Source organism: Medicago sativa, chromosome 4 (assembly GCF_051527215.1).
Source record: "Medicago sativa cultivar Bolivia chromosome 4, Bolivia_mono, whole genome shotgun sequence".
In the NCBI taxonomy this organism is placed as follows: Eukaryota; Viridiplantae; Streptophyta; class Magnoliopsida; order Fabales; family Fabaceae; genus Medicago; species Medicago sativa.
The window spans coordinates 17,027,503-17,099,591 of record NC_140752.1 but is presented as its reverse complement, the minus strand read 5'-3'; the positions used below and the strand labels follow the sequence as shown (position 1 = coordinate 17,099,591).

The following is a 72,089-nucleotide window of genomic DNA, read 5'->3' as shown; positions in this document are numbered from 1 at the left end:
TCTTCATCATCTTCCTCATCTTCAGCTTCATATACAGGGAATTCAAAATTTGGAGGAACCGTAGGGTCACTGTGTTCAACGGGTTTATTATGGTTCAATCTGCACAACATGATTGGGATGATTTTAGAAATAGTGTTTTTTCATGCAGATTTTTGAAATTAATAAGAAAATAAAGATGTTTTGGTTTTTTCTGGCATTACCATTATTTCCAAGGAAAAAGGTACTAAAAGTATAAAAACAAAGAGTTGCGGAAAAGACGACAATTTTTATTAATAACGGCAATACCGAGACAAACACGCCCTTACAAAGACATCACTTTCGCCTTGGGCAGAGCGAAAGGATTGTTATTTTGAAAACAACGAAAACATGAGCAACAAGACACATTACATGGAAGTATGCATGACTACAGGAATATCAATGGCTTCCCAATTCCTCACAGTGCCTCCTGGTACAACAAATGTAGGCACATGACTACTTCCAGCAGCATCCTTAGTAATAGCATTGATAAACCCAGCACTATAGAAAGTTCCTGTCGACACGCCTGAGGTCGGGGAGAACCCAATGCCCTCTTTGCGCTTGTTCTCCAAAATTTGTATCACCTTGCCCCAGCCAGCAGCCTGTCTCTCCAAAATCCGTCGAAAGCCTTAACCAAATAGCTGCTTCCCCTCAGGGAGATTCCATGATGGCTCAATTGTCTCAATGTAGACTCAGGCATTACATTTAAGGATGATCCAGTGTCCATCAGCACATTGGATATCATATCAGACTTGCAGTGTACTGAGATATGCAAAGCCAAGTTGTGGTGTTTTCCTGCCTCGGGGATTTCATCATCACCAAACCACAACTTATTACAAGCAGTAATGTTACCCACTATTCCATCGAACTGATCCACGGAGACTGCATGGTCAACATAGGCTTGTTCTAGCACCTTCATCAACACTTTCCTGTGGGCCTCTGAGCTCACGAGTAGAGACAAGATGGATATCATCTTGCACCACACAACAGCCCATGGGATTCTGAAGACATTCTGAACAGGAAGCATGATCATGGCTGAACAAGGAAGCTTGGCAGAGCTTGACATGTAATGGTACCAAAGGAGTAACAACATTTCGGACGTCTAAAATGGGGACTTCTTGGGGAAACTGAGCTTCCTCGAAAACCTCAATCATATTAACGGCACCATGATCTGGAAGTGGATTATCGAGCACATGCCGAACACTATTTTCAAAAGGCAACCGTCCTCTGTCTATCAGGTCCTTCACAACATACTTCAGAGCATAGCAACCTTCCACATCATGGCCTTGAGCGCCTTGATGGAATTCACATGTGAGATCCTGTCTGAACCTGGGAGGCAATGGCGTAGGCGGAGGCTTGCCTGGTCTGGTGACACAATGTCCCTTAGCAAGTAGGGTTGGGAGCAGATCAGCATACCGCATTGGTATTGGTGGAAAATGAGTCCTGGGCCGAGGGCCCTACTGTTGCGGAGGTTGCTGTGGAGCAGGAGGTTGTTGTTGTACCTGTTGAGCAACAGCATTAACGGGTGCTGGTGGTTGACCTGGTGGCAGAGGATACTGCTGGTAGAATGGTGCGAAGAAAGGATGTTGAGAGTACTGCATGTAGTGATAAGGTAAAGGTAACTGAGCAGCATTGGGAGCAACAACAGCTGTAGGCTGATTACCGGATACCATCCCTAATTCGGATTCTCTCTTCTTGTGGTGGCCATTACCATATTTCTTTGGTGCGTTAGCTGAGGACTCACCTTTTTCAAGAACAATAATGCCTTCTCTGACAGCCTCCTCTAGACGAGTTCCCATAGTGACCATGTCGGAAAAGTTATTCGGTGCAAAGACTATCATCTTTTCAATATATTCCTTCTTCAAAGTCTTCAGGAATGTCTGTGTTAGTTCTTCCTCATCTAGTCGAGGAGAAACACGGGCAGCTGCCCCTCTCCATCTCTGAGCATATTCACGAAAGGTTTCATCTGATTTCTGTGACAAAGACTTAAGAGAATCCCTGTTCGGCTTCAAACGGGTGTTAAACTCGTAATGACTTTCAAAAGCAGCAGCGAGTAACTCGAAGGTATGGATATTGTCTTTGTTCAAACTAGTGTACCAGTCTGCCGCATCTTCTGCCAAGCTATCCTGGAAGCAGTGAATCATCAATGCATCATTATCTGCGTAGTTGGCCATCTTTCGGACGTACCGGATGACATGACTATGTGGACAAGAGGACTCATTGTATTTGTCAAAATCTGGCATTTTTAACTTCTTAGGAATCTCAAGTCGGGATACCAGGCATAGATCACGAGCCTTAGCAGAAACAACATTTCCACGGTTAGCTTTGACCTCACAGAGCTCTCCAGCTAGCTCTCTCAACTGTTCTCTCATGGCCTCCACTATGGGGTATTGTCCACGTGGAGTGTCAACATCGATTACCTGTTGCACAGTGTGTACGATAGGCTCGGTAACAATGGGAGTTACTTGAGGCATAGAAATGTTTGCAGAAGTAAAGTTTGTTGCATGAATCTGTCCTTGATTGGCAACACCAGAGATACCGGCTGCAGTATCAAGAGCATAGAAAGCTGAGAGTCCATAAGGATGGCCATTGGGCATAACAAATCGAGCATCAGAAGCCACAGTAGATAGTGGGATAGAGGGAATCCCTTCAGTAGAAGCTGGGACAGATGTGGCTGGTTATTCTTGCGCAGCCATCAGAGCGGACATAGTGTCATGAGCCTTAGCCAAGTCTTCTTTCATAGCAGCCAATTCGGTGCGGAGCTGAGCATTTTCTTCTTCAATGTTAGCCATGTTTCTTCTTTTATACAATCTTGTATGATGAACTCTATCTGGTTGGTAAACTTTGCGAGCACGAGCCACCTTTCAGACTGCGGCAGGAGAACCAGGAGGTAATGAGCACAAGAGGAGTTTTTTTTTTGTGACCAATGAATGCATATGATGCATGAGATGTGTTAATGTATATGCAAAAGGACTCTTTTTATGTTATCGAAGGGTTTTAGACAAATTAGAAATTTGTAAACATTACTAAACAAACTGAAACATTCGAATATCACAAGGTTTTACAAGATAACTCCCTTTGAAATACTAAGCCAAGGGATAGACTTTGAAAATGTAAAACAATAATAACAACTGGAAACAACAACAGGGAACAGTAATCCTCAAGCATAGGAAGTGGAAGTATCATCCTCAGACTCAGACTCGAACTCATAACTGCAGTATCGGGCATAGAAGTTACGGGCACCCCTAGCCCTCTTGGAATCTCTCATAAGAAACTTATCCTTTTCTTCGATTTCTTCCCTAGCCTTGGCTAGCTCCCTCTTCAATGTCAAAACCTCATGAGTTTTTTGCTCATCCTTTCCATCCAAAGTCATAATCAAGTTCTCAGCTTCATAGTATCTAGCCCTCCACTGATGTTTCTCTCGGCTCTCCATGGCTAGATGCTCCTGATACATCTCCTGAGTAGGTGGTAGTAGAGGTAAAGGCATGGTGGGAATAGATGCAGACACATATCTCATAGAGGGGTAAGGCATGCCAATCTCCTCAACTTGGTTTATTACCCATTGAGTGTAAGCCTCATGGGCAATACCAGATCTCACACCTATATGCTTCACCTCTTTATTCCGAAGTTTGGACCAAGCCTCTATGAAATCTTCTCTTATCCCAGTAGGAGCATTGGAGTAATGGAAGAAATAAGGAGATGTAGCAAGATTGATGGGCTTTTCTTTCATCGGGAAACCAAATTGTCGCAAGGCGAGCTCCGGGTTATAGTTGATTCCACCCCGGGTACCAAGAAGAGGTACATTAACAAACTTTCCACCACCGAAGATAATCTCTTTGACTCTAGAAGCGGGAGTGAGCCAAACCACTTCATTAGGAGTGAGAGCCATAATTCGTTGTGAAATAGTCCAGTTCTCCGAATTGGCATGGAAAGACTTCGCAAGGTGCGAAATAAACCACCTGTATAGGAGAGGCACACAATAGTAAATGTATCCACGACCCTTGCCGGAGCGATCGTGAATAGCATGGTATGTGTCAGCCAGCAAAGTAGGAACTGGATTCTTGGAGCAGAAGACCATGATAGCGTTCATATCCACGAAGTTGTCAAGATTCAGAAAGAGAATAAGCCCATAGATGAGTAATGCAAGAATAGCCTCAAGAGTGTCCTGACAAGTGGTTTTGAGATTGGCTTTTTCAAGTAGATACTTTGAAGTGAACCCTCGGATGTGAGCCTTGGTGACAAGATTCTTGGAGACATCGGTGGTCTTGAGATAGAGATCTTTAGCAATAACCAAAGGCATAGGAGGATGCTCAAGACCCGTGAAAGGTGCTCCCTTGGCTATAGGTAAACCCGTCAAAGAAGAGTAAGCCTCTAAAGTAGGTACCAACTGAAAATCAGGGAAAGTGAAGCACCGATACTCCCGATCATAGAATTGCACTAGAGTGTGCACCAGCTTCTCATCCACATTAGTCCGGAGAATAGTAAGTAAGTCCCCATAACGGTGTCGGAAACCAGTCGGATCCTCGATCTTGAGTGCCAAATCTCTCAAACTAGCCAAATCAACCTCCATGAACTTGTAGGAGTTAGACTTCCCCATTCCTGTAATGTTTACAAATTCAATTTGTCTAAGCCCTTAGATAAATGCATGGAAAAAGTTTATGCATGTATGCATGTATGCATGATCATATTCAAGTACGGGGAAAACATGGAGGGTTGAGATTCAAAGTCAAGGAGTCAAGGGTGGACACGGTGTCCGGTGAAACTAGGGCTTTAGGTACTAGTAACCGGGTTCTAAAAGGTTCCCAAGTCACAACCTCTCCGACGTATATCATGGTACCACGAGACAAACACTCGCTCCATGATTATCCGTAAGAAGGTCTAACTTGAGTGTAGTATCGCGTGACGACTAAAACTCGAGACAACACTCGGTTTAGCCTCCGCACTACATCCTAGAAAATGGCCATGGATGGGTTCGGTTATGTACGGTCCATAGCGTCATAGAACAATTAGAAGTAAAGTGCCTAAACGCGACAACACGCGCCGACAACATCACCCCCAAAATGCCTCAGCTATGTGGGATTGATCGCATAATCCAAAACACGAGGCAACCCCGGAATGAATTGTCGATTATATCCCCCCTAAATCCTAAGTTCACTCAGTCCGGGTGTAGGACTTTTGATATTCTCACCCCACACGTTAGCAAGGATTTAAACATTTATTCACATAGGAAGCAAGTAAAAGGAGCAAGTAAAAACAAAAGCGCAAGCGTGAAAATAAAGACTAGGCGTAACTCTCGAATGTCCCCAGTGAAGTCGCCAGCTGTTTTATCTTGGTTTTTCGGGTGTCAAACATTGATCACGTTTGAACCTTTTTAATCTTTGATATCTTATTTTTTCTTGGGAAGGGAAAAATAAGAAAAACCCTTGAGAATCGAGGTCCTGGAGTTGTTTTCGTTACGGGAAGGTGTTAGGCACCCATAACGACTATAGTATCCTATAGGAACCGTCTTTACTTTCTACGCGCGCGCTTTATTTTTAAATGCTATTTGAAAGTGTTTATTTATGCCTAAAGGTTTACTAAGTGAAGAATTGGAGGGAGAAGAATGTGTTTGAGTTTTGTTTTATTTGAATTGAAGGAATATTGGTTCCTTGCCTACGTACCCTTTTGAGGGATCAAATCCATCGTAGTTCTCTTCCAAAAATGTTTTTGATTTTTGTTGGCTGATTTTAAGTTTGAAAATTGGAATTTTGAAGAATGAGAGAGAGGCCTCAAGGGCATAAGATTGTGAAATTGTGAGGTTGGATTAGTTATTTTGCAAAAGAAAGTCAAAGTATGATTAAAATTCATTAAGATTTTATTTAAGAAAAGAAAGGGCAAATCAATGGGATTTTGATCCCAAAGTTTATTTAGAAAATTATTTGAGTGATGTTGTTCATAATTTTTTGGAAAAAAGGATTTTTTGTCTAAGTTTCAAAGTTCCTAATCATACATCTAAACATACATTCCCTAAACATACATCTAAGGCATGCATACCCTAAACATTCATCTAAAGTATCTATGTGATGTGTGCATGTGTCGGTGCTTGTGTCAGTGTACATCATTAGAGTCCATTGTCCTTTACATCATTGACCTAGATACATGCTATGGTCTTGCAAGAATTTAAAAGCATTAGGAAAATTACAAAATACCTAAATTTTTACATACTAAGTATTGCATGAATTTAAATGGCAAGAAGTGGGATAGAGATGGGATGCTTATGTATGAAACCAATAGATGAAATTGTTAGTAATATGAGGCATAAAAGAATAGAGATATAGGCAAGTAAAGCTATCATAACAAAAGGTAAGAAAATTGATATAAAACAAGAAAGAACAATATGTAATAGACCTAAACTTCATCACCAAGGCAAGGCTTACCCATGACTTATAACTCTCATGATTCAACATATTTTCAAGACATGAAATCTAGGGTTTAAAATGAGAATCTAAGAGTTGTTGCAAGCCTTACATTTTAATGTGAATTTATACCTATTTGCACTATTTATTCACAAACATAGCTTGCAAAACAAGCAACTAACCAACACATGCACATATTCAATACAAACACACATTCAAACAGTAACAAAATTCCACAAGATTATATACCACGAATCACAAACATCCATCAAGAAAAGGAATCAAATCATGCAATTTTCATAGACTTTTTAATATGAAATTCAAGTAATAAAGCAAGAAAATGTCACAATATCTTCCATCAAGTTTTTTTGGTAAACAAGTAACACAAAAACATCACAAAATTATCAAGAAAATATATGTACATTTCATGGAATTTTCTAAAACAAATTAGTCATGACAGGGGTGCAATTATCAAAAGAAAATGTGGAAATAGCAAAAACAAGTAAAAAACGAAAGTCTGCAAAGGAACAGGTCCAGGCCCAAAGGAAAGTGGATCCTGGATCATCCAAACGCACCAGGGACGTTGGATTGATCCAGTTCCTGAAACCCTAGATCAGACGGTGCAAACACATGGACCAGGAGTGAACCAGACTGGTTCAGGTGAACCGGTCTGGTTCACGCTCCTTTAAATACTCAAGAGGCCGGTCCAAGGCCATTTCTCACTTCTCTTTCTCTCTCTTCTCTCAACCCTAGTGAGAGAAGCTCTCACTTCTCTCTAAGATTTCGTCGTCTTCTCCGACGGGTTTCACCGCCGCCGGTGAAGATTCCGGTGACGGAAACCTAACCGTCACTCAAACTCACCAAAACTCTGGGATCTAAAGCTTTTCATCGTTTATTTTTCATTCTAAGCATGAATCCATTCTCTGATCATCTTGTGAGTGTTTCTTTGTCGCTTCGAAATAAGAACGAATGGATGAACACGTTCCTCTTCTTCTCTGGTTCAACTTCGAATTCAATCTTCCTTCTTCTCTTCTCACCAAATCCTTCGTGATCACGTTGGATTCGTCATCGTTGGTGATGAATCTTCGTTTGAATTGCGAAGGTGAGAACTCAATGATGATGATTCTTCTGAGAATCTCCGAGAGTTCTTTGTAAATTCGAACTGATTTGGTGCAATAATTGTTGAATTGAGTTTTCTTGCGATGAAATTGGTGTGGATTTGTGGTGAATTGACGTGGATTTTGATTCTGGATAATTAGGGTTTCGGTTTGGGGATGAAGTTCTTCATGAGCTTCATCGTGTTCTTGCAATTTTCTGTGATTGATTCTGTTTTCTGGAGAGAGAATTGGAATTGGTGTTTGTGATGATTTGGCACTGATTTTGCTGAGTTGTTGCGTTGTGAATGGGACTCCCTGACTTGTACAGTGAGGTGGCCTTTTATAGGCTGACACATGGCCTTCTGGACCAATAGTGAGCTGGCACGTGTTCCTGGACTTTGAACTTGACTTTGGACCAATCTGCAAATTGTAAAAACTAAAAGGACTAATCTGCAAATAACAAAATTAAAAGGACTAATATGCTAATAACAAAAAAGGACTAAAAAAAAGCAAAAACTTGAGACTTTAAAGGACTAGAGTGCAATTATTAGAAATTTTAGGACTAAAATGAAAATTAAAATAAAATTGAGTTAAAATTGGTAAATGGAAAATAACGTAAAGTGAAACGATTAAAAATAACAAAACGGACTAAAATGAACCAACTACTAAATGAGGTACTTTAAAGTAACCTCTCTCTGCCAAAATTTTGTGTGAAATGACCAAAATGCCCCTAGGGACTAAAATGACTCAAAATGTCTCAGATGCAATTTTAAAATGGTTTTTTAACAGGGAATTAAGGCAAGAGTTTATACAAGCAAATTAAAAGACTCAGAGACAATTTTTAGAGATTAAACAGAATTTTAACACAGGAAATGACTAAAATGCCCCTAGGGGCTAAACTGACTCAAAATGACTTCAACGGTGATCTTTTGAAATGGATTTTAACATGGAATTGAAGCAAGGGCTTATACAAAACAATTGAAAAGACTCAAACAATTTTCAAAGACTAAAGTGGATTTGAATGCAGGAAATGACTAAAATACCCTTTTTCGTAAACTTTGTAAGTAATATTGAAATAAGATGCAGAAAAAAATGCAATTGATCAGAGACGAATTCAAATGACTTGAAATGCAAGAAAAACTATTTTTGTTTGACTTGAAATGCAAGAAAACATAGACAAATACACAGTTGAAAAGATTTTTAGAGCTAAATTGAGAGATAAAGCAGAGTAAAATGTCAGTGTAAACAATAGTAAATTGGCAATTCTTCAAGAGTAATGGACATACTCCCTCCGGTCACTATTATAAGCAAAAATCAACTTTTTAGGTTCACTCATTAAATGATGTATTTGGTCAATAATATAGACTAGATACATCATTTAAGGAATGAACCTAGAAAGTTGATTTTTGCTTATAATAGTGACCGGAGGGAGTATATCAAAGATGAAAGAAAATTTTGAACAAGTATTTTTAGGTCCAAAATTAGGGTATAACAGCTGCCCCTATTTAAGTTTCTTTGTCCGGAGAGTTAAGAGACGAAGTCTTTGATTTGACGGGACGAAGATACTTAAATATTAACATTTGCACTGTTTTTGGACATAAAAATACGCTTCTCACATTTTCAAAAACATGAATGCCATGCAACATTTCGATTATGAATGCAAGACCAACAACTGGAGTCTACAAAGCATGTCATATCACTGGGGATTTAGGTAGATATTGACAGGGTAGACAAACCAGGGGATAAAAGATAGGTACAAGTTGTTCTTTGGATCGAACTTGCCACTTGACCATGAAATACAAACAAGAGATGGGTACAAGTTGTTCTTTGGATCGAACTTGCCGCTTGACTGGGAATAGAAATACAAGACAGGTACAAGCTGTTCTTTGGCTCGAACTTGGTACTTGACCGAAAACATAGACATATAGAAAGATACAAGCTGTTCTTTGGATCGAACTTGCTGTTTGACCTGGAGACATAGACAAAAGGTAGGTACAAGCTGTCCTTTGGATCGAACTTGCTGCTTGATCACTATCACAACATATAGGTAGGTGCAAACTGTTCTTTGGATCGAACTTGACGTTTGACTGATAACAAAATTTAAGCCGGGTACAAACTGTTCTTTGGATCGAACTTGTCGTTTGACCGGGAACATAGGCATGTAAACAGGTACATGCTGTTCTTTGGATCGAACTAGCCACTTGACCAATAACAAGACACATAGCAAGGTACCAATTGGAAGTTTTGATTTAACAAGATACAAATTGAAAGTAAATTGACATTGACTTGATTTGAAGATGGACATGACCATTATTGTTGGCCCAAGAGCAAATTGAGAGTGAATTAACATTGATTTGAATTGAATTGAGATTTGACATTGAAATAGACATTGAGGGTTGAATATGAGCAGAGACACAAAAATAGTCATAGACAGGGAATTGAATTGAGAGTTTAACAGAGACATAGCCATTGGCATAGATATAGACATTGAATTGAGAGTTGGAATTGAGTTGAATTGGAAACTGAAATTGAGTTGAATTAAAAATTGAGATTGAACTGAATCGAAAGGGGGGATTGGAGATGCAACATGTATGTATGGTTTAACAAGATCATTAAATGTATGAGCACATAAAATGCATGATTATGCATGTATGAATGCTTGAAATGCATGATTGGTTTGTAGTTTGACAGAGAAATTTCACAAATGCAGACAAAACATTGGAAGATTGGGCACGTAGTGGCTCGTACTATATCACACACATAGGAATCCTCTCTGGAGAAATCGTCGTTGAAAAGACGTATCAAAACCATGGCTGAGGGCAATAAAGCTTGTAGAGGGGGGACCTCGGAAGATTTCTTTGATACAGGTCACCATTGTTAGGCGTGTCAGTGATGGGTAAGCATTGGATGTTCGCATCTATGGTCAATGCTTTTCATATCATTTTTCATTCTTTCATTTTTCAATCCCATTTTTGCCTGAACCGCCCTTTCGGGTTTTCGATTCATCGGGAATAAATTCTTTTTATTGCCCCATTTTTGCCTGAATTGCCTTCATAGGTTGCCAATCAGCGGGGTGCTCATTTTTGCCTCAGCCGCCCTTTCGGGTTTTCAACTTAGCGAGCTTTTCTTTTGCATTTTTCACTTTCATTCTGTTTTTCATTCTTGCCATTGACCACAGATCATCCTGGGGAACACCTGCTTGTAACATGTACTGAAATAAGCATTGATATACATTTATTCATGGATGATTCACTTGAATGTACCTTATTGCTCAGGTTTGCTGCCAAAATGGACAGAAAAAGATTTTTGATTTTCAAAGATGTTTGTTTCAGACATTGATGTTATCAAATGGAAAGAAAATATTTTGTATATAGCATTGAAAGTAGAAAGAAAGTAGAATTTCAAACAAAAGCACAGGCTCAAATTACTGTAGAAGAGTGAGAGTCAGCCAAAGGCATGACTCCATGGATTTACAAAGCTTGGAAAATGGTAATTTTATTGGTTGGCGGTACATTGAACACGATGACCGCTACATTTCATAGAAATCTTGAATTCACAAGTACAGAAGCTTCTGATGAAGAAAATCATTGACAATTGCAAATGCCCCAAGGGGTGATGATGGTTTGCCAGATATAGCTGCTTGTCTTTTATTGTCAATCTCATTTTTGCATGAACCGCCCTTCCGGGTTTTCGGCTCATAGAGACGCTCATTCTTGCCTGAGTTGCGTACAATCTCAGCGAGCTTTTTCATATTCATTTTTTTTTGTCCCTAACTTTTGCCTGAATCGCCCTTTCGGGTTTTTGATCCACCGGGAAGCGCATTTTTGCCTGGGCCGCCCTTTCGGGTTTTCGACCTACCACGCTGTTCTTTTCATTTTTAGAAAAAGTATTTCTTGACTATATCGGCATTAACGGGATTTGGGAGTTCAACACCATCCATGTGTGTAAGAATCAAAGCACCACCAGAGAAGGCCTTCTTGACAACATAAGGACCTTCGTAGTTGGGTGTCCACTTGCCCCTTGGGTCGGGTTGCTGGCTTATCCTTCTTTTCAACACAAGTTCGCCTTCCTTGAATTCTCGATGTCGGACTTTCTTGTCGAAAGCATTCTTCATTCGCACTTGGTACAACTGTCCATGTGCCATAGCATCCATACGTTTCTCTTTAATCAAATTCAACTGATCATACCGACTTTGACACCATTCAGCCTCAGTTAACTTTGCTTCCATGATCACTCGGAGAGATGGAATCTCCACTTCCAGAGGGAGAACTGCTTCCATACCATATACCAGAGAAAAAGGAGTTGCCCCAGTTGAACTGCGCACCGTAGTACGGTAACCATGCAAGGCAAAAGGTAGCATCTCGTGCCAGTCTTTGTAAGTAGTGACCATTTTCTGAACGATCTTCTTGATATTCATGTTAGCGGTCTCAACTGCACCATTCATCTGAGGTCTATAAGGAGAAGAGTTGTGATGTTCAATTTTGAATTCTTCACATAAAGCTTGCATCATGCTATTGTTCAGATTGGAACCATTGTTAGTGATGATCTTGTTGGGAACACCATATCGGCAGATGATATTATTCTTGATAAACTTCACTACCACTTGCTTAGTCACATTTGCATCGGAAGCAGCTTCAACCCATTTGGTGAAGTAATCAATTGCCACTAGAATGAAACGATGTCCATTAGAAGCCTTTGGTTCAATTCTTCTGATCATGTCAATGCCCCACATAGAGAAAGGCCATGGGGAAGAGATAACATTGAGAGCATGTGGAGGCACGTGAATCTTATCAGCATAAATTTGACATTTGTGGCATCTCTTAGCATGTTTGTGCCAGTCACGCTCCATGGTTATCCAGTAGTAGCCGGCTCTTAATAGTTTCCTCGACATAGTGTGACATGTAGCATGGGTCCCGAAGGTACCGTCATGTACATCATGCATCAATTTCTCAGTTTCTTGCTCATCAACACATCTCAACAGGACCATGTCGTAATTCCTCTTGTATAGGATTTCTCCGTCCAGAAGGAATCTACTAGCCCATCTTCTCAAGGTCTTTTTATCACTGTTGGAAGCACCAAGTGGATATTCGTGATTCTGCAAGAACCGTTTAATGTTGTAATACCAAGGTTTTCTGCCATTCACATCTTCATCAGCCTGATCTGGGATATTTTCAATAGCAAACACGTGAGCGGGTCTATCAAGACGCTGCACCTTGATTACGGGCACGTCATTCCAGTGGTTCACACGAAACATGGAAGACAAAGTAGCAAGAGCGTCAGCCATCTGGTTTTCATCCCGAGGGATATGGTGCAACTCAACCTTCGTAAAGTATGTCAACAGACGTCTTGCATAGTCACGGTAAGGGATCAGCTTCTCATGATGAGTCTCTCATTCACCCTTTATCTGATTAATAACAAGTGCGAAGTCTTCATAGATGTCAAGATGCTTGATTCTCAGGTCAATTGCTTCTTCAATGCCCAAGATGCATGCCTCATATTCAGCCACGTTGTTTGTGCATTCAAAAGTTATTCGTGCAGTGAAAGGAATATGGTGCCCCTGCGGAGTTACAACAATGGCCCCGATCCCTTTACCATAAGCATTGACAGCACCATCAAATACCAGCCCCCACTTGCTATTGGGATCCGGCCCTTCATTGATCAGTGGTTCCTCACAGTCTTTTGCTTTCAGATACATAATCTCTTCATCTGGGAAGTCAAACTTAATTGGCTGGTGATCATCAAGAGGTTGGCAAGCAAGATGCTCGGCAAGGATACTTCCTTTGATTGCTTTCTGAGCCTTGTACATAATATCATATTCAGACAACAACATTTGCCAACGCGCAATCTTTTCAGTAACAGCAGGCTTCTCAAAGATGTACTTGATTGGATCCATTCGGGATATCAACCAAGTTGTTTGATTCACCATATAATGACGCAGGCGTTTGGCAGCCCAAGCTAAGGCACAACAAGTCTTTTCAAGCATTGTATACAGAGTCTCATAGTTGGTGAACTTCTTGCTCAGATAGTAGATGGCATGTTCTTTCTTTCCAGTCTCGTCTTGTTGTCCGAGAACACAACCCACTGAATCATCTAACACTGACAGATACATAATCAGAGGCCTTCCTTCCACTGGCGGGACAAGGATAGGTGGTTCCAACAAGTATTCTTCAATGCTATCAAAAGCTTCCTGGCATTCATCATTCCACACAACAGGCTGACTCTTTCTGAGCAATTTGAAAATTGGTCCGCAGGTAGTAGTCATGTGAGATATGAATCTTGAAATATAATTCAGGCGTCCGAGGAAACCTCTGACTTGCTTTTCAGTTTGAGGGGCCGGTATCTCTCTGATGGCTCGGACTTTGTCAGGATCAACTTCAATGCCTCTTTGGCTGACAATGAAGCCTAGCAACTTTCCATACCTTACACCGAATGTACATTTGTTAGGATTCAACCGCAGCTTGTACTTTCTCAATCTTTCAAACATCTTTTTCAAATACACGACATGTTGCTCTTCATCACTTGATTTCACAATCATATCATCAACATATACCTCAATCTCTTTGTGAATCATATCATGAAACAGAGTAGTCATGCCTCTTTGATAGGTAGCACCAGCATTTATCAAGCCGAATGGCATCACTTTATAACAGAATGTTCCCCACGGAGTAATGAAGGATGTCTTTTCTCTATCTTCAGGTGACATCCGTATCTGATTATAGCCAGAGAAACCATCCATAAAAGAGAACACTTTGGATTGAGCAGTACTGTCAACAAGCACATCAATATGAGGCAATGGGAAGTTATCTGTCAGACTGGCTTTATTCAGATCTCTGTAATCAACACACATTCGGACTTTCCCATCTTTCTTTGGTACTGGTACAATGTTGGCAATCCACTCAGGATATTCAGCTGTCATGAGGAAACCTGCATCAATTTGTTTCTGCACCTCAGCCTTGATCTTAAGAGCCATGTCTGGACGAGACCTTCTCAACTTCTGTTTGACAGGAGGGCATTCGGGCCTTGTCGGTATCCGATGCTCCACAATCTTGGGATCTAGACCCGGCATATCTTCATAGGACCATGCAAAAACATCTGGATAATCATGGAGAAGCTGAGTGATCTTCTTTTTCACTTCTGGCTCAAGTGCAGCACCAATCTTGATCTCTCGTTTGTTCTCTTCAGTGCCCAGGTTGATAAGCTCAATCTCTTCCTGATGAGGCTGAACGGCTTTTCTTTCTTGCTCAAGCAATCGAGTGATCTCATATGGTATCTCTTCATCATCTTCCTCATCTTCATCTTCATATACAGGGAATTCAAAATTTGGAGGAACCGTGGGGTCAATGTGTTCAACGGGTTTATTATGGTTCAATCTGCACAACATGATTGGGATGATTTTAGAAATAGTGTTTTTTCATGCAGATTTTTGAAATTAATAAGAAAATAAAGATGTTTTGGTTTTTTCTGGCATTACCATTATTTCCAAGGAAAAAGGTACTAAAAGTATAAAAACAAAGAGTCGCGGAAAAGACGACAATTTTTATTAATAACGGCAATACCGAAACAAACACGCCCTTACAAAGACATCACTTTCGCCTTGGGCAGAGTGAAAGGATTGTTATTTTGAAAACAACGAAAACATGAGCAACAAGACACATTACATGGAAGCATGCATGACTATAGGAATATCAATGGCTTCCCAATTCCTCACAGTGCCTCCTGGTACAACAAATGTAGGCACATGACTACTTCCAGCAGCATCCTTAGTAATAGCATCGCTAAACCCAGCACTATAGAAAGTTCATGTCGACACGCCTGAGGTCGGGGAGAACCCAATGCCCTCTTTGCGCTTGTTCTCCAAAATCTGTATCACCTTGCCCTAGCCAGCAGCCTGTCCCTCTTGAACAGCCTTTTGGGCGTCTTTCAATGAAGCCATAGCAGCACCAGCTCTCCGAGGCTCTGTATCTTCAACAGTCAAGCCTTGGAACGACGTCCCTTCAACGGACCCTTCTTCAACACAAGAAAAAGATGACACTTGGCTAACCAGATACACTTATTCACCATGTATAGTGACAAGCTTACCCTTCTTTACAAACTTGAGCTTCTGGTGCAGGGTAGAAGTTACTGCCCCAGCATCGTGAATCCACGGCCTTCCCAGGAGGCAGCTATAAGAAGCATTGATGTCCATGACCTTGAAAGTGATCTGGAATGTCTCAGGACCAATGGTAATCGGTAGATCTACCTCCCCAAGAACATCCTTGCGAGTTCCGTCGAAAGCCTTAACCAAATAGCTGCTTCCCCTCAGGGAGATTCCATGATGGCTCAATTGTCTCAATGTAGACTCGGGCATTACATTTAAGGATGATCCAGTGTCCACCATCACATTGGATATCAAATCAGACTTGCAGTGTACTGAGATATGCAAAGCCAAGTTGTGGTGTTTTCCTGCCTCGGGGATTTCATCATCACCAAACCACAACTTATTACAAGCAGTAATGTTACCCACTATTCCATCGAACTGATCCACGGAGACTGCATGGTCAACATAGGCTTGTTCTATCACCTTCATCAACACTTTCTTGTGGGCCTCTGAGCTCAGGAGTAGAGACAAGATGGATATTTTTGATGGAGTTTGCAGTAGCTGGTCTACAATCTTATAATCGCTCTTTTTGATGAGCCTCAAAATTTCGTCCAAATTAGACTCTTCAATAGACTGGCCGGATGGGCTAGCGTTCTTGTCAATAGGAGGGGCAACTGGTGGGGTTACCGTGGCAGCAGGTGTAACAATCCTCTTTTGGAACAAGGGTGGACGGACCTTTCCACTTCTTAGAGTTGTAGTTCCTTCAGCAATATTACCAACTGTAGCTGGGGATACTAGAGGCATTTCCACCCCATTCTCAATCATAGTTGTATCATACTTGTAAGGGATTGCTTGAGTATAGGCATAAGATACCGGGCCAGGTAACCTGATCACTAAGGGTTCAACATCCATTGTCTGAGATATCCTTCCAGCATGGGAATCATGAAATACTGGCACAATCACACAAACATCACTGGCAATCAAGTGTTTATCATCCATTAGGCTCTGTATATCATCTTGCACCACACAACAGCCCATGGGATTCTGAAGACATTCTGAACAGGAAGCATGATCATGGCTGAATAAGGAAGCTTGGCAGAGCTTGACATGTAATGGTACCAAAGGAGTAACAACATTTCGGACGTCTAAAATGGGGCCTTCTTGGGGAAACTGAGCTTCCTCGAAAACCTCAATCATATTAACGGCACCATGATTTGGAAGTGGATTATCGAGCACATGCGGAACACTGTTTTCAAAAGTTAACCGTCCTCTGTCTATCAGGTCCTTCACAACATACTTCAGAGCATAGCAACCTTCCACGTCATGGCCTTGAGCGCCTTGATGGAATTCACATGTGAGATCCTGTCTGAACCTGGGAGGGAACTGCGTAGGTGGAGGCTTGACTGGTCTGGTGACACAATGTCCCTTAGCAAGTAGGGTTGGGAGCAGATCAGCATACCGCATTGGTATTGGTGGAAAATGAGTCCTGGGCCGAGAGCCCTGCTGTTGCGGAGGTTGCTGTGGAGCAAGAGGCTGTTGTTGTACCTGTTGAGCAACGGCATTAACGGGTGCTGGTGGTTGACCTGGTGGCAAAGGATACTGCTGGTAGAATGGTGCGAAGAAAGGATGTTGAGAGTACTGCATGTAGTGATAAGGTAAAGGTAATTGAGCAGCATTAGGAGCAACAGCAGTTGTAGGCTGATTACCGGATACCATCCCTACTTCGGATTCTCTTTCTTGTGGTGGCCATTACCATATTTCTTTGGCGCGTTAGCTGAGGACTCACCTTTTTCAAGAACAGTAATGCCTTCTCTGACAGCCTCCTCTAGACGAGTTCCCATAGTGACCATGTCGGAAAAGTTATTGGGTGCAGAGACTATCATCTTTTCAATATATTCCTTCTTTAAAGTCTTCAGGAATGTCTGTGTTAGTTCTTCCTCATCTAGTCGAGGAGAAACACGGGCAGCTGCCCCTCTCCATCTCTGAGCATATTCACGAAAGGTTTCATCTGATTTCTGTGACAAAGACTTAAGAGAATCCCTATTCGGCTTCAAACGGATGTTAAACTCGTAATGACTTTCAAAAGCAGCAGCGAGTTCCTCGAAGGTATGGATATTGTCTTTGCTCAAACTAGTGTACCAGTCTGCCGCATCTTCTACCAAGCTATCCTGGAAGCAGTGAATCATCAATGCATCATTATCTGCGTAGTTGGCCATCTTTCGGACGTACCGGATGACATGACTATGTGGACAAGATGACCCATTGTATTTGTCAAAATCTGGCATTTTGAACTTCTTAGGAATCTCAAGTCGGGATACCAGGCATAGATCACGAGCCTTAGCAGAAACAACATTTCCACGGTTAGCCTTGACCTCACGGAGCTCTCCAGCTAGCTCTCTCAACTGTTCTCTCATGGCCTCCACTATGGGGTCTTGTCCACGTGAAGTGTCAACATCGATTACCTGTTGCACAGTATGTACGATAGGCTCGGTAACAATGGGAGTTACTTGAGGCATAGAAGTGTTTGCAGAAGTAAAGTTTGTTGCATGAATCTGTCCTTGATTGGCAACACCAGAGATACCGGCTGCAGTATCAGGAGCATAGAAAGCTGAGAGTCCATAAGGACGGCCATTGGGCATAACAAATCGAGCTTCAGAAGCCACAGTAGATAGTGGGATAGAGGGAATCCCTTCAGTAGAAGCTGGGACAGATGTGGCTGGTTGTTCTTGCGCAGCCATCAGAGCGGACATAGTGTCATGAGCCTTAGCCAAGTCTTCTTTCATAGCAGCCAATTCGGCGCGGAGCTGAGCATTTTCTCCTTCAATGTTAGCCATGTTTCTTCTTTTATACAATCTTGTGTGATGAACTCTATCTGGTTGGTAAACTTTGCGAGCACGAGCCACCTTTCAGACTGCGGCAGGAGAACTAGGAGGTAATGAGCACAAGAGGAGTTTTTTTTTGTGACCAATGAATGCATATGATGCATGAGATGTGTTAATGTATATGCAAAAGGACTCTTTTTATGTTATCGAAGGGTTTTAGACAAATTAGAAATTTGTAAACATTACTAAACAAACTGAAACATTCGAATATCACAAGGTTTTACAAGATAACTCCCTTTGAAATACTAAGCCAATGGATAGACTTTGAAAATGTAAAACAATAATAACAACTGGAAACAACAACAGGGAACAGTAATCCTCAAGCATAGGAAGTGGAAGTATCATCCTCAGACTCAGACTCAGACTCATAACTGCAGTATCGGACATAGAAGTTACGGGCACCCCTAGCCCTCTTGGAATCTCTCATAAGCAACTTATCCTTTTCTTCGATTTCTTCCTTAGCCTTGGCTAGCTCCCTCTTCAATGTCAAAACCTCATGAGTTTTTTGCTCATCCTTTCCATCCAAAGTCATAGGAGAGGCACACAACAGTAAATGTATCCACGACCCTTGCCGGAGCGATCGTGAATAGCATGGTATGTGTCAGCCAGCAAAGTAGGAACCGGATTCTTGGAGCAGAAGACCATGATAGCGTTCATATCCACGAAGTTGTCAAGATTCAGAAAGAGAATAAGCCCATAGATGAGTAATGCAAGAATAGCCTCAAGAGTGTCCTGACAAGTGGTTTTGAGATTGGCTTTTTCAAGTAGATACTTTGAAGTGAACCCTCGGATGTGAGCCTTGGTGACAAGATTCTTGGAGACATCGGTGGTCTTGAGATATAGATCGTTAGCAATAACCAAAGGCATAGGAGGATGCTCAAGACCCGTGAAAGGTGCTCCCTTGGCTATAGGTAAACCCGTCAAAGAAGAGTAAGCCTCTAAAGTAGGTACCAACTGAAAATCAGGGAAAGTGAAGCACTGATACTCCCGATCATAGAATTGCACTAGAGTGTGCACCAGCTTCTCATCCATATTAGTCCGGAGAATAGTAAGTAAGTCCCCATAACGGTGTCGGAAACCAATCGGATCCTCGATCTTGAGTGCCAAATCTCTCAAACTAGCCAAATCAACCTCCATAAACTTGTAGGACTTAGTCTTCCCCATTCCTGTAATGTTTACAAATTCAATTTGTCTAAGCCCTTAGATAAATGCATGGAAAAAGTTTATGCATGTATGCATGTATGCATGATCATATTCAAGTACGGGGAAAACATGGAGGGTTGAGATTCAAAGTCAAGGAGTCAAGGGTGGACACGGTGTTCGGTGAAACTAGGGCTTTAGGTAATAGTAACCGGGTTCTAAAAGGTTCCCAAGTCACAACCTCTCCAACGTATATCATGGTACCACGAGACAAACACTCGCTCCATGATTATCCGTAAGAAGGTCTAACTTGAGTGTAGTATCGCGTGACGACTAAAACTCGAGACAACACTCGGTTTAGCCTCCGCACTACATCCTAGAAAATGGCCATGGATGGGTTCGGTTATCTACGGTCCATAGCGTCATAGAACAATTAGAAGTAAAGTGCCTAAACGCGACAACACGCGCCGACAACATCACCCCCAAAATGCCTCAGCTATGTGGGATTGATCGCATAATCCAAAACACGAGGCAACCCCCGGAATGAATTGTCGATTATATCCCCCCTAAATCCTAAGTTCACTCAGTCCGGGTGTAGGACTTTTGATATTCTCACCCCACACGTTAGCAAGGATTTAAACATTTATTCACATAGGAAGCAAGTAAAAGGAGCAAGTAAAAACAAAAGCGCAAGCGTGAAAATAAAGACTAGGCGTAACTCTCGAATGTCCCCAGTGAAGTCGCCAGCTGTTTTATCTTGGTTTTTCGGGTGTCAAACATTGATTACGTTTGAACCTTTTTAACCTTTGATATCTTATTTTTTCTTGGGAAGGGAAAAATAAGAAAAACCCTTGAGAATCGAGGTCCTGGAGTTGTTTTCGTTACGGGAAGGTGTTAGGCACCCATAACGACTATAGTATCCTATAGGAACCGTCTTTACTTTCTACGCGCGCGCTTTATTTTTAAATGCTATTTGAAAGTGTTTATTTATGCCTAAAGGTTTACTAAGTGAAGAATTGGAGGGAGAAGAATGTGTTTGAGTTTTGTCTTATTTGAATTGAAGGAATATTGGTTCCTTGCCTACGTACCCTTTTGAGGGATCAAATCCATCGTAGTTCTCTTCCAAAAATGTTTTTGTTTTTTGTTGGCTGATTTTAAGTTTGAAAATTGGAATTTTGAAGAATGAGTGAGAGGCCTCAAGGGCATAAGATTGTGAAATTGTGAGGTTGGATTAGTTATTTTGCAAAAGAAAGTCAAAGTATGATTAAAATTCATTACGATTTTATTTAAGAAAAGAAAGGGCAAATCAATGGGATTTTGATCCCAAAGTTTATTTAGAAAATTATTTGAGTGATGTTGTTCATATTTTTTTGGAAAAAAGGATTTTTTTTGTCTAAGTTTCAAAGTTCCTAATCATACATCTAAACATACATTCCCTAAACATACATCTAAGGCATGCATACCCTAAACATTCATCTAAAGTATCTATGTGATGTGTGCATGTGTCGGTGTACATCATTAGAGTCCATTGTCCTTTACATCATTGGCCTAGATACATGCTATGGTCTTGCAAGAATTTAAAAGCATTAGGAAAATTACAAAATACCTAAATTTTTACATACTAAGTATTGCATGAATTTAAATGGCAAGAAGTGGGATAGAGATGGGATGCTTATGTATGAAACCAATAGATGAAATTGTTAGTAATATGAGGCATAAAAGAATAGAGATATAGGCAAGTAAAGCTATCATAACAAAAGGTAAGAAAATTGATATAAAACAAGAAAGAACAATATGTAATAGACCTAAACTTCATCACCAAGGCAAGGCTTACCCATGACTTATAACTCTCATGATTCAACATATTTTCAAGACATGAAATCTAGGGTTTAAAATGAGAATCTAAGAGTTGTTGGAAGCCTTACATTTTAATGTGAATTTAGACCTATTTGCACTATTTATTCACAAACATAGCTTGCAAAACAAGCAACTAACCAACACATGCACATATTCAATACAAACACACATTCAAACAGTAACAAAATTCCACAAGATTATATACCACGAATCACAAACATCCATCAAGAAAAGGAATCAAATCATGCAATTTTCATAGACTTTTTAATATGAAATTCAAGTAATAAAGCAAGAAAATGTCACAATATCTTCCATCAAGTTTTTTTGGTAAACAAGTAACACAAAAACATCACAAAATTATCAAGAAAATATATGTACATTTCATGGAATTTTCTAAAACAAATTAGTCATGACAGGGGTGCAATTATCAAAAGAAAATGTGGAAATAGCAAAAACAAGTAAAAAACAAAAGTCTGCAAAGGAACAGGTCCAGTCCCAAAGGAAAGTGGATCCTGGATCATCCAAACGCACCAGGGACGTTGGATTGATCCAGTTCCTGAAACCCTAGATCAGACGGTGCAAACACATGGACCAGGAGTGAACCAGACTGGTTCAGGTGAACCGGTCTGGTTCACGCTCCTTTAAATACTCAAGAGGCCGGTCCAAGGCCATTTCTCACTTCTCTTTCTCTCTCTTCTCTCAACCCTAGTGAGAGAAGCTCTCACTTCTCTCTAAGATTCCGTCGTCTTCTCCGACGGGTTTAACCGCCGCCGGTGAAGATTCCGGTGACGGAAACCTAACCGTCACTCAAACTCACCAAAACTCTGCGATCTAAAGCTTTTCATCGTTTATTTTTCATTCTAAGCATGAATCCAATAACAGAAATCACAAAAGAAGCCTAGATCTATGTAGATCGGAACTTAATCTTTACGGTTTTGAAAATTTTTATGTTCTCTGAAACTTTTTGAAAAAAGCTTCATGAAAGCTTCTGATCTACATCGATCTGTGGATTTATAACACACCTACACGTTCGTTGAGGTTTTTGAAAGAAAGACGAGAAGGTTCATGTGTTCACCTGTTGCTCAATTCGGAGATTCGAAGGAGAAGATGCAGGAAACTTCTTGAATATTTTCTCTGATCTTCTTGTGAGTGTTTCTTTGTCGCTTCGAACTAAGAATGAATGGATGAACACGTTCCTCTTCTTCTCTGGTTCAACTTCGAATTCAATCTTCCTTCTTCTCTTCTCACCAAATCCTTGGTGATCACGTTGGATTCGTCATCGTTGGTGATGAATCTTCGTTTGAATTGCGAAGGTGAGAACTCAATGATGATGATTCTTCTGAGAATCTCTGAGAGTTCTTTGTAAATTCGAACTGATTTGGTGCAATAATTGTTGAATTGAGTTTTCTTGCGATGAAATTGGTGTGGATTTGTGGTGAATTGACGTGGATTTTGATTCTGGACAATTAGGGTTTCGGTTTGGGGATGAAGTTCTTCATGAGCTTCATCGTGTTCTTGCAATTTTCTGTGATTGATTCTGTTTTCTGGAGAGAGAATTGGAATTGGTGTTTGTGATGATTTGGCACTGATTTTGCTGAGTTGTTGCGTTGTGAATGGGACTCCCTGACTTGTACAGTGAGGTGGCCTTTTATAGGCTGACACATGGCCTTCTGGACCAATAGTGAGCTGGCACGTGTTCCTGGACTTTGGACTTGACTTTGGACCAATCTGCAAATTGTAAAAACTAAAAGGACTAATCTGCAAATAACAAAATTAAAAGGACTAATATGCAAATAACAAAAAAGGACTAAAAAAAAGCAAAAACTTGAGACTTTAAAGGACTAGAATGCAATTATTAGAAATTTTAGGACTAAAATGAAAATTAAAATAAAATTGAGTTAAAATTGGTAAATGGAAGATAACGTAAAGTGAAACGATTAAAAATAACAAAACGGATTAAAATGAACCAACTAATAAATGAGGTACTTTAAAGTAACCTCTCTCTGCCAAAATTTTGTGTGAAATGACCAAAATGCCCCTAGGGACTAAAATGTCTCAGATGCAATTTTAAAATGGTTTTTTAACAGGGAATTAAGGCAAGAGTTTATACAAGCAAATTAAAAGACTTGGAGACAATTTTTAGAGATTAAACAGAGTTTTAACACAGGAAATGACTAAAATGCCCTTGGGGGCTAAACTGACTCAAAATGACTTCAACTGTGATCTTTTGAAATGGATTTTAACATGGAATTGAAGCAAGGGCTTATACAAAACAATTGAAAAGACTCAAACAATTTTCAAAGACTAAAGTAGATTTGAATGCAGGAAATGACTAAAATACCCTTTTTCGTAAACTTTGTAAGTAATATTGAAATAAGATGCAGAAAAAAATGCAATTGATCAGAGACGAATTCAAATGACTTGAAATGCAAGAAAAAATATTTTTGTTTGACTTGAAATGCAAGAAAACATAGACAAATACACAGTTGAAAAGATTTTTAGAGCTAAATTCAGAGATAAAACAGAGTAAAATGTCAGTGTAAACAATAGTAAATTGGCAATTCTTCACGAGTAATGGACATAATTAGGGTATAACATTTCTTACAGGTCTAAATGACCAATTCTCCATAGTACAAACCCATATTCTCCTTATGGAGCCTCTTCCTACCCTGAACCGTGTATATTCTCTAGTTTTGCAAGAAGAGAGCAAGACTAATCTTGAGGTTTTAGATGAATCCAAGGCTCTTATTCATGCAGTTGTATCTAAGAAACCTTTTGGTAGAGGAAAGGGAGGTTTTTCAGGAAAAAGGCAGTGTACTTTTTGTGGAAAAGAGAACCATACAATTGATATGTGCTACAAAAAGCATGGTTTTCCTCCATATTTTGGGAAAAGATCCAATGCTTCTGTTAACAATGTTACTACAGAAGAAAATGAAGACAATGTGACTGCTAACAATATGACATCTTTGTGTCTTTGGTTCAGCAATTGATGCTAACAACAATCAGCATAAGGGTAAGCAAGTTGTCACAAATCAGGTCAAAACTCTAGCTCATAATGGCCATATGCCTAATGAAGCTTCCAATACAGGTATGGTTTTATGAAATTCCACCAAACAATTTTCACCTCATTCATATTGCTTAACCTCTTACACTTTATCTTGTACATCAAGTAAAAATTCAAACTTCTGGATATTAGATTCAGGAGCTAATGACCACATTTGTTCTTCTCTCACGTGGTTTACTACATATTACAAGATAAAGCCTATAGGAGTTGAATTACCAAATGGAAATTTAATCACTGCAAAATATGCAGGGAATGTTCATTTTTCTTCCTCTCTTGTTTTAGTTAATATTCTTTATTTACCATAATTTTCATTCAATTTAGTGTCAGTTTCCAAATTATGTCAAACTTCTAACTGTGAAGTTCATTTCTCTGATTCATCTTGTTCTATACAAGATTTGCATTCCAAGAGGATGATTGGTTTGGCTGATCAGGTTGAAGGATTGTACTTGCTTAAAGTGGATGCTGCTCATAGGAAGGCTCTCACCGTGTATACTGATTGTAATTTCTCTGTTCCTTCTAGCGCCCTATGGCACTTTAGATTAGGTCACCTATCACATAGTAGAATGTCCTTAATGCATAGTAAATTTCCCTTTCTTCCTGATCAAGAAAACAATTTAGTCTGTGATTTTTGTCACTATGCCAAACATAGGAAATTACCCTTTTCAGTTAGTAATAGTAGTGTAACGCCCGTCGTAAATTATTTAATTATTTAGAAATATATTTATATATATTTATATGATTTATGAATTTAAGTGATTTATGAGGTTTACGTGATTTTAGGAGAGATATGTGATTTATCTGGAAATTATGTGATATATGCGATGTTATGATTTTTAGAGATGTTATGAGGTGTTGAGACTTATTTTATTATTTAATAAAATAAGATATGAAAGTAAAATAAAAATATTAGAATTTGGGCTGTGATGTGAAAAGAGCATTTTTAGAGGTGTAAAGAGAAATTAGAAGTGAGGTTATAAATAGAAGGAGTTAGGTTGAGAAAAGTTGCTAGACAAAACGTACGTTTCCGGAAAAAAAAAAAAAAAAAAAGGGGAGAAAAGTCAGAAAGAGAGAAGAACAAGAGGAGGCTGTCGATTTTCTGCAATAACCAGGTAAGGGTGAGACTAGCTTTCAATATAATTAAGGGTATGGTTCTGAGAATTGAATTTAACATGATTAGGTTGAGTGTTGGTGAGAATTGGGATTAGGGTTAAATGACCGATTTGATGATTAAACCATGAAAAGATGTTAGATTGATGCAAAATTAGTGTACAGACCTTAGATATTGCCTAAGATGATAATTAGATGCTATTTGGATGAAAGAATCATGAAGATAGGTGAAAAGTTGTAAATTTTAGGTTTCTGGCCGTACTTACATTCATCGCTCGCAACTGCGAGCAAGAACACTCGCATCTGCGAGCCAGGACCCAGAGCTCGCCACTGCGAGCAATGCAACTCGCAACTGCGAGTGACCTGTAAGCTCGCCATTGCGAGCAGAATAGCTCGCCATTGCGAGCAAGGACTTAGGGACCCCAGAAATGCACGCTTTGCTCGCCACTGCGAGCAAAGTTACTCGCCACTGCGAGTTAGACTGTTAGTTGCCCAAAATTGTTCCGATGCGATCCTTTCGCACGTGTAGACATGAGATGGCCTTTGAAGTAAGAAAGATAGTTGTTTAGGATACTTCATAAGCTCCAGAAGTCTGTTCAGGTGACTGAGATTAGTAGTGATGTTGCATGAGTGATATTATGATGCTTTATGATAATTATGTTGATGTAATTCATTCCTTAGATGATGTTAATGCATTCAAGTGTTATTATATGTTGTATCTTGCTGCTGTTTTCTACTGTTGACTGTTAATGTCTTGAAGTTGCATGAGTCGGTCTATGTTGTCAGAATTTAAGAAGTTGTCCATGATTATGAGTTGTATAAGTTGTTCACGATGTTGTCTAAGTTGTTGGAAGGTTGAGTCTATTGCATACTCATTAAAGTTGGGGGCTTTAGGCCCAGCAGCCTTTGTGCTCATTAAAGTTGGGGGTTTTAGGCCCGGCAGCCTTTGTGCTCACACGTTGCAGAGCCTAATTACGCTCATTTATGTTGTTGGCTGGTACCACATGCATATGTACGATGTTAAGTTGAAGTTGTTGTCGTTGCATTTGTCGTTGATGATGAAGTTGTTGTCGTTGCATTTGTCGTTGATGTTAAGTTGTTAAGTTGATAAGAGTTCTATTGTCAAGTTGGGTCGTGTTGTTGAGTCAAGTGTTAAGTTGAATATGATGTCTTATGATGATTATTAGGTGATAAATGATAATTGTTGTTGATGTTTATGATTTGATGATGATGATTTGATGATGATGTTTTGATGACGATGTTTGATTATGACTTGATGATGATATTTTGATGATGATGTCTGTTTATGATTGATGATGATAATATTATGATACTAAATGATTATTAATGCTGATGTTTATGATGTCTTAAGTTGTAAAATATATGATGATACTTGATTATGATTTAATGATGATTTTTGCTTATGAATTAGAGATGATAATTGTTTACGAACTAATGATGATATTTGATAATGATAATTGAATATGATTTGATATAATGCTAAATGATAAATGTTTTATATGTAAATGATGATTTATGTTGTTAAATGCACTTTGATGAATTATATGTTTAATTTATTGACTGTGAAATCTCACCCCTTCTGCGTATATGTTGCCTCGACCGTGGGTAATGTGCAGGTAATAAAGATTAGAGGCGTTCGTGAGTGGACTCCTCACTTGGTGTCTAGGTGCTCTGATACGTAACGGGATGGGGGCTTGCTTTTACTTCTATTCCTTACGTGTCTCTTTTATGAACCAATTTATGAGAATTTCCAATAAGGCCTGCGTGCAAAGACTTTAAAATGTTGAACTATTTTCCGCTGCAACAGTTTAAGATTTTCACGATGTTGAATTTAAAGGATAATCATTATTATCTGTCTTTAAGATTTTTAAGTAGTGTGTGACATTCCGTTATGAATTAAATACTCTGATTTAAATGAAATTTTCAAGTTGGGAAAACGGGGTGTTACAAGTAGAGTGATGACATGCTGTCATTACGTAATTTTTAGGACTTATTGTGACATTTTGATAGAGTTCTCATGCAATTTATACTATTCTGGAGTGCAAAAAAAGCTTAAATATTGAAGTCTGTTCAAAGGAAATCGCGCCACGCCAATTTCAAGCCGTGCTGCGATTTTTGAAGCAAAATTACATCCTCCTTGTTTGAGGGAAATCGCGGCACGCCTATATGTAACGCCCCATTTTTATTCTATTACTTTTAATAGATGTGTGAATATTTTTATATGACTTTATCTGTTAAATATATGATTTTATGTGAAATATGTGTTTTTGGTGATTTTATGTGATATATGGTGTGATGCTATTTTATTATATGATTTAGGGAGTTGTATATTATTTAAATGAGTATGGCGTTATTATTTGTGGAAACATTAGGAGAAATAAAAATAGGAGTAAAATATTAATATTTTGGTTAATGGGAGTTAATTAGTAATTATGTGAGTTTAAGGGAGTTAAGAAAAATAAAGGAGAGGTTATGTTTATTGGGAAATAGAATAGAGAGGAGTCAGAAACATTTTTCACGTACAAAAGAAAAACATAAGTTTTGGGAGAAGAAGAGAAAACCTAGAAGAGGCAAAGAGAAGAGGAGGAACAATTCTGTAAGCTTTTGATTCATCTAAACTAAGGTAAGGGTGGGATTCCTTTCAATAATCATAATATATAATTTGAAAATTGATGAATTTGTTGTTCTTGGTTTTTAGGGTTTGAGAAGTTATGTTAGATGATGAATTATGATGAAACTTGTTGTTGAATTGCATGATTATATGTTGTTTTATCCCCTATGTTGTCTAATAAACCTGTAAACATGTTTCTAATTCATTTTGGGTGATTAGGGGATCAAAAATTGGGTTTTTGGGTGAAAAATGGTGCAAAAATCGTAACAGCCTGTGCCAAATCGTGCTCCGATTTTGCCAAATCGTGCTCCGATTATTTACGAATGAAAATGCAAATTTTGACCCAGAAAATCGTACTCCGATTTTCCAAATCGTACTCCGATTTGACAGCTTTCCCTGTTTCGCGTTCTTGCGTCTTTTTCACCCGTTTCTGTTTTGAATTAGCTTTCGGTGTAAACATAAAAATTGTAGATAATTGAGTTAGATTTCTAATGGCTTTGGAGTGACTAGAAAATTATTTCTAGATTTTGAGTTATGATGAAAATAGTCCAAGTGGGCCTTCAGAAAATTTTAAGAAAACTTAGAATAACTAATCCCAAGTTAGTCCAAAAACTTATGGTTGATTTCCCAACTTCAAACTTAAGTGTTAGGGATTTAGTTGAGGTACTTTATGGATATTTGACTTATGTTCTATTGATCAAAACTTAATTGCTTCTGGGGGATGTTTTAGACTTTGAGATGAATGTAGTTGATTTATATATATGTTATGTTGTTGATTTCCGTTGATGACGTCGTTGTATCATCTAATGTCAAAGTTGGGGAGTGTGTCATAATCGTTTTAGGCACATATGTTGTTGTTGTAGTCGCTGTTGAAGTTGTATGTTGATATACACAAGTTGAGTCCATTTGCATACTCACATCTGTTGGGGGCTTATGCCCTGGAATGTTCATCATTCAACCCGTTGGGGGCTTATGCCCTGGAATGTTTATCATTCATCTGTTGGGGGCTTATGCCCTGGGATGCTTTAACCATCCAATTTGTTGGGGGCTTATGCCCTGGAATGCTTAGCATTCAACGCGCGTAGATTGGTACCACCTGCATGATGCATTAGTTGTTGTTGTCGTAGCATTGTTGGGTTGTTGTTGTCGTTGTAGCATTGTCGAGTTGTTGTCATTGTAGCATTGTCGAGTTGTTGTCGTTGTCGCATTGTCGAGTTGTCGGTGTCGTCGTGGATAACGTTGTTGTTGTTGTTGTTGCTGTACCTTGTTGCTGAAAATAATTATGTCGTTGTTTATGTGTTTATTTAAATACATTATTAATGATGCCTGTTGTGATATGCTTTGTTGTTTTCATTAATTTGATGAATTATATATTATTATTATTGGATAAGTTTCTCACCCCTTCTGCGTATATGTTGCCTCGACCGTGGGTAATGTGCAGGTACTGATGACTTGTAGGTTTGGTCGGCTCAAGTGTCTAGGGCTCTGATACATACTAGGATGGGGAAATCGTTGCGAATGTCTTCTCATTTCTTTTATGTATCACATATTTTGGAAAAGACTTGCTATTAGAGTTTATCGTTGTTGAAAATAAAGTTGAATTATGTTGGGGCCTTTGTGCCAAGATTTTCATTGATGTTGAATTTTGGTTGAAATTATATTTTTAAAGAATTATTCCGCTGCAGTTTATTAAGATATTCTAAATGTTGGATTTAAATAAATAGATATTTTCTATTTATGAAATTTTGAAAAGTAGTGTGACACTCCGTTGTGTGATTACTCTGATTTAATAATTAATATTACGTTGTTGGGAGAACAGGGTGTTACACTTGGTATCAGAGCAGGTCGGTCCGTCCGGCCAATTAGTAGAGTCGTGTCGAGCCATGTAGAGTTGTTTGACAATTTATATTGTCTTAGTTGTGCTGATTTTTGTTGTTATGTAGAGTAGAGACCTGGAGGCTGCGAATATTATCTGTTACAAGAGAAATAGAATGGCTGGAAGAAACGATGTTGCGGTGGCTGCTGCGTTGGAAGCTGTAGCCCAAGCTATAGGACAACAACAAAATGTTGGTGCTGGTGTTAATGCTGACGTAAGAATGTTGGAGGCCTTTCTGAGGAATCATCCTCCTACCTTCAAAGGAAGGTACGACCCTGATGGAGCACAGACATGGCTCAAAGAAGTTGAAAGAGTTTTCAGGGTTATGCAATGTACTGATGACCAGAAGGTACGTTTTGGTACGCACATGCTAGCTGAGGAAGCTGATGACTGGTGGGTGAGTCTCTTACCTGAATTAGAGCAAGGTGATGCAGTTGTGACTTGGGCTGTGTTTAGGAGGGAGTTCCTGAACAGATATTTCCTTGAGGATGTTCGCGGAAGGAAAGAGATTGAGTTCCTTGAGCTGAAGCAAGGAAACATGTCGGTGACAGAGTATGCAGCCAAGTTTGTGGAGTTGGCTCAGTTCTATCCACACTACACTAGAGACAATGCTGAATTTTCTAAGTGCATAAAGTTTGAGAATGGTTTGCGTGCTGATATTAAGCGAGCCATTGGTTACCAGCAGATCCGTGACTTTTCTGCTTTGGTGAGCAGATACAGAATCTATGAAGATGATACCAAAGCTCACTACAAGGTGATGAGTGACCGTAGGGGTAAGGGACAACAGAGTCGTCTGAAGCCTTACAGTGCCCCTGCTGACAAGGGCAAACAGAGGATGCCTGAGGAAAGAAGACCCAAGGGAAGAGATGTTCAAGCTGAGATAGTTTGCTACAAGTGTGGTGAAAAAGGCCACAAGAGTAATGCATGTACTCAACGGGATGAGAAGAAGTGTCATCGTTGTGGCAAGAAAGGGCATATCATGGCTGAGTGCAAGCGTGGTGACATGGTTTGTTTCAATTGTGATGAAGAGGGTCATCTTAGTTCTCAGTGCAAGAAGCCTAAGAAGACTCAGACTAGTGGGAAGGTGTTTGCATTGGCCGGTACACAAACGGCTAATGAAGATCGACTTATCAGAGGTACTTGTTTCTTTAATGGTACTCCTTTAATTGCTATTATTGATACTGGTGCTACACATTGTTTCATTGCTGTTGATTGTGCAAATAAGTTGGGTTTAGTTATGTCAAGTATGCCTGTGGAAATGGTTGTTGAAACTCCAGCTAAGGGTTCAGTAACCACATCGTTTGTTTGTCAGAGTTGCCCTATATCTATGTATGGTAGAGATTTTGAAGTTGATCTTGTATGTTTGCCATTGACGGGTATGGATGTGATCCTTGGTATGAACTGGTTGGAATACAACCATGTGCATATTAATTGTTTTAGAAAGACGGTATACTTTTCTTCTGCTGAAGAAGATAGTGGAGCAGAATTTTTATCTACCAAGCAGCTGAAGCGGTTAGAGCATGATGGAAACTTAATGTTTTCCTTGATGGCGTATTTGTCTGTAGAGAGTCAGTCGATAATTGATAGATTGCCCGTGGTGAATGAATTTCCTGAAGTTTTTCCTGATGAGATTCCAGATGTGCCACCAGAGAGGGAGGTTGAATTTTCGATTGATCTTGTACCGGGTACGAAGCCTGTGTCGATGGCTCCTTACCGTATGTCAGCCTCCGAGTTGGCAGAATTGAAGAAGCAGTTGGAAGAATTGCTTGATAAGAAGTTTGTAAGACCGAGTGTCTCACCTTGGGGAGCGCCGGTATTGTTGGTGAAGAAGAAGGATGGTAGCATGAGATTGTGCATAGATTACCGTCAGCTTAATAAAGTGACGATAAAGAACAGGTATCCACTTCCGAGAATTGACGACTTGATGGATTAAATAGTGGGTGCTCGCGTGTTTAGTAAAATTGATTTGAGGTCAGGTTACCATCAGATTAAGGTGAAGGATGAAGATATGCAGAAGACGGCCTTTAGGACACGGTATGGCCATTATGAGTATAAAGTGATGCCCTTCGGTGTCACTAATGCGCCAGGTGTGTTCATGGAGTATATGAACAGAATTTTTCATGCTTTTCTGGATAAGTTTATTGTTGTATTTATTGATGATATCTTGATTTATTCTAAGACTGAAGAAGAGCATGCAGAACATCTGAAGATTGTGTTGCAGGTGCTGAAAGAAAAGAAGTTGTATGCAAAGTTGTCAAAGTGCGAGTTCTGGTTAAGTGAAGTAAGTTTCCTTGGCCATATTATTTCTGGTAGTGGTATTGCAGTTGACCCGTCGAAGGTTGAAGCGGTATCACAATGGGAGACTCCTAAGTCAGTTACAGAGATTAGAAGTTTTCTTGGTTTGGCTGGTTATTAGAGAAGATTTATCGAAGGATTTTCGAAGTTGGCACTTCCATTGACTCAGTTGACCTGTAAAGGTAAAGCTTTTGTGTGGGATGCTCAGTGTGAGAATAATTTCAATGAGTTGAAGCGAAGATTGACAACGGCTCCAATTTTAATTTTACCAGAGCTGGATAAACCTTTTGTGGTATATTGTGATGCGTCCAAGTTGGGCTTAGGTGGTGTGCTTATGCAAGATGGCAAGGTAGTAGCTTATGCTTCGAGACAATTGAGAATACATGAGAAGAATTATCCTACACATGATTTAGAGTTGGCTGCTGTGGTTTTTGTGTTGAAAATTTGGAGGCATTATTTGTACGGTTCCAGATTTGAAGTGTTTAGTGATTATAAGAGTCTCAAATATTTATTTAATCAAAAAGAGTTGAACATGAGGCAGAGAAGGTGGCTAGAGTTGTTGAAAGATTATGATTTTGGCTTAAATTACCATCCAGGTAAAGCTAATGTGGTTGCAGATGCCTTGAGTAGGAAAACGTTGCACATGTCGGCTATGATGGTGAAAGAATTTGAATTGCTGGAACAGTTTAGAGACTTAAGTCTTGTTTGTGAATTGGCACCTCAGAGTGTGCAGTTGGGTATGTTGAAAATTAATAATGATTTCTTGAAGAGTATCAAAGAAGCCCAGGAGGTTGACTTGAAATTTATAGACTTGATGGGTGCTAGTAATCAGAATGCAGATGGTGATTTTCAGGTTGATGATCAAGGAGTGTTGAGATTCCGAGGTAGGATTTGTATTCCTGATAATAATGAATTGAAAAAGTTGATTTTAGAAGAAAGTCACAGAAGCAACTTGAGTATCCATCCGGGAGCTGCAAAGATGTACCACGACTTGAAGAAACTGTTTTGGTGGTCTGGGTTGAAGCGAGATGTCGCACAATTTGTATATGCTTGTTTGACTTCTCAGAAATCGAAAGTTGAACATCAGAAGCCTGCTGGTTTGTTGACGCCTTTAGATGTGCCGGAATGGAAATGGGATAGCATCTCCATGGACTTTGTGACGAGTTTACCAAACACTCAAAGAGGGCATGATGCCATTTGGGTTGTTGTCGATAAATTGACGAAGTCGGCACACTTTATTCCAATTAATATCACTTATTCGGTAGCTCAGTTGGCGGAGATTTATATTCATAATATTTTGAAGTTGCATGGTGTCCCGTCGAGTATTGTGTCGGATAGAGATCCGAGGTTCGCTTCGAGATTTTGGAAGAGCTTGCAAGAAGCTTTAGGCTCTCAGCTGAAGTTGAGTTCAGCTTATCATCCGCAAACAGATGGTCAGTCGGAAAGGAGGATTCAATCATTAGAAGATTTGTTGAGGGTGTGTGTACTTGAGCAAGGTGGAGCTTGGGACAGTCACCTACCATTGATAGAGTTCACGTACAACAATAGTTACCATTCGAGTATTGGTATGGCACCTTTCGAAGCTTTATATGGTCGAAGGTGTAGCACTCTTTTATGTTGGTTTGAGTCGGGTGAAAGTATTGTGTTGGGACCTGAAATAGTTCAGCAGAATACGGAGAAGGTCAAGATGATAAGAGAGCATATGAAAGCGTCGCAAAGTCGACAAAAAAGTTATTATGACAAGCGTAGGAAGGACCTTGAGTTTCAAGAGGGTGACCATGTGTTCTTGAGAGTCACTCCTATGACCGGTGTGGGTCGTGCATTGAAGTCCAAGAAGTTGACTCCAAAGTTTATTGGTCCTTATCAAATATCTGAGAGAATTGGCACGGTGGCTTATAGAGTTGGTTTGCCACCACATCTTTCGAACTTGCATGATGTGTTTCATGTGTCGCTACTTCGGAAGTATGTAGCGGACCCTTCACATGTTATTCCTAGAGATGATGTGCAAGTTAGGGACAATCTCACGGTGGAAACTTTACCTTTGAGGATTGATGATCGTAAGGTGAAGACGTTGAGAGGCAAAGATATACCTCTAGTGAGGGTTGTTTGGGGAGGAGCAACTGGTGAAAGTCTTACTTGGGAGTTGGAGAGTAAGATGCAGGAGTCATATCCTGAGTTGTTTGCTTGAGGTAATATTTCGAGGACGAAATTCTATAAGTTAGGGAGAGTTGTAACGCCCCATTTTTATTCTATTACTTTTAATAGATGTGTGAATATTTTTATATGACTTTATCTGTTAAATATATGATTTTATGTGAAATATGTGTTTTTGGTGATTTTATGTGATATATGGTGTGATGCTATTTTATTATATGATTTAGGGAGTTGTATATTATTTAAATGAGTATGGCGTTATTATTTGTGGAAACATTAGGAGAAATAAAAATAGGAGTAAAATATTAATATTTTGGTTAATGGGAGTTAATTAGTAATTATGTGAGTTTAAGGGAGTTAAGAAAAATAAAGGAGAGGTTATGTTTATTGGGAAATAGAATAGAGAGGAGTCAGAAACATTTTTCACGTACAAAAGAAAAACATAAGTTTTGGGAGAAGAAGAGAAAACCTAGAAGAGGCAAAGAGAAGAGGAGGAACAATTCTGTAAGCTTTTGATTCATCTAAACTAAGGTAAGGGTGGGATTCCTTTCAATAATCATAATATATAATTTGAAAATTGATGAATTTGTTGTTCTTGGTTTTTAGGGTTTGAGAAGTTATGTTAGATGATGAATTATGATGAAACTTGTTGTTGAATTGCATGATTATATGTTGTTTTATCCCCTATGTTGTCTAATAAACCTGTAAACATGTTTCTAATTCATTTTGGGTGATTAGGGGATCAAAAATTGGGTTTTTGGGTGAAAAATGGTGCAAAAATCGTAACAGCCTGTGCCAAATCGTGCTCCGATTTTGCCAAATCGTGCTCCGATTATTTACGAATGAAAATGCAAATTTTGACCCAGAAAATCGTACTCCGATTTTCCAAATCGTACTCCGATTTGACAGCTTTCCCTGTTTCGCGTTCTTGCGTCTTTTTCACCCGTTTCTGTTTTGAATTAGCTTTCGGTGTAAACATAAAAATTGTAGATAATTGAGTTAGATTTCTAATGGCTTTGGAGTGACTAGAAAATTATTTCTAGATTTTGAGTTATGATGAAAATAGTCCAAGTGGGCCTTCAGAAAATTTTAAGAAAACTTAGAATAACTAATCCCAAGTTAGTCCAAAAACTTATGGTTGATTTCCCAACTTCAAACTTAAGTGTTAGGGATTTAGTTGAGGTACTTTATGGATATTTGACTTATGTTCTATTGATCAAAACTTAATTGCTTCTGGGGGATGTTTTAGACTTTGAGATGAATGTAGTTGATTTATATATATGTTATGTTGTTGATTTCCGTTGATGACGTCGTTGTATCATCTAATGTCAAAGTTGGGGAGTGTGTCATAATCGTTTTAGGCACATATGTTGTTGTTGTAGTCGCTGTTGAAGTTGTATGTTGATATACACAAGTTGAGTCCATTTGCATACTCACATCTGTTGGGGGCTTATGCCCTGGAATGTTCATCATTCAACCCGTTGGGGGCTTATGCCCTGGAATGTTTATCATTCATCTGTTGGGGGCTTATGCCCTGGGATGCTTTAACCATCCAATTTGTTGGGGGCTTATGCCCTGGAATGCTTAGCATTCAACGCGCGTAGATTGGTACCACCTGCATGATGCATTAGTTGTTGTTGTCGTAGCATTGTTGGGTTGTTGTTGTCGTTGTAGCATTGTCGAGTTGTTGTCGTTGTAGCATTGTCGAGTTGTTGTCGTTGTCGCATTGTCGAGTTGTCGGTGTCGTCGTGGATAACGTTGTTGTTGTTGTTGTTGTTGTTGTACCTTGTTGCTGAAAATAATTATGTCGTTGTTTATGAGTTTATTTAAATACATTATTAATGATGCCTGTTGTGATATGCTTTGTTGTTTTCATTAATTTGATGAATTATATATTATTATTATTGGATAAGTTTCTCACCCCTTCTGCGTATATGTTGCCTCGACCGTGGGTAATGTGCAGGTACTGATGACTTGTAGGTTTGGTCGGCTCAAGTGTCTAGGGCTCTGATACATACTAGGATGGGGAAATCGTTGCGAATGTCTTCTCATTTCTTTTATGTATCACATATTTTGGAAAAGACTTGCTATTAGAGTTTATCGTTGTTGAAAATAAAGTTGAATTATGTTGGGGCCTTTGTGCCAAGATTTTCATTGATGTATATTTTTAAAGAATTATTCTGCTGCAGTTTATTAAGATATTCTAAATGTTGGATTTAAATAAATAGATATTTTCTATTTATGAAATTTTGAAAAGTAGTGTGACACTCCGTTGTGTGATTACTCTGATTTAATAATTAATATTACGTTGTTGGGAGAACAGGGTGTTACAATTGGTATCAGAGCAGGTCGGTCCGTCCGGCCAATTAGTAGAGTCGTGTCGAGCCATGTAGAGTTGTTTGACAATTTATATTGTCTTAGTTGTGCTGATTTTTGTTGTTATGTAGAATAGAGACCTGGAGGCTGCGAATATTATCTGTTACAAGAGAAATAGAATGGCTGGAAGAAACGATGTTGCGGTGGCTGCTGCGTTGGAAGCTGTAGCCCAAGCTATAGGACAACAACAAAATGTTGGTGCTGGTGTTAATGCTGACGTAAGAATGTTGGAGGCCTTTCTGAGGAATCATCCTCCTACCTTCAAAGGAAGGTACGACCCTGATGGAGCACAGACATGGCTCAAAGAAGTTGAAAGAGTTTTCAGGGTTATGCAATGTACTGATGACCAGAAGGTACGTTTTGGTACGCACATGCTAGCTGAGGAAGCTGATGACTGGTGGGTGAGTCTCTTACCTGAATTAGAGCAAGGTGATGCAGTTGTGACTTGGGCTGTGTTTAGGAGGGAGTTCCTGAACAGATATTTCCCTGAGGATGTTCGCGGAAGGAAAGAGATTGAGTTCCTTGAGCTGAAGCAAGGAAACATGTCGGTGACAGAGTATGCAGCCAAGTTTGTGGAGTTGGCTCAGTTCTATCCACACTACACTGGAGACAATGCTGAATTTTCTAAGTGCATAAAGTTTGAGAATGGTTTGCGTGCTGATATTAAGCGAGCCATTGGTTACCAGCAGATCCGTGACTTTTCTGCTTTGGTGAGCAGATACAGAATCTATGAAGATGATACCAAAGCTCACTACAAGGTGATGAGTGACCGTAGGGGTAAGGGACAGCAGAGTCGTCCGAAGCCTTACAGTGCCCCTGCTGACAAGGGCAAACAGAGGATGCCTGAGGAAAGAAGACCCAAGGGAAGAGATGTTCAAGCTGAGATAGTTTGCTACAAGTGTGGTGAAAAAGGCCACAAGAGTAATGCATGTACTCAACGGGATGAGAAGAAGTGTCATCGTTGTGGCAAGAAAGGGCATATCATGGCTGAGTGCAAGCGTGGTGACATGGTTTGTTTCAATTGTGATGAAGAGGGTCATCTTAGTTCTCAGTGCAAGAAGCCTAAGAAGACTCAGACTAGTGGGAAGGTGTTTGCATTGGCCGGTACACAAACGGCTAATGAAGATCGACTTATCAGAGGTACTTGATTCTTTAATGGTACTCCTTTAATTGCTATTATTGATACTGGTGCTACACATTGTTTCATTGCTGTTGATTGTGCAAATAAGTTGGGTTTAGTTATGTCAAGTATGCCTGTGGAAATGGTTGTTGAAACTCCAGCTAAGGGTTCAGTAACCACATCGTTTGTTTGTCAGAGTTGCCCTATATCCATGTATGGTAGAGATTTTGAAGTTGATCTTGTATGTTTGCCATTGACGGGTATGGATGTGATCCTTGGTATGAACTGGTTGGAATACAACCATGTGCATATTAATTGTTTTAGAAAGACGGTATACTTTTCTTCTGCTGAAGAAGATAGTGGAGCAGAATTTTTATCTACCAAGCAGCTGAAGCGGTTAGAGCATGATGGAAACTTAATGTTTTCCTTGATGGCGTATTTGTCTGTAGAGAGTCAGTCGATAATTGATAGATTGCCCGTGGTGAATGAATTTCCTGAAGTTTTTCCTGATGAGATTCCAGATGTGCCACCAGAGAGGGAGGTTGAATTTTCGATTGATCTTGTACCGGGTACGAAGCCTGTGTCGATGGCTCCTTACCGTATGTCAGCCTCCGAGTTGGCAGAATTGAAGAAGCAGTTGGAAGAATTGCTTGATAAGAAGTTTGTAAGACCGAGTGTCTCACCTTGGGGAGCGCCGGTATTGTTGGTGAAGAAGAAGGATGGTGGCATGAGATTGTGCATAGATTACCGTCAGCTTAATAAAGTGACGATAAAGAACAGGTATCCACTTCCGAGAATTGACGACTTGATGGATTAATTAGTGGGTGCTCGCGTGTTTAGTAAAATTGATTTGAGGTCAGGTTACCATCAGATTAAGGTGAAGGATGAAGATATGCAGAAGACGGCCTTTAGGACACGGTATGGCCATTATGAGTATAAAGCGATGCCCTTCGGTGTCACTAATGCGCCAGGTGTGTTCATGGAGTATATGAACAGAATTTTTCATGCTTTTCTGGATAAGTTTATTGTTGTATTTATTGATGATATCTTGATTTATTCTAAGACTGAAGAAGAGCATGCAGAACATCTGAAGATTGTGTTGCAGGTGCTGAAAGAAAAGAAGTTGTATGCAAAGTTGTCAAAGTGCGAGTTCTGGTTAAGTGAAGTAAGTTTCCTTGGCCATATTATTTCTGGTAGTGGTATTGCAGTTGACCCGTCGAAGGTTGAAGCGGTATCACAATGGGAGACTCCTAAGTCAGTTACAGAGATTAGAAGTTTTCTTGGTTTGGCTGGTTATTAGAGAAGATTTATCGAAGGATTTTCGAAGTTGGCACTTCCATTGACTCAGTTGACCTGTAAAGGTAAAGCTTTTGTGTGGGATGCTCAGTGTGAGAATAATTTCAATGAGTTGAAGCGAAGATTGACAACGGCTCCAATTTTAATTTTACCAGAGCCGGATAAACCTTTTGTGGTATATTGTGATGCGTCCAAGTTGGGCTTAGGTGGTGTGCTTATGCAAGATGGCAAGGTAGTAGCTTATGCTTCGAGACAATTGAGAATACATGAGAAGAATTATCCTACACATGATTTAGAGTTGGCTGCTGTGGTTTTTGTGTTGAAAATTTGGAGGCATTATTTGTACGGTTCCAGATTTGAAGTGTTTAGTGATCATAAGAGTCTCAAATATTTATTTAATCAAAAAGAGTTGAACATGAGGCAGAGAAGGTGGCTAGAGTTGTTGAAAGATTATGATTTTGGCTTAAATTACCATCCAGGTAAAGCTAATGTGGTTGCAGATGCCTTGAGTAGGAAAACGTTGCACATGTCGGCTATGATGGTGAAAGAATTTGAATTGCTGGAACAGTTTAGAGACTTAAGTCTTGTTTGTGAATTGGCACCTCAGAGTGTGCAGTTGGGTATGTTGAAAATTAATAATGATTTCTTGAAGAGTATCAAAGAAGCCCAGGAGGTTGACTTGAAATTTATAGACTTGATGGGTGCTAGTAATCAGAATGCAGATGGTGATTTTCAGGTTGATGATCAAGGAGTGTTGAGATTCCGAGGTAGGATTTGTATTCCTGATAATAATGAATTGAAAAAGTTGATTTTAGAAGAAAGTCACAGAAGCAACTTGAGTATCCATCCGGGAGCTGCAAAGATGTACCACGACTTGAAGAAACTGTTTTGGTGGTCTGGGTTGAAGCGAGATGTCGCACAATTTGTATATGCTTGTTTGACTTCTCAGAAATCGAAAGTTGAACATCAGAAGCCTGCTGGTTTGTTGACGCCTTTAGATGTGCCGGAATGGAAATGGGATAGCATCTCCATGGACTTTGTGACGAGTTTACCAAACACTCAAAGAGGGCATGATGCCATTTGGGTTGTTGTCGATAAATTGACGAAGTCGGCACACTTTATTCCAATTAATATCACTTATTCGGTAGCTCAGTTGGCGGAGATTTATATTCATAATATTTTGAAGTTGCATGGTGTCCCGTCGAGTATTGTGTCGGATAGAGATCCGAGGTTCGCTTCGAGATTTTGGAAGAGCTTGCAAGAAGCTTTAGGCTCTCAGCTGAAGTTGAGTTCAGCTTATCATCCGCAAACAGATGGTCAGTCGGAAAGGAGGATTCAATCATTAGAAGATTTGTTGAGGGTGTGTGTACTTGAGCAAGGTGGAGCTTGGGACAGTCACCTACCATTGATAGAGTTCACGTACAACAATAGTTACCATTCGAGTATTGGTATGGCACCTTTCGAAGCTTTATATGGTCAAAGGTGTAGCACTCTTTTATGTTGGTTTGAGTCGGGTGAAAGTATTGTGTTGGGACCTGAAATAGTTCAGCAGAATACGGAGAAGGTCAAGATGATAAGAGAGCATATGAAAGCGTCGCAAAGTCGACAAAAAAGTTATTATGACAAGCGTAGGAAGGACCTTGAGTTTCAAGAGGGTGACCATGTGTTCTTGAGAGTCACTCCTATGACCGGTGTGGGTCGTGCATTGAAGTCCAAGAAGTTGACTCCAAAGTTTATTGGTCCTTATCAAATATCTGAGAGAATTGGCACGGTGGCTTATAGAGTTGGTTTGCCACCACATCTTTCGAACTTGCATGATGTGTTTCATGTGTCGCTACTTCGGAAGTATGTAGCGGACCCTTCACATGTTATTCCTAGAGATGATGTGCAAGTTAGGGACAATCTCACGGTGGAAACTTTACCTTTGAGGATTGATGATCGTAAGGTGAAGACGTTGAGAGGCAAAGATATACCTCTAGTGAGGGTTGTTTGGGGAGGAGCAACTGGTGAAAGTCTTACTTGGGAGTTGGAGAGTAAGATGCAGGAGTCATATCCTGAGTTGTTTGCTTGAGGTAATATTTCGAGGACGAAATTCTATAAGTTAGGGAGAGTTGTAACGCCCCATTTTTATTCTATTACTTTTAATAGATGTGTGAATATTTTTATATGACTTTATCTGTTAAATATATGATTTTATGTGAAATATGTGTTTTTGGTGATTTTATGTGATATATGGTGTGATGCTATTTTATTATATGATTTAGGGAGTTGTATATTATTTAAATGAGTATGGCGTTATTATTTGTGGAAACATTAGGAGAAATAAAAATAGGAGTAAAATATTAATATTTTGGTTAATGGGGGTTAATTAGTAATTATGTGAGTTTAAGGGAGTTAAGAAAAATAAAGGAGAGGTTATGTTTATTGGGAAATAGAATAGAGAGGAGTCAGAAACATTTTTCACGTACAAAAGAAAAACATAAGTTTTGGGAGAAGAAGAGAAAACCTAGAAGAGGCAAAGAGAAGAGGAGGAACAATTCTGTAAGCTTTTGATTCATCTAAACTAAGGTAAGGGTGGGATTCCTTTCAATAATCATAATATATAATTTGAAAATTGATGAATTTGTTGTTCTTGGTTTTTAGGGTTTGAGAAGTTATGTTAGATGATGAATTATGATGAAACTTGTTGTTGAATTGCATGATTATATGTTGTTTTATCCCCTATGTTGTCTAATAAACCTGTAAACATGTTTCTAATTCATTTTGGGTGATTAGGGGATCAAAAATTGGGTTTTTGGGTGAAAAATGGTGCAAAAATCGTAACAGCCTGTGCCAAATCGTGCTCCGATTTTGCCAAATCGTGCTCAGATTATTTACGAATGAAAATGCAAATTTTGACCCAGAAAATCGTACTCCGATTTTCCAAATCGTACTTCGATTTGACAGCTTTCCCTGTTTCGCGTTCTTGCGTCTTTTTCACCCGTTTCTGTTTTGAATTAGCTTTCGGTGTAAACATAAAAATTGTAGATAATTGAGTTAGATTTCTAATGGCTTTGGAGTGACTAGAAAATTATTTCTAGATTTTGAGTTATGATGAAAATAGTCCAAGTGGGCCTTCAGAAAATTTTAAGAAAACTTAGAATAACTAATCCCAAGTTAGTCCAAAAACTTATGGTTGATTTCCCAACTTCAAACTTAAGTGTTAGGGATTTAGTTGAGGTACTTTATGGATATTTGACTTATGTTCTATTGATCAAAACTTAATTGCTTCTGGGGGATGTTTTAGACTTTGAGATGAATGTAGTTGATTTATATATATGTTATGTTGTTGATTTCCGTTGATGACGTCGTTGTATCATCTAATGTCAAAGTTGGGGAGTGTGTCATAATCGTTTTAGGCATATATGTTGTTGTTGTAGTCGCTGTTGAAGTTGTATGTTGATATACACAAGTTGAGTCCATTTGCATACTCACATCTGTTGGGGGCTTATGCCCTGGAATGTTCATCATTCAACCCGTTGGGGGCTTATGCCCTGGAATGTTTATCATTCATCTGTTGGGGGCTTATGCCCTGGGATGCTTTAACCATCCAATTTGTTGGGGGCTTATGCCCTGGAATGCTTAGCATTCAACGCGCGTAGATTGGTACCACCTGCATGATGCATTAGTTGTTGTTGTCGTAGCATTGTTGGGTTGTTGTTGTCGTTGTAGCATTGTCGAGTTGTTGTCGTTGTAGCATTGTCGAGTTGTTGTCGTTGTCGCATTGTCGAGTTGTCGGTGTCGTCGTGGATATCGTTGTTGTTGTTGTTGTTGCTGTACCTTGTTGCTGAAAATAATTATGTCGTTGTTTATGTGTTTATTTAAATACATTATTAATGATGCCTGTTGTGATATGCTTTGTTGTTTTCATTAATTTGATGAATTATATATTATTATTATTGGATAAGTTTCTCACCCCTTCTGCGTATATGTTGCCTCGACCGTGGGTAATGTGCAGGTACTGATGACTTGTAGGTTTGGTCGGCTCAAGTGTCTAGGGCTCTGATACATACTAGGATGGGGAAATCGTTGCGAATGTCTTCTCATTTCTTTTATGTATCACATATTTTGGAAAAGACTTGCTATTAGAGTTTATCGTTGTTGAAAATAAAGTTGAATTATGTTGGGGCCTTTGTGCCAAGATTTTCATTGATGTTGAATTTTGGTTGAAATTATATTTTTAAAGAATTATTCCGCTGCAGTTTATTAAGATATTCTAAATGTTGGATTTAAATAAATAGATATTTTCTATTTATGAAATTTTGAAAAGCAATGTGACACTCCGTTGTGTGATTACTCTGATTTAATAATTAATATTACGTTGTTGGGAGAACAGGGTGTTACACTATATACATGGCGTGGCGCGATTTTGATGGGTCAGGCCCATGACTTCTATAAATACTGCATTCAATCTGAAGAACAAGGGTTACGATTTTGGAGAGCAAAGTGCGATTTTGAGACATCAGAGACGGCTAGAAGGGCGATTTCTTCAACCTTTTACCAATTCATGTATGTTTTAATTATTTCATTGATTATGCTATTTGTAAACTTGATTATGAGTAGCTAAATCTCTTAGAGATTAGATCCGAGATGAATCTTTGTAACCCTAATTGACACATGTTGCTGTGAAACTCTATTTTGTTTATGAATTCAATTCTAGTTTATTCAATTCAATTGTTCTTAATGCTTTTTATATCTTGATCACATAAAACTTGATTTCGTGAGAACGAATGACCACTGACCATGGCTTTCGACTTAGACCTAATTGAATTGTTCTAATAAACAGGGTTAGTCTAGGAATAGATAATCGTTTGTTAGTGATAATAGGTTAACGTTCGGTAAAACCTTCAAGAATTATTAGATCACTCAAGGGATTGGGGGTTGTAGTTTGAGAAGAGGGTTCTAACTCAAGGGATTGATTAGAGCTATTTTGTTAATCATCGTAAATTAGAAAAGGATTCATAACAAATAGGTGCAGTAGACCAATTAGGGGAACTTAGAGGATTCGAAGGATCTGATCTCATCTCTCTCATATTTTCTTAATCAAATCTTTATTTTCTGTTACTTGATTTAATTAAAATCAAACCAAATCTTCTGCCTAGTGGCAAACTAAAAATAAACTTTACACATCCTATTTCTATAACGCAATTGAATTATTGAAGTTAAAAACAGTCCTCGTGGGAAACGTCTATCATAGAGCTTCAAATAAGTTTGAATTGTTACATTTTGACATTTGGGGACCCTTGTCTATCCCCTCTATTCATGGTCATAGATATTTCTTAACTGTCTTAGATGACTATAGTAGGTTTGTATGGATCATACCTTTCAAAATAAAATCTGAAGTTTCTTCTCTTGTGCAAAATTTTGTTTGTATGGTTGAAAATCAATTTGATGCCAAAGTTAAGAAAATAAGAAGTGATAATGGCCCAGAATTTAATCTCAAACAATTTTTTGATTCCAAAGGCATTATTCATCAAAAATCTTGTGTTGAGTCGCCTCAACAAAATGGCAGAGTGGAAAGAAAGCACCAACATATTCTTAATGTTGGGAGAGCTATCTTATTTCATTCCAAATTACCAAAAATTTTCTGGTCATATGCTTTTACTCATGCTACATATATAATTAACAGAGTCTGTACTCCTTTACTAAATAACCACTCACCATATTTCTTGTTGTACAATGAGCTTCCTAATCTGCATGATCTTAAAGTTTTTGGGTCTTTAGTTTATGCTTCTACTTTAACTGCTCATCGTACTAAATTGCAATCTAGAGCTAAGAAGAGTGTGTTTTTAGGATACAGACCTGGCATTAAAGGCTATGTTCTATATGATTTACATACTAGAGAAATATTTGTATCCAGAAATGTTATTTTTCATGAAAATATCCTACCTTATTCCACAAATAAAGACTGCTCTGTTCATGATTTTGTTCCTCCAATATCACCATGTGAAAAAAATTTCTATGATGATATTGATCTTTCCACTTCAACTGCTCATGATTCTTCTTCCCAAGGGAATGCTTTTTCACCAAATTTAACTCCTATCTTAGATTCTGGCATTCCCTTAGGACATGGGGCACCTAATCATGATCAATCCATATCTGACACATTACATTCCAACACTTCTAACACTTCACCTAATCATGATCAATCCATATCTAACACATCACCTTCCAGCATCTCTAACACTGACACTCCCACAGAAATTTCTAACAATCAGAATACTTTGAGAAAGTCTGCAAGAGTAACTTCTCCACCATTACATTTAAAAGATTTTATTTGCAATCCTTCACCTCATCACTCTAATGCAATCTCCTTAGGTACTTTGTATCCTCTTTCATCCTTTCATTCTTACTCTAATCTTTCTCCATCCCAATCTTGTTTTTCCTTGTCTGTGTCTACCTATTCTGAACCTCACACTTATGTTGAGGCTGTTAAGTCACCTTGCTGGGTTCAAGCCATGAATGATGAGCTTGTTGCTCTTGAAAAGAATGGGACATAGAAGATAGTAGAAATGCCACCTGGTGTGAAACCCATCGGCAGGAAATGGGTATACAAAATTAAGCACAAAGCTGATGGCTTAGTTGAAAGATTTAAAGCCAGATTAGTTGCAAAAGGCTACAGTCAAGTTGAGGGCTTAGATTATTTTGACACATTTTCACCTGTGGCAAAACTCACTACTGTAAGAATGGCACTTGCTTTAGCTTAAATTAATCATTGGCATTTACATCAGTTAGATGTAAATAATGCATTTTTGCATGGGGATCTCCAAGAGGATGTCTATATGATTATTCCTGAAGGTGTACAAGTAGATAAGCCCAATCTAGTTTGTAAATTGCAAAAATCACTATATGGGTTAAAGCAAGCAAGCAGGAAGTGGTATGAAAAGCTGACTTCATTATTAATTCAACAAGGGTATTCACAAGCAAACTCTGATCACTCCTTGTTTACTAAGTCCAATGGTGAATCATTCACAGTACTTTTAGTATATGTGGATGATGTGATTCTGGCAGGGAATTCAATGACTGAATTCACACACATAAAAACCGTTCTTGATACATCTTTTAAGATTAAAGATCTTGGTTCAGTCAAGTATTTCCTTGGAATAGAAGTAGCTCAATCTAAGAAAGGAATCACAGTTTGTCAGAGAAAATACTGCCTTGATCTCATCAAAGATAGTGGTCTCTTAGGCTCTAAACCTGTGAGCACTCCATCTGATCCATCAATTAAGCTACATCAGGACAAAAGTGCTGCATATACTGACATCTCAGCCTACAGAAGATTGATTGGCAGGTTGTTATATCTGACTACAACAAGACCAGATATTACATTTATAGTTCAGCAACTAAGTCAGTTCATTTCCAAACCAACACAGGTTCACTATCAAGCTGCTTGTCGTGTCATTAGATATCTTAAGGGTTCACCTGGGCATGGATTAATGTTTTCAAGAGATTCCAAGCTACAGATTTTTGGTTTCTCTGATGCTGATTGGGCAGGATGTCTTGACACCAGAAAGTCAGTAACAGGGATGTGTTTTTTTCTTGGAACATCTCTTATTTCATGGCATACCACGAAACAAACTACTGTCTCTCGTTCTTCAAGTGAAGCTGAATACAGAGCACTTGGATCCGCAACATGTGAAATTCAGTGGCTGCTATACTTATTAGCTGATCTGAAGGTTACATGCGATCATATTCCTGTTCTGTATTGTGACAATCAGAGCGCTTTGCACGTTGCTGCAAACCCAGTGTTCCATGAAAGAACAAAACACCTGGAGATAGACTGTCATATAGTTAGGGAACAAGTTCAAGCTGGAATTCTGCATCTGATGTCTGTTACTTCTGCAGAACAACTGGCTGACTTCTTCACTAAGTCACTTCATCCATGGCCCTTCTGTTCTTTAGCAGATAAGATTGGAATGGTGGACATATACCAGAATTCATCTTGTGGGGGGATATTAAAGCAAGTTAAATGTCAAGATGAAGAGTCCAACACTATAACAGAACCAATTGATGTAAAACTGTAATTATGAGTTAGTTAGAAGAGGGTCAATAATCCTATTTGATTAAGACCATAGTAGTTAATATGTACTAGCTTTTGATAACTGCATATAAATAGCAGTCTCACTCTTGTAATGACTGATAACAAAATATTCATCATTTTTACACATTCATGTGTTCTCTTTCTCTGTTCTCAATCTATGAAACCCAAATTCTAGAATCTTAACAGATAGTATACTAATTAAACTCTTTTCAAAATATCAACTTTTTATAAAAAATAAAATAAATTATAATAGATAGTTAAAGATAGTAAATGTAACACCCCGTTTTCCCAACGTAAAAATTTCATAATTAAAAAATCAGAGTAATTCAACTTTAAACGGAATGCTACACTTCTTAAAAATTCATAAACTGAATAAATAACAATTTATTCTTCAAAATCATTTAACATAAGTAATTCAAAACTTCGCAGCGGAACTAGTTCATTCATCATAAAAAGTCTTTGGCACGCAGGCCTCATTAGAAAATCTCATAAGTCTTAGTTCAATATTTATTCATAAAAGTTCATAAACAATACGTAAGGAATAGAAGTAAAGTCAAGTCCCATCCCGTTACGTATCAGAGCACCTAGACACACATGTGAGGAGTCCACTCACGACGCCTCTAATCTTGATTACCTGCAAGTTACCCATACGAAGAGCAACATTTCCAAGCAGAGGGGTGAGATTTCTCAAAACAAAAATATTAAACATATAAATCATATAAAGTACATTCAACAACTTAAACATCTTATAACTCATTAATCATATCTAACAACTTAAACTTCCTTAACTAGTATCATTATTCTTCCTATATTAGTCATATACTTCGTATTATATCATCATATAAATATCATCACATATCTACAAATATTAGTCATAAGCATTATCATATATCCTTTTAATCATAGCATCTTAATCATATACATAAACAACATCATATAACATCAAGTACTAATCATAACCATCTCATAACATTATATATCAACCATAAACATAATCACAAACAATCCATCTTAAATATAATCACGAGGAATCATCATACATCATCATTAGTAAACGTATAACATCTTATCATATTCACATATCAGCATATCATAAATCACATAGCATCTTATCATAACAACTTCATATTCAACCATCATAAACAAATCATAATCAACATCATCATCAATCCTAAACAACATCATCGTCAAACATGAACAACATCATCGTCAAACATCATCATCATTAAATCATAATCATCAAATCACAATCAAACCTCACTTAACTCGACAATGCGACTCAACTCGACTATGTAACTCTTAACATCTCAAATCATCTTAGCATCTTGACAACTTAACAACTTGACAACTCGACAACTTCACATCTTAAATCATCTTAAAACTTCTTGATATGCAAATGCATGTGGTACCATTCAACAACATAAATGAGCGTAATTAGGCTCTTCAACATGTGAGCATAAAGCTGTCGGGCTTAAAGCCCCCAACGTAGTTTGAGCACAAAGGCTGCCGGGCCTAAAGCCCCCAACTTTAATGAGCACAAGGCTGCCGGGCCTAAAGCCCCCAACGTAGTTTGAGCACAAAGGCTGCCGGGCCTAAAGCCCCCAACTTTAATGAGCACAAGGCTGCCGGGCCTAAAGCCCCCAACTTTAATGAGCACAAGGCTGCCGGGCTTACAGCCCCCAACGTAGTTTGAGCACAAAGGCTGCTACCGGGCCTAAAGCCCCCAACTTTAATGAGCACAAGGCTGCCGGGCCTAAAGCCCCCAACTTTAATGAGTATGCAATGGACTCAACTTCCTACAACTTAGACAACTTCATGAACATCTATGACATCCTAACATCTTGATATCTTGACAACATAACATCTTAATAACTTGATGACTTCATAACGACTTGACGACTTAACAACTCTTATCATCTTAACGTCTTAACATCTTAACATCTTGAACATATGGATCACATAAATAATTCATGTCATATCATAATATAACAATATCAAATGATAATAAACAACATCTTAAAACATCATATTCATCAATCATAAACAACTTCATTAAACATCGTATTTAAACATCAACAATAATTCACTATGTATCTTTGTAAAAACATAATAAATTAACCACAACATATTTTCATGTCAAACCAAAACTATTGGAAAGATATCACAAATATCAACAAATTTCATGTTTACAACAAAGATCAATTCAAAACAGAAACATATGAACAAAATGCAAAAACATGAAACAGAGAATGCTGTCACCGTACAATTTCGCTAAGACCTCCCTGTAGTATTTTAATCATAACTCAAAGACCAAACATCATTTTCACGTCAAACCAAAGCCACTAGAAAGCTAACAAAATTATCTAAAACTTTCATGTTTACTCCTAAGACCAATTCTGTACCGATCAATACCAGTTTTTATTTTAAATTTGGAAAAGTTGTGCTGAAAGTCCATAAAAATTCACTGTGACCTACGTGCAGTAATTTGACCATAACTCAAGTTCTATATATTGTTTTGACGTGAGACCAACGACATTAGAAAGCTAACATCCATACCTACAACTTTCGTGTTTACACCTAAGACCAATTCGGCACCGATCAATTCCATTTTTAATATCAAAATACGGGCTGAATGCAGATTTTCTCCAAGTTTCACCTAATCTCATGGTTCTAACCTCAAAACTACTTCCAATAATCATCCTATGAATTATCTAAGGTCTGTACATAATTTCTACATCAATTCAATAAGTTTTCATCTTCTAATCATCAAATCTCTCTCAAAACCCTAATTCTCAAATTCTCACAAACTCTCCCCAACTTGTTAGATGTAATCTAATGATTTAACAACTTAATATTAATGTAAGATAGTCTCACCCTCACCTTAGATTAATTCTTGAATCAGCAGCAGCGTTCTTCTTTCCTAAGGTCTTCTCCTCTTCTCTTGACTTCTCTCTTCTCTTCTCTTCTTTCCAAAAAGCGGTTTTAGGTAAACTCTTTCTAACATAAGCTTCTCTATTTATAATACTAAAATATTTTTCCCAAATCTATTTAGGCCCAACAACTTATTCTTCTTTCTATTCTAACCCCCAATTCCACTCACACTAATAATCCTCATAATCTTATTTATTTCTAAATTAAATATATCTCTCACAAATAACAAATATATTTCTACACCAAATAACAAATATATTTCTAACAAATAACAAATATATTTCTACACCAAATAACAAATATATCTCCAACAAATAACAAATATATTTATACACCAAATAACAAATATATCTCTAACAAATAACAAATATATTTATACACCAAATAACAAATATATCTCTAACAAATAACAAATATATATTATTCTAGTAAATACCAACATATAACATAACAAAATATCACTCATCAAAATAAATCGACTAAATCATAAAAAGACATCTAATCTCAAAACTACCTCCAAATCTACTTACTCTAATAATTCTCATATTCTAATAAATAATAGAATAATGTCACATAATAAAATACTAACACCTCATATAAATAAATAAACCACATAAATAGACTCTAACTTAATAAAAATAATTAAATAAAAAGGAGGGCGTTACAACTCTCCCCAACTTAAAAGAATTTCGTCCTCGAAATTCAAGCACAATAGAAAATAAATTTAGTCATTACTTCTTCAAACAAAACACAAAAACCACATCAAGTTAGTCAGTTAAACATGATCACATAAAAACAAAACTACTAACTAGAAAACATGACAACACGACACAACGACTCATCTACTTGGCCGGACGGACCGACCTGCTCTGATACCAATTGTAACACCCCGTTTTCCCAACGTAAAAATTTCATAATTAAAAAATCAGAGTAATTCAACTTTAAACGGAATGCTACACTTCTTAAAAATTCATAAACTGAATAAATAACAATTTATTCTTCAAAATCATTTAACATAAGTAATTCAAAACTTCGCAGCGGAACTAGTTCATTCATCATAAAAAGTCTTTGGCACGCAGGCCTCATTAGAAAATCTCATAAGTCTTAGTTCAATATTTATTCATAAAAGTTCATAAACAATACGTAAGGAATAGAAGTAAAGTCAAGTCCCATCCCGTTACGTATCAGAGCACCTAGACACACATGTGAGGAGTCCACTCACGACGCCTCTAATCTTGATTACCTGCAAGTTACCCATACGAAGAGCAACATTTCCAAGCAGAGGGGTGAGATTTCTCAAAACAAAAATATTAAACATATAAATCATATAAAGTACATTCAACAACTTAAACATCTTATAACTCATTAATCATATCTAACAACTTAAACTTCCTTAACTAGTATCATTATTCTTCCTATATTAGTCATATACTTCGTATTATATCATCATATAAATATCATCACATATCTACAAATATTAGTCATAAGCATTATCATATATCCTTTTAATCATAGCATCTTAATCATATACATAAACAACATCATATAACATCAAGTACTAATCATAACCATCTCATAACATTATATATCAACCATAAACATAATCACAAACAATCCATCTTAAATATAATCACGAGGAATCATCATACATCATCATTAGTAAACGTATAACATCTTATCATATTCACATATCAGCATATCATAAATCACATAGCATCTTATCATAACAACTTCATATTCAACCATCATAAACAAATCATAATCAACATCATCATCAATCCTAAACAACATCATCGTCAAACATGAACAACATCATCGTCAAACATCATCATCATTAAATCATAATCATCAAATCACAATCAAACCTCACTTAACTCGACAATGCGACTCAACTCGACTATGTAACTCTTAACATCTCAAATCATCTTAGCATCTTGACAACTTAACAACTTGACAACTCGACAACTTCACATCTTAAATCATCTTAAAACTTCTTGATATGCAAATGCATGTGGTACCATTCAACAACATAAATGAGCGTAATTAGGCTCTTCAACATGTGAGCATAAAGCTGTCGGGCTTAAAGCCCCCAACGTAGTTTGAGCACAAAGGCTGCCGGGCCTAAAGCCCCCAACTTTAATGAGCACAAGGCTGCTGGGCCTAAAGCCCCCAACTTTAATGAGCACAAGGCTGCCGGGCTTAAAGCCCCCAACGTAGTTTGAGCACAAAGGCTGCCGGGCCTAAAGCCCCCAACTTTAATGAGCACAAGGCTGCCGGGCCTAAAGCCCCCAACTTTAATGAGCACAAGGCTGCCGGGCTTAAAGCCCCCAACGTAGTTTGAGCACAAAGGCTGCTGCCGGGCCTAAAGCCCCCAACTTTAATGAGCACAAGGCTGCCGGGCCTAAAGCCCCCAACTTTAATGAGTATGCAATGGACTCAACTTCCTACAACTTAGACAACTTCATGAACATCTATGACATCCTAACATCTTGATATCTTGACAACATAACATCTTAATAACTTGATGACTTCATAACGACTTGACGACTTAACAACTCTTATCATCTTAACGTCTTAACATCTTAACATCTTGACAACATATGGATCACATAAATAATTCATGTCATATCATAATATAACAATATCAAATGATAATAAACAACATCTTAAAACATCATATTCATCAATCATAAACAACTTCATATAACATCGTATTTAAACATCAACAATAATTCACTATGTATCTTTGTAAAAACATAATAAATTAACCACAACATATTTTCATGTCAAACCAAAACTATTGGAAAGATATCACAAATATCAACAAATTTCATGTTTACAACAAAGATCAATTCAAAACAGAAACATATGAACAAAATGCAAAAACATGAAACAGAGAATGCTGTCACCGTACAATTTCGCTAAGACCTCCCTGTAGTATTTTAATCATAACTCAAAGACCAAACATCATTTTCACGTCAAACCAAAGCCACTAGAAAGCTAACAAAATTATCTAAAACTTTCATGTTTACTCCTAAGACCAATTCTGTACCGATCAATACCAGTTTTTATTTTAAATTTGGAAAAGTTGTGCTGAAAGTCCATAAAAATTCACTGTGACCTACGTGCAGTAATTTGACCATAACTCAAGTTCTATATATTGTTTTGACGTGAGACCAACGACATTAGAAAGCTAACATCCATACCTACAACTTTCGTGTTTACACCTAAGACCAATTCGGCACCGATCAATTCCATTTTTAATATCAAAATACGGGCTGAATGCAGATTTTCTCCAAGTTTCACCTAATCTCATGGTTCTAACCTCAAAACTACTTCCAATAATCATCCTATGAATTATCTAAGGTCTGTACATAATTTCTACATCAATTCAATAAGTTTTCATCTTCTAATCATCAAATCTCTCTCAAAACCCTAATTCTCAAATTCTCACAAACTCTCCCCAACTTGTTAGATGTAATCTAATGATTTAACAACTTAATATTAATGTAAGATAGTCTCACCCTCACCTTAGATTAATTCTTGAATCAGCAGCAGCGTTCTTCTTTCCTAAGGTCTTCTCCTCTTCTCTTGACTTCTCTCTTCTCTTCTCTTCTTTCCAAAAAGCGGTTTTAGGTAAACTCTTTCTAACATAAGCTTCTCTATTTATAATACTAAAATATTTTTCCCAAATCTATTTAGGCCCAACAACTTATTCTTCTTTCTATTCTAACCCCCAATTCCACTCACACTAATAATCCTCATAATCTTATTTATTTCTAAATTAAATATATCTCTCACAAATAACAAATATATTTCTACACCAAATAACAAATATATTTCTAACAAATAACAAATATATTTCTACACCAAATAACAAATATATCTCCAACAAATAACAAATATATTTATACACCAAATAACAAATATATCTCTAACAAATAACAAATATATTTATACACCAAATAACAAATATATCTCTAACAAATAACAAATATATATTATTCTAGTAAATACCAACATATAACATAACAAAATATCACTCATCAAAATAAATCGACTAAATCATAAAAAGACATCTAATCTCAAAACTACCTCCAAATCTACTTACTCTAATAATTCTCATATTCTAATAAATAATAGAATAATGTCACATAATAAAATACTAACACCTCATATAAATAAATAAACCACATAAATAGACTCTAACTTAATAAAAATAATTAAATAAAAAGGAGGGCGTTACAGTAAAGGTCAAAGTTGTGCATCGATATATGTGAAACAATCAACTGAGTCACTTATTGTAGGACATAGGGAGTATACAACTAATCATCTGTTGTTCATGTATTATACAGGTATGAAGGTGTATATATTAATAATGTAGTTGAACATGTAACACGTGTGCTAAAAAATAGAAACTGTTAAGTGCTTTCAATACAGATAGCATACATTCTCGTGCGCAAGATGTGATTCAACTATTGAAACAATCAAAAGGACCTCTCCTGCTAGGGATATGGGGGATGATAGGAATTGGTAAATCAACCACTGCTAAAGCCATTTGTGATCAAATTGGTTTTTATTTTGAGCACAAGTTCTTCCTCGAAAAAGTTGAGGGAGTTTGGGGGATAAATAATAGTCTTGTTTTATCACAAGAGAAACTTATTTTTTATATTGACGAACAAAGACTTCGACATAAAAGGGTACTTCTTGTACTTGACAATGCTTGTAACTTTGATCAGTTGGATACTTTGTGCAGAAGTTGGAAATGCTTTGGAGCAGGTAACAAAATAATCATCACCACAAGAGATAGGAATATACTCAAGAACCATGGAGTTGACCATATATATAGAGTGAAACTGCTGGATGAAAGTGAATCGCTTGAGCTTTTGAATCAGGGTGCATTCAACCGAACGATAAGTCCTCGAGAAGATTATGGTGATGTTTCTAGACAGCTAGTTTCTTTTTCTGGTGGATTGCCTCTTGCTCTTAAAGAACTTGGGAGATTATTACGCGGAAAAGAATTACTTGAGTGGAAGGGTGTGTTGACGAGTTTCCAAAGATTTGAAATTCCAGCTCCACAACTACGAGAAGATCTAGAAAATTGTTTTAGTCATTTTAGAAGTGAAGTGAAACAAGTATTCCTTGATACAGCATGTTTCTTTGACAGGATGAACAAAAATGATGTACTTCAAATATTAAAAAGGTCAACACAATCTGCAGATCTTCAAATAAGTATGCTGGAAGATAGCAGCCTTTTAACCATTGATGAGAATAACAAACTTGAAATACATGTTCTGCTACAAATCGTGGCTAGAAATTTCATTAGAAGGGAATCAAGTAATAAGACTGATCAGGTAAGTGCTATTTTGTGTGTGTGTGTGATTTTGATGCTAGCTCTGTTTGATGTATCACCAATGTATTTTTTTTATGGTTCCAGACTATGTAACAGAAAAGGAAGCAAATTGATCATTAATGAAAACAGTTCATTAACCTTTGGTTTCATAATATTCACAAGAACATCAGAAGTTAATTAATATGACTCTAAATTATAAATTAATAACAAAATAAATTGTGTGTAACCTCATAGTTGATGATGTATCGTTGGCATTAAGAATCCCATCGACCGTATATCTAAGCTATGATTTTCTTTTTCTATTTTTTCTTTGATGTTTTAGCCAAAGATGTATGATGTGTTCTGTAGTTTTAGAGGGGAAGACAGTCGGGCAAAGTTCGTGTCACATCTCTATTCCTCTCTTCAAAATGCGGGGATTTATGTTTTCAGGGACGATGACGAGATTCAACAAGGATATCTGATCTCAATCTCACTGTTGCGAGCAATTGGACAGTCTAGAATTTCTATCATTGTTTTGTCTACAAATTATGCTAATTCAAGATGGTGTATGCTTGAGTCAGAGAAGATCATGGAAATTGGGAGAAATAGGGGTCTGGTGGTTGTGCCAGTGTTCTACGAGGTAGATCCCTCTGAAGTACGTCATCAGAAAGGTAAGTTTGGAAAAGCTTTTGAAGAACTTATATCAAATCTTTGGCCTCCGGATCTGCAACGTTGACGCCCAAATCTTTGATTGAATAATCGATCTTCAATATGAATCAAATGAACACCGCAAGAAGACGGGAAATCAAACAACGCCGCACAAGACGACGAACAACAAACCACCACACTTAGATGATGTAATCACAAAGAAAAAACCTAGATGTGAAAATCACTTATTTAGATTGAAATATAGGAAGAAAAAAAAAAGATGAAGAGGGGGTGATTTCAGGTCAAGAATTGACCCAAAACCACCCCTCAATGGAAAATCTGAAAGAGAAAACCTAGAGAGATCTCTTTGTTATTTAGAAGATCCCTTTGTTATTTTCAATTACGTTAATTTTTTCTTTATCAACATACCCTTATTAATTTTGCATCTTTTTCTTCAATCAACCATAAATAACTTGTTGAAAACATAAACTAACTCTCTCTCTTAAAGATAAATTTATAAAAACAATAATAATTATATACAAATTTAATAACAAATTTGCACATGATAGAAAAACCCTTCTTGTAAATAGGATTGGAGAGAGTATAAACAAAAAATTATTGAGTAAACCATCATATGACTTTGTAGAGCACTCCCAAATAGATTATTATTACAAGTCAAAAGTTGTCTAAAAAAGTAGAATTTCCCTAAAAAAAAAAAAGTCTAATAAAGTAGAATTGTTGCAGTTGGACGAAAACATCGCTGAGATTTTTCAGCCACAAAATGTTACAGCTATGATTCAGGATAAGGTTTATTATCTAAATTCTAAAACGAGAGCGAGAGAGAGAGAGAGAGGGAGAGAGAACAAAATAGGGGTCGTAATCATAAATTAATTTACCTATTGGCGGCTTAATTTTCCTTCTTGAATGTGTAAAGTTAATAGTAAACTCTTCCTTGCATTGTAATTGAGGCTGCATTTGGAACCTATTTTGATTCATCATGGATTTGTTGTGAAGGGAGGTTGCAGGGGGAGCCTGAGGAGTGAGGAACGAAGAACGCATGGTGTTGGAGTTAAGACAGTCTCATTGTTACACGCCATTTTACTAGTTATTACTACTATTACTATCTCGGTTTCAAATTTGGCTTGTGTACATTTCGTAAAAAATAGTTTTTTTAATTATTATTTTTTAGAATTGTGTACATTTCTTAAGAAAAACTTTTATTTATTTTTTCAGAAAAAAGAGAACTTCATCCATATCTTAAAAGAATCACTACATAATGTCACACAAGTGGAATCCAAGTTGGATTTTGCAATGTAAGGGCATTCCCCATTCTTGAGAATGGCATAAAATTAAAAGATAAATCAAATAAATCAACTACTATACTAAAAACCATTCGTCCCTAAATATAAGACCAATTTGTCAAAATCACATGAATTAAGATAGTTGGTAGTATTATTAAATGTGTTTTTCTATCATGTGCAAATTTGCAGTTGATAAGAAGTTTAAAGTAGCAACTTTGACTTGGAACTTGTGTTTTTTACAATAAATATGTAGTTTTTGAATAAATATTTGTTGGTTTTCAATGAAAAATTACTACTCTTGGTTACCTTAACATGTGCAATATTGTACATGTTAGACAAACCCTTACAAGAAACAATTGACATGTTAGCTTCATTGAAAAATTTATGTACTCAGTCTAAAATATAATATATCAATTATTTAATGAACTTAAAAAGTTAATTGTTCATTGTAAATGGGACCGGAAAAAGTATTGAGATGACTTTGACTTGTAAATAATCACATAAACCAGGAGTTGCCAATCAAAGAGTGTTTTGCTTCATCATTTCGTTTCAGTTGATTTCTTCTCTTATGCAATTTAAGATTCAGTGATCAATTTCACCTAATTTTCATCTATACCATCCATGTCTTCCTTCACTTCCTCCTCCAAAATCTGCCAGGAATTTGAATCCATATTTACTACTGATCCAAAGAAGAGAAGGTACAATGTTTTCTTGAGTTTCTGCGCTCAAGACAAGGGTTATGTTCTTTCGTGTCTCGAAGAGGCTTTTAGTTTAGAAGCTGGTATCAATGTTTTTGGGGACATTAAGAGGTTTCAACATGTAGAACAGGCAGAGTCTGTGCTGAATGTAATTCAAGACTGCAAAGTCGCTATAGTCTTGTTTTCAAAAAATTATACTAATTCAAGTTCGTGTATACAAGAATTGGAGAAAATAACTCAGTGTTGCCGAACCTCAGATTTGGTTGTTCTGCCTGTGTTCTATCAAGATGTCGCTCCCTTCTATCATGGAGATATGTTTGGAGGAGACACTTTTCATGATTTTCTGGATAGAATATCAATGGAGGAAATCTCTAAAGAAGAAGACAAGCTCATGACCTGGGTAGCAGCGATCACTAAAGCTAACAAATATTTAGGATCACGTGATCTCATACTCAAACCCGTATACAGGTAATTTTAAGTTCTTTTTTAAAATAACTGAGACTTGAGATTTTAATTTACACCTATCTTTTGGCCTATGCACATGTAGGAGAATTATTATACATATAATCGTCTTTTGTTCATATATTATACAGGTACGAACATGTATCAATTACGGATTATATTAAGGATATAGTTGAACATGTTACATGTGTGATAAACAAGAATAGAGATTTTTGTGCGAATTCCTGTACACCCAGTGTCAAATCTGGTGTGCAAGACGTGATTCAACTATTGAAACAATCAAAAAGTCCTCTCATAATAGGGATATGGGGGATGACAGGGATTGGTAAATCAACCATTGCCCAAGCCATTTACGATCAAATTGGTCTTTATTTTGAACACAAGAGCTTCCTTAAAGACATTGGGGTAGTTATGGGAAAATTTAATGATCATCCCATTTTATCACAAAGTCATCAACATCACAGGGTACTTCTTGTACTTGACAATGTTGATAAATTGGAGCAGCTGAGTGCTTTGTGCCCACGAAGTCGTAAATGGTTTGAAGGTAGCAAAATAGTCATCACAACAAGAGATAGACATCTACTCAAGAAGCATGGAATTGACCATATATATAGAGTGAAAGAATTGGATGAAAGTGAATCACTTAAAGTTTTTAATTTAGGTGCATTCAGCCACGCAACAACTCCACAAGAAGATTTTAGTGAACTTTCTAGACAGGTAGTTGCTTATTCTAGGGGATTGCCTCTTGCTCTTAAAGAACTTGGGTTCTTTTTGTATGGAGAGGAAGCACTTAAGTGGAAGAATGTGTTGAAGAGTCTCAAAAGACTTTCCATGCAAGTTATATCGACGAACGGAAGCAGGGAGGGGTAAATCATCGTCCTGGGCTTTATGATGTGATAGGTGTTTTTTTTTTTTTTTTTGTTGACAGAAAGATAGATGGGTGTTCATAAATCCTACATTTGCCATTTCTAGAATTGCTGCTTAGTTGTTTGTACATTGTGGAAGCCATGAATCTTTATTTCATTCTTCACTATTCATTAGTGTAAGAATTCCACACCGAATTTAACTATGTTTGTTGTATTCTTGAGGCATCATTTTAACTGAATCATTGGCAACACTATAGGGTATGGTGGGTTTATACTAACGCAGGAATTATGCAGAAGAAGAGTATTTGAGGCTTAAAATTGATCCTCTATTATATAACAACTAATATATCAGAACATCCATGTAAATTCATAGACTTACTAGAGATTCTTAAACTACGTAGAGTGACTTTTGGAGTACCAGCAATAAAGATTTTCACTAAATCATGCTAAACTTATTTAACTCAACTTCTAATAAATGATAATAGATTACTGTTTCGCCGATTCTTGTGCTTCTCTTTCATTTCCCATTGCAATTCTATTTAAGTTATGGACATATACTTGCATATAGTTCTCCCTCCTCTTTTGGTAGAAGCATATGTTGGAGAATGCTTACATGCATACAATTGATTGTGCACCTTTTCATTGTTTCATATTTTATAGGAATGAAAGTGCTGATATCAAGAATATTGTTGAACACATCACCCGTTTGTTAGATAGGACAGAGTTATTCGTTGCTGAACATCCAGTGGGTGTAGAATCTCGTGTGGAAGCTGTGACTAAGCTACTAAACATCCAAAAGTCAGATGATGTTTTAATTTTGGGGATATGGGGAATGGGGGTATGGGCAAAACAACCCTTGCCAAAGCCATTTATAATCAAATTGGTAGCAAATTTGAGGGAAGGAGTTTTCTTCTGAATATAAGAGAGTTATGGGAGACAGATACTAATCAAGTTTCTCTACAGCAACAGATACTTTATGATGTTTACAAAACATTGACATTCAAAATACGTGATCTAGAATCAGGGAAAAATATGTTGAAGGAAAAACTTTCCCAGAATAGGGTTCTTCTTGTGTTGGATGATGTGAATGAATTGGAGCAACTAAAGGCTTTGTGTGGTAGCCGTGATTGGTTTGGTCCGGGGAGTAGAATAATAATCACAACAAGAGATATGCATCTTCTTAGATTGTGTGGAGTTTATCAAATGTATACAATAGAAGAAATGGACGAAATTGAATCACTTAAGTTGTTTAGTTGGCATGCATTCAACAGATGTGATTGCTTATTCTGGGGGATTGCCACTAGCACTTGAAGTCCTTGGATCCTATTTGGCTGACTGTGAAATAACAGAGTGGCATTATGTTTTGGAGAAACTCAAATGCATTCCTCATGATCAAGTACAGGAGAAGCTAAAAGTAAGCTTCCATGGTTTAAAAGATTTTACAGAGAAACAAATATTCCTTGATATTGCTTGTTTCTTTATTGGGATGGACAAAAAGGATGTAATACAGATATTAAATGGGTGTGGGTTTTTTGCTGATATTGGGATTAAAGTTCTTGTTGAGCGAGCCCTTGTAACTGTTGACAATAGAAACAAGCTAAGAATGCATGATCTGTTGAGAGATATGGGAAGACAAATAATTTATGAGGAAGCACCATCAGATCCTGAGAAGCGCAGTAGGTTGTGGCGCCATGGGGAGGTGTTTGATATATTAGAAAAGCGTAAGGTTAGAGAATTGAAAATTTATGAAAATTGGTTTCATTCATTTTAGGGTTAAATATGTTTTTGGTCCCTACAAAATTGGAATCCTCTAAGTTTAGTCCTTACTTAATCTCAATCTCACTGTTGCGAGCAATTGAACAGTCTAGAACTTGTATCGTTGTTTTGTCTACAAATTATGCTAATTCAAGATGGTGTATGCTAGAGTTGGAGAAGATAATGGAAATTGGCAGAAACAGGGGTCTGGTCATTGTGCCAGTATTTTATGAGGTAGCTCCATCAGAAGTACGCCATCAGTTAGGTCAGTTTGGGAAATCTTTTGATGATCTTATATCAACAAATTCAGTAGATGAATCCACAAAGAGTAATTGGAAAAGAGAACTCTTTGATATTGGTGGAATAGCAGGGTTTGTCCTCATAGATTCCAGGTTATTTATTTATTTTTGTCTTTTAGAGTATTTTATTAGTGATGCTAAAAATTCTTAGGCCTTGGTAGTGTAATAATATTTGTGTCCATCTTAAAATTCACCTTCTTTATATACTATGGAAGTTTTTGAAAGTTCATTGCAATGAAAAGTTATTTTGAGTAATTTTTAACTAGAAGTAACATGGTTTTAATAAGTTTGGTAAATAAGGAAAAGAATGTTATGATTTTTTCTAACGATTGTGAAAATATATGAACTAACTTTTGATTTACATTAAAATATATAAAAAGTGAATCAAATTTTATGTAATATAAGCAAAAACATTTTTACATGCAAGTTATATCGACGAACGGAAGCAGGGAGGGGTAAATCATCGTCCTGGGCTTTATGATGTGATAGGTGTTTTTTTTTTTTTGTTGACAGAAAGATAGATGGGTGTTCATAAATCCTACATTTGCCATTTCTAGAATTGCTGCTTAGTTGTTTGTACATTGTGGAAGCCATGAATCTTTATTTCATTCTTCACTATTCATTAGTGTAAGAATTCCACACCGAATTTAACTATGTTTGTTGTATTCTTGAGGCATCATTTTAACTGAATCATCGGCAACACTATAGGGTATGGTGGGTTTATACTAACGCAGGAATTATGCAGAAGAAGAGTATTTGAGGCTTAAAATTGATCCTCTATTATATAACAACTAATATATCAGAACATCCATGTAAATTCATAGACTTACTTGAGATTCTTAAACTACGTAAAGTGACTTTTGGAGTATCATGCTAAACTTATTTAACTCAACTTCTAATAAATGATAATAGATTACTGTTTCGCCGATTCTTGTGCTTCTCTTTCATTTCCCATTGCAATTCTATTTAAGTTATGGACATATACTTGCATATAGTTCTCCCTCCTCTTTTGGTAGAAGCATATGTTGGAGAATGCTTACATGCATACAATTGATTGTGCACCTTTTCATTGTTTCATATTTTATAGGAATGAAAGTGCTGATATCAAGAATATTGTTGAACACATCACCCGTTTGTTAGATAGGACAGAGTTATTCGTTGCTGAACATCCAGTGGGTGTAGAATCTCGTGTGGAAGCTGTGACTAAGCTACTAAACATCCAAAAGTCAGATGATGTTTTAATTTTGGGGATATGGGGAATGGGGGTATGGGCAAAACAACCCTTGCCAAAGCCATTTATAATCAAATTGGTAGCAAATTTGAGGGAAGGAGTTTTCTTCTGAATATAAGAGAGTTATGGGAGACAGATACTAATCAAGTTTCTCTACAGAAACAGATACTTTATGATGTTTACAAAACATTGACATTCAAAATACGTGATCTAGAATCAGGGAAAAATATGTTGAAGGAAAAACTTTCCCAGAATAGGGTTCTTCTTGTGTTGGATGATGTGAATGAATTGGAGCAACTAAAGGCTTTGTGTGGTAGCCGTGATTGGTTTGGTCCGGGGAGTAGAATAATAATCACAACAAGAGATATGCATCTTAGATTGTGTGGAGTTTATCAAATGTATACAATAGAAGAAATGGACGAAATTGAATCACTTAAGCTGTTTAGTTGGCATGCATTCAACAGATGTGATTGCTTATTCTGGGGGATTGCCACTAGCACTTGAAGTCCTTGGATCCTATTTGGCTGACTGTGAAATAACAGAGTGGCATTATGTTTTGGAGAAACTCAAATGCATTCCTCATGATCAAGTACAGGAGAAGCTAAAAGTAAGCTTCCATGGTTTAAAAGATTTTACAGAGAAACAAATATTCCTTGATATTGCTTGTTTCTTTATTGGGATGGACAAAAAGGATGTAATACAGATATTAAATGGGTGTGGGTTTTTTGCTGATATTGGGATTAAAGTTCTTGTTGAGCGAGCCCTTGTAACTGTTGACAATAGAAACAAGCTAAGAATGCATGATCTGTTGAGAGATATGGGAAGACAAATAATTTATGAGGAAGCACCATCAGATCCTGAGAAGCGCAGTAGGTTGTGGCGCCATGGGGAGGTGTTTGATATATTAGAAAAGCGTAAGGTTAGAGAATTGAAAATTTATGAAAATTGGTTTCATTCATTTTAGGGTTAAATATGTTTTTGGTCCCTACAAAATTGGAATCCTCTAAGTTTAGTCCTTACTTAATTTTAATAGCTTTTTCAGTCCCTACAAAATAAATTCTCACGCAGTTTAAGTCTCTGCTAAAACAAAAATTGTTTATTTATCCTTCAAATATAAAATTTTTTAATGATCTTTTGCACACATGTTTATAGGTTCAAATTCCAAAATTAGTATATTCGTTTTCTGTTTGTATGATTTCTTTTTCTTAATTTCAGGGAACAGAGGCTGTCAAGGGACTTGCTTTGGAGTTTCCAAGAAAAGATTGTTTGGAAACCAAAGCATTTAAGAAGATGAATAAACTCAGATTGCTTCGCCTTGCTGGGGTGAAGCTGAAGGGAGATTTTAAGTATCTTTCAGGAGATCTTAAGTGGCTGTATTGGCATGGATTTGCAGAAGCCTGCATTCCTGCAGAATTTCAGCAAGGAAGTCTAGTTTTCGTTGAATTAAAATATAGTAAGCTCAAACAGTTATGGAACAAGTGCCAGGTACAAAAATTGTCATGGTTTAGCGGAAGATATACATTCTTCCAAATTCCGATCTTTTTTTTTCTTAGCTTCTCTTACTATTATTCTCTTGTGCTTTTATTTTCTTGCAGATGCTTGAAAATCTAAAAATTCTTAATCTTAGTCATTCTCTAGAATTGACTGAAACCCCAGACTTTTCCTACTTACCTAATCTTGAAAAGCTTGTGCTTAAAAACTGTCCAAGTTTGTCTACGGTCTCCCATAGCATTGGATCTCTACATAAACTTATTTTGATAAATTTGAGAGGCTGCACAGGTCTTCGGAAACTCCCAAGAAGCGTCTATAAATTAAAATCGTTAGAAACTTTGATTCTTTCTGGATGTTCTATGATTGAAAAATTGGAGGAGGACTTGGAACAGATGGAATCGTTGATTACCTTGATTGCCGATAAGACTGCCATCACAAAAGTACCATTTTCAATAGTAAGGATGAAAAGCATTGGATATATTTCTTTTCGTGGCTTTGAAGGATTTTCACGTGATGTATTCCCTTCTCTCATTCGGTCTTGGATGTCGCCATCAAATAATGTGATATCCCTTGTTCAAACATCTGTGTCCATGTCATCACTTGGGACTTCCAAAGACCTTCAAAAACTTCGAATTCTTTGTGTGGAGTGTGGTTCAGATCTGCAACTAACTCAAGATATAGCAAGATTTCTGGATGTACTAAAAGCCACAAGTTATCAGAAATTGGAAGCAAGTGCAATTTCAATTCCTTCAGAGATCTCTGATATGTATGCTTCTCCCTTAATTGATAATTTTCTTGGTAAAGTTCGCACTTCAGGGTCAATCAATCACTTGAAATCTCTCTTAATTCAAATGGGAACAAAATGCCAAGTCTCCGATATTGCTGTAGACAATGTTTTACAGGTTTGAACAACTCTTTTGCCTAGCTAGTTTTTAAAAAAGCAAAATGGAATTTTGGTTGCGGCCTGAATTATATTTTTCTAATAAATTACTCTGTCCTTAGTTTGAATTAGACACAAATTTGATTCCAAATGTTTTTAAACTCATTTTACATTGGTAGTTTGTGAAATGGGTGTGAATTGTCAACAACTCCATGATTAAGTCACACATATATCAAGTTAAGAATTAAATTACAAGCAAAGTACATATTTAAGGAATAAAATACCTTTTTTAGACAATACATTTTTCTTTGGATCAGACCTCAGATGAAACTTGGAATTCGTTTCTCCTCCCCTGTGACAATAATTCTGAATGGTCAAGCTTTAGTTGCAAAGGTTGTTCCATAGTATTTGATATCCCACTAATAAAGAGGCGAAACCTGAAGAGTATGATATTGTTCGTTGTCTATTACTCTTCCTCGGAAAACACAACATCAGATGGTTGCCAAGGTGTGTTGATCATAAATTACACAAAAAGAACCATTCAGGTTTATAAAAGAGATACGCTAACCTCGTTTGATGATGAGGATTGGCAGAGCATAACATCTAATCTAGAACCTGGTAACAAAGTGGAGGTAATGGTTGTTTTTGGGGAGGGTTTCATTGTTGAGAAGACTACAATATCTCTCTTATATGATGAACCAGTCAACAAAGAAATGGAATGTTGTCGTGTAGTAGACGTGGATGATGTTATTGTTTCTGGAAATGACGATAATAATGTTCGTGTTTCTTGTGGTGATAATGAAGTCACTACTCAGTTTGGAGAGGAAACGTCGAACCATTTGCAGATCATTAGTCCCGCAGATGGATGGTATTCTGATGTCGTGGGACCAGTACAGCTAGTACAATATGACCTTCACCAGCTTGCGAAGGCAAAAGCCGAGGAGATTCATGCAGCTGAAGAAAAACATGATCAGGAGCAACAGGCTCTTCCACTTAAGTGTGAGCCTGAACAGCATGCAATAGTAGCATCTACGACCATAGAACCTACTCTAGGAGCTCAGATTTTGGATGCTATCAGAGAGCTCAGGGCTGATTTCATCAGACAAGAGCTGACTGTTACTGCTAGGTTGAATGCAGTAGATGTGAGATTAGAGAGGCTTGAGGATGGCATTGCCCAGATACTGCGTGGGTTGAGTTTTGAATCCACTCATTCTTAGGATTCTTTTGATAATGTTATTTAGTTCATTGTTTTATTGTAAGGTTTTTCTATTATGACTATGGTATCAGTTGTTAATATTCATACCGCTTTAGTGTTCTTTCATTATCTGAATTAATATTCCGATTCCAAAGTCGAATTTTAAATTCTAAATTATCAATTCCAAATACTAAAAGGTCAATCAAATTTTGAGGACAAAATTTTGGATAAGAATGATGTTTTTATTGAATATGGAGTTTTTTTTTTTTTGGTACAGTGTATATGGAGTTTCTTTTGGGGATTTAATTGGTATATGTCATTTCACTGAAGTTTTTACATGTGCGTTAAACCACATATTTCACCATATTATTTTGTTTTACAATATTCGTTTCTAAAATATCTCTATCATATATATATGATAACATTCGATTAAATGTGTGCATAAAAATTAATTTATTTATGTTGATATTGTAAATTAATTAAATTTTTTAGGCTAAAACGCATTTTTTGCCCCCTAATATGGTGCGGTTGTTGGAAGGTGTTAGTTGAGGGAGTGGTGGGTGGGGTGGTGAGGGTGTGGAGATGAAGATCATTACGTGGAATGTGCGGGGGTTAGGCAGGTTTGAAAAGAGGAAGGAGGTCCGTACTTTGATTCAAGATAAGTGTCCTTTTATTTTGTGTCTCCAAGAAACAAAGTTACAAGTGTGTGATAGTGGATTTGGTGCTGCTTTGTGGGGTAACCAGGATGTTTCTTTCTCCTTTCGGCCATCTATTGGAGCGTCAGGGGGTTTGATAACGGCATGGGATAATTCGGAGGTGGAGGTGTGGTCGACTGTTAGTTTTAATCACACTTTAGTGATACATGGGCAATTTCTTAAATCGAATGAGGAATTTTATCTGTTTAATGTGTATGCTCCCTGTGATGCTAGAGATAGAAAGTTACTTTGGGATTCTCTTTCTGCCCGCTTACAACAATTACGGGGTAAGAAGGTATGTGTTTACGGAGATTTTAATGCCATTCGAAGTACGGAGGAAAGACGTTCAGTGTCGGTTGGTCAACATGCTTTGGATTTCACTCATTTTAATTCTTTCATTGACAACAATGTTATGGTGGATCTGCCTTTGGGGGGGGGGGGGGGGGGGGGGGGGCGAAACTTCACTTCGTTCAAGGGTGACGGGAAGTCGATGAGTCGTCTTGATCGGTTCTTGTTATCGGAGGATTGGTGTATGTTGTGGCCTAATTGTTTGCTGATTGCTCAATTGAGAGGTTTGTCTGATCATTGTCCTGTGGTTCTGTCCGTTGATGAAGATAATTGGGGTCCTAGGCCGACTCTCTTGTTGAAGTGTTGGACTGATATTCCTGGGTACAAAGAGTTTGTGAGTGTAACGCCCTCCTTTTTATTTAATTATTTTTATTAAGTTAGAGTCTATTTATGTGATTTATTTATATATATGAGGTGTTAGTATTTTATTATGTGGCATTATTCTATTATTTATTAGAATACGAGAATTATTAGTGTAAGTAGAATTGGAGGTTAGAATAGAAATAAGAATAAGTTATTGGGCCTAAATAAATTTAGGAAGAGTGATTAGTATTATAAATAAGGAAGCTTAGGTTAGAAAGAGTTTTTACGTTAAACCGCTTTTTGGAGACCGCTTTTGGAGAAAGAGGAGAACTCAGAGAGAGAGAACCCTAAGAACGAAGAACGCTGCTTTTGATTTTAGAAAAACAATCTAAGGTAAGGGTGAGACTATCTTTCACGAATATTAAGACTGTGATTCATTAGATTGCGTCTAACGTGTCCTAGGATGAGTTTTGTAAGATTATGAGAATTAGGGTTGAGTGAGAATTGGTGATTGGGTGATGAAAAACCGTTGAATTGATGTAAGGGGGGAGTCTCTATTCATCGTAAGGGTTGCATGATCATGTGGGTAGTGAAGGGTCATAGTTTTCATTGTTTTCTTAATCTTTGAATTGAATTCATGTTAAATTCGTGCTTTAATTTGCTGCTATGATTTTTGGTATATTTCTGTCTCTAAATTCATTATTTTCATGTGCTAAATTCGTAATTGATTCATGATTATATTCTGTTTTAATGATCCTTTGTTAAATATGTGTTCTTTTATGTTGCTGTAATATATGTTTAATTTTCTTATATATATGATATGTATTGTGCGGTACTTGATAACTGTGTTTCTGATTTAATTTTAAATCTCGCTATTAGATTTACTTTTCATTCGATTTCAATTTCTTGATATATAGAGATATGAGACTTGATCATGTGAGTATGATTCAATCAACAATCAATATTCTTCTTGTGCTTGGGATTGTAATTCATATGCGTTAGTTTGTCTGCATTCGTTATTCCTAAATTGGTTTTCATATAATTAAAGGGATTAATTTCAAGAGGCTGTACTTGATTAATAAATAAATTAATTGCCACCTGAAGTGTTTTTAGCTTAGTTTATAGTACATGATTTTGGACTTTGAAACTGATTTGAAGTTTAAGATAGCATCAATTGTGCACCATCACTATTATCCTTTCATTAAACAATCTTATGTCTTAAATTGATTAATAAATGGTAATAATAACAAATTGACTTATTATAATTTGTTATTATTTAATTATACTCTGTGAATGACATATAGCTATGACCTTAGATTTTGGTGTCTATTTATTTTATTTAAATACGACCTACGTGTCGTGATTTATTTTATTTAAAAATGTATTTAAAAAGATGAATTATTTGATGATGTGTACTGATGTGTTATATAAAGACGTGCTACTTGAAGATGTGTGATTTAAAGATGTGTATTTGTCGAGTTATATAAAGATGTGTTACTATTTAAAGATCGTGTAGTTTTAAGGTGAACCTTGAGTGAGAAATGAATGATATCTAAGTTATTAGAAGTTGTCCAGGAAGTTTAAGATTAAGATTATTAAGATTATTAATGATGTGAGATTTGTTATTTATGCACTATATGTGTTATTTATGATGCTTATGATTGATGCGATGTTTGAGATGTTATGATTATCATTGATGCTTTTATATTACGATGTTGTTATGATGTGACTTTATAAGTACTGCACATGTTGCTGTTGATCTTATTTAAGATAATAATGTCGGTCTGAGTCAAAGAGTTGTAAGATGTTCATGAAGTTTTCTAAGACGTAAGATGTTGAGTCCATTTGCATACTCATTAAAGATGGGGGCTTGATGCCCTGGAGCTTTTGCTCAACCACGACGATGGAGCTTTTGCTCAACCACGACGATGGAGCTTTTGCTCACTTTTGTTGGGGGCTTGATGCCCTGAAGAGCCTATTTACGCTCATATATGTTGGTTGGGGGCTTGATGCTCTGGAGCTTTTGCTCACTTTAGTTGGGGGCTTGATGCCCTGGAGCCTATTTACGCTCATATATGTTGGGGGCTTGATGCCCTGTATTAGTACCACATGCATTTGCATTTCATAATGATTCGAGATGGTTTAAGATGTTAAGAGTTGCATAGTCGAGTTTAGATGCATTGTCAAGTCAAGTTGTCGAGTTGTTAAGATGTTAAGATGTTAAGTTGTCGAGTCGTTAAGATGTTAAGTTGTCGAGTTGTTAAGATGTTAAGTTGTCGAGTTGTTAAGATGTTAAGATGTCAAGTTGATGATTGATTATGAAGATGCTTATGATGATATGTGATGATGTTTGTGATGTTTATGATGATATATATGACGTTATGATTAAGATGATTTATGATGTTTATGATTATTTATTATGATAATATTAGATGAAGTTTATGACTAATGTAGGATGATTAATGATGCTAGGTAATGAAGTTTAAGTTGTTAAATGTAATTTATGATTTATAAGCTTAATATTATTGTTTGAGAAATCTCACCCCTTCTGCGTATATGTTGCCTCGACCGTGGGTAATGTGCAGGTAATAAAGATTAGAAGTGTTCGTGAGAGGACTCCTCACTTGTGTCTAGGTGCTCTGATACGTAACGGGATGGGACTTGCTTTCTTATCTATTCCTTACGTGTCTTATGAACTTTTCACGAATAAGTATTGAACTAATTTACGAGATTTTGATAAGGCCTGCGTGCCAAGACTTTAGTATGCTGAACTATTTTCCGCTGCATGATTTTAGATTTTGATGTTGAATTCGAGAGATAATTATTATTATCCATTTTATGTTTTAAAAGAAGTATGTGACATTCCGTTTGTGATTTAATTACTCTGATTTATGATGAAATTTTTATGTTGGGAAAACGGGGTGTTACAATTGGTATCAGAGCAGGTCGGTCCGTCCGGCCAAGTAGATGAGTCGTTGGGTCGTGTCGTCATGTTTTCTAGTTAGTAGTTTTGTTTTTATGTGATCATGTTTAACTGACTAACTTGATGTGGTTTTTTTGTTTTGTTTGAAGAAGTAATGACTAAATTTATTTTCTATTGTGCTTGAATTTCGAGGACGAAATTCTTTTAAGTTGGGGAGAGTTGTAACGCCCTCCTTTTTATTTAATTATTTTTATTAAGTTAGAGTCTATTTATGTGATTTATTTATATATATGAGGTGTTAGTATTTTATTATGTGGCATTATTCTATTATTTATTAGAATACGAGAATTATTAGTGTAAGTAGAATTGGAGATTAGAATAGAAATAAGAATAAGTTATTGGGCCTAAATAAATTTAGGAAGAGTGATTAGTATTATAAATAAGGAAGCTTAGGTTAGAAAGAGTTTTTACGTTAAACCGCTTTTTGGAGACCGCTTTTGGAGAAAGAGGAGAACTCAGAGAGAGAGAACCCTAAGAACGAAGAACGCTGCTTTTGATTTTAGAAAAACAATCTAAGGTAAGGGTGAGACTATCTTTCACGAATATTAAGACTGTGATTCATTAGATTGCGTCTAACGTGTCCTAGGATGAGTTTTGTAAGATTATGAGAATTAGGGTTGAGTGAGAATTGGTGATTGGGTGATGAAAAACCGTTGAATTGATGTAAGGGGGGAGTCTCTATTCATCGTAAGGGTTGCATGATCATGTGGGTAGTGAAGGGTCATAGTTTTCATTGTTTTCTTAATCTTTGAATTGAATTCATGTTAAATTCGTGCTTTAATTTGCTGCTATGATTTTTGGTATATTTCTGTCTCTAAATTCATTATTTTCATGTGCTAAATTCGTAATTGATTCATGATTATATTCTGTTTTAATGATCCTTTGTTAAATATGTGTTCTTTTATGTTGCTGTAATATATGTTTAATTTTCTTATATATATGATATGTATTGTGCGGTACTTGATAACTGTGTTTCTGATTTAATTTTAAATCTCGCTATTAGATTTACTTTTCATTCGATTTCAATTTCTTGATATATAGAGATATGAGACTTGATCATGTGAGTATGATTCAATCAACAATCAATATTCTTCTTGTGCTTGGGATTGTAATTCATATGCGTTAGTTTGTCTGCATTCGTTATTCCTAAATTGGTTTTCATATAATTAAAGGGATTAATTTCAAGAGGCTGTACTTGATTAATAAAT

At 37.2% G+C, this 72,089-nt stretch overlaps 2 protein-coding genes, 1 long non-coding RNA gene and 3 pseudogenes across 5 annotated transcripts; all 6 read left to right on the top strand.

Moving 5' to 3' along the window:
* Window positions 1-28,033: 28,033 nt before the first annotated feature.
* LOC146926814 (uncharacterized) lies at window positions 28,034-32,075 on the top strand. Its single transcript, XM_085706976.1, has 3 exons — window positions 28,034-28,278; window positions 29,708-30,535; window positions 30,602-32,075. The coding sequence occupies exons 2-3, from the start codon at window positions 30,258-30,260 to the stop codon at window positions 32,073-32,075; spliced, it is 1,752 nt and encodes a 583-aa protein (XP_085563102.1). The 5' UTR covers window positions 28,034-28,278; window positions 29,708-30,257.
* Window positions 32,076-37,086: 5,011 nt separating this feature from the next.
* Window positions 37,087-39,866, top strand: LOC146926813 (uncharacterized; annotated as a pseudogene).
* Window positions 39,867-41,307: 1,441 nt separating this feature from the next.
* On the top strand, window positions 41,308-43,673 carry LOC146926812 (uncharacterized). 2 transcript variants are annotated; one of them, XR_015005529.1, is made up of 2 exons: window positions 41,308-41,455; window positions 43,381-43,673. It is a non-coding gene; the product is annotated as an uncharacterized LOC146926812 (long non-coding RNA). The 2 variants fall into 2 exon arrangements; XR_015005530.1 differs by lacking the exon at window positions 41,308-41,455 and adding an exon at window positions 41,783-41,951.
* Window positions 43,674-44,927: 1,254 nt separating this feature from the next.
* On the top strand, window positions 44,928-45,922 carry LOC146926811 (uncharacterized). Its single transcript, XM_085706975.1, has 2 exons — window positions 44,928-44,965; window positions 45,052-45,922. Exons 1-2 carry the CDS (start codon window positions 44,928-44,930, stop codon window positions 45,920-45,922), a joined length of 909 nt encoding a protein of 302 aa, XP_085563101.1.
* A 12-nt stretch (window positions 45,923-45,934) lies between these two features.
* Window positions 45,935-56,553, top strand: LOC146926810 (uncharacterized; annotated as a pseudogene).
* Window positions 56,554-58,067: 1,514 nt separating this feature from the next.
* On the top strand, window positions 58,068-66,678 carry LOC146926809 (disease resistance protein RPP2A-like; annotated as a pseudogene). Its single transcript, XR_015005525.1, has 7 exons — window positions 58,068-58,841; window positions 58,967-59,672; window positions 61,071-61,377; window positions 61,473-61,848; window positions 62,843-63,905; window positions 64,202-65,379; window positions 65,675-66,678. The product of XR_015005525.1 is annotated as a disease resistance protein RPP2A-like (transcript).
* The last annotated feature ends 5,411 nt before the right edge of the window (window positions 66,679-72,089 follow it).

Bases quoted from the DNA above. Each gene is read 5' to 3' on its own strand.
- LOC146926814 (XM_085706976.1), top strand. From the start codon at position 30,258: ATGGCTGGAAGAAACGATGTTGCGGTGGCTGCTGCGTTGGAAGCTGTA. The intron at 30,536-30,601 runs GTGGGTGAGTCT...TGTGTTTAGGAG, and splicing joins GCTGAGGAAGCTGATGACTG to GGAGTTCCTGAACAGATATT.
- LOC146926811 (XM_085706975.1), top strand. From the start codon at position 44,928: ATGGCAGAGTGGAAAGAAAGCACCAACATATTCTTAAT. The intron at 44,966-45,051 runs GTTGGGAGAGCT...TATAATTAACAG, and splicing joins AGCACCAACATATTCTTAAT to AGTCTGTACTCCTTTACTAA.